At 47.6% G+C, this 66,855-nt stretch overlaps 2 protein-coding genes across 2 annotated transcripts; one reads left to right on the plus strand and one right to left on the minus strand.

Moving 5' to 3' along the window:
- Positions 1–8,141: 8,141 nt before the first annotated feature.
- Positions 8,142–32,298, minus strand: LOC128830176 (ecto-ADP-ribosyltransferase 5-like). The gene is made up of 5 exons (XM_054015947.1): positions 32,257–32,298; positions 12,907–12,994; positions 11,321–12,023; positions 9,562–9,594; positions 8,142–8,357 (listed from the first exon to the last, which is right to left on the minus strand). Exons 2-5 carry the CDS (start codon positions 12,970–12,972, stop codon positions 8,251–8,253), a joined length of 909 nt encoding a protein of 302 aa, XP_053871922.1. The 5' UTR covers positions 12,973–12,994; positions 32,257–32,298; the 3' UTR covers positions 8,142–8,250.
- A 15,199-nt stretch (positions 32,299–47,497) lies between these two features.
- Positions 47,498–52,962, plus strand: LOC128843097 (T-cell ecto-ADP-ribosyltransferase 1-like). The gene is given in 6 exon segments (XM_054039678.1): positions 47,498–47,563; positions 49,019–49,127; positions 49,130–49,717; positions 49,720–49,923; positions 51,555–51,587; positions 52,788–52,962. Coding segments are annotated over 6 exon segments (1,092 nt in total). The 3' UTR covers positions 52,880–52,962.
- Positions 52,963–66,855: the final 13,893 nt, after the last annotated feature.

Genomic DNA, 66,855 nt, shown 5'->3' on the forward strand with positions numbered 1-66,855 from the left:
TTATTTCGCTCTGCATGTGAACGGGGCACCGCTGCACCAAGGAGAGATCAGACCTGACACAAAGACCTTTGTGTCAAGGCAGGTGGGATGACAGAGAGCACAGGACAAAACAGAAGAGGGTGCGACAGCCAGAGCTTACATCATTTGACCGAAGGGCCTAGTAATGATTCCTAGCACTTTCCATCTTGAAGCTGGGACTGGATGACAGGGGCTGGATCACTGGATAATTGCCCTGTTCTTGTTGGGATATGTAAGGGTTAAGTAAAGACCTGGGTAACCGCTAGCGTGGTATTAGGGAGTAAGGCACAGGCAGGCACTGTCTCTTCACTTAAGAGATAAAGTGCTAGCCCTCTCCCTTCCTTTCTGCTTGTTAAGGATTGATAAGCATTGCAGCTGCATAAGGAATGTGGATGTCTAAAGAATACCCTTTGTGTAAAGAAGTGTTATCTCCCCCTCCCTTTCTTTCCCAGCTATATAAACGAGCTTGGGGTCATGACCCTTCCTCCCTCCCCTGTGAAGTGCTGATTAAGGGAACATGTGGCTACTGCAAGGAAATGTATCTTAAAAGTAAAAATGTCTGTATAATATGCTTAATGCTGTAAACAGTAAACAGGGTGGGTATCATTATATTCAGTATATAGCTATAAATATTCATTATATGGGTGCTCATATTGTCAAATAAGGGTTTTGGGGGTGTTATAGTAAATGTGGGTATTTACATATTAACCTAGATGTAATTAATTAGGGGCTTACTCAACAATTGGGTCAAGGGGAACAAGTACCACAATAAAGAAGCCCATTTATTCAATCCACCTCTGGGTCAGCCTGCTCATTCTTTAACAGTTCTGTTCATTCCCTCTGAAGCATCTGGCACAGGTCATGGTTTGATGGGATAATGTGATTTTAGTCAATTAGTCAATAACGTGCCATCGCTGGTAAATAGTATCAATGGCCAATGAGGGTCTGGCTGGAGAATCTTGCCTACATGCTCGGGGTTCTACTGATCGCCATATTTGAGGTCGGGAAGGAATTTTCCTCCAGGGTAGATTGGCAGAGGCCCTGGAGGTTTTTTCGCCTTCCTCCGCAGCATGGGGCAGGGGTCACTAGCTGGAGGATTCTCTGCAACTTGAAGTCTTTAAATCACAATCTGGGGACTTCAACAGCTGAGTTAAGGGACAGTGGGTGGGTCAGCTTTTGTGGCCTGCAAAATGTGGGAGGTCAGACTAGATGATCATAATGGTCCCTTCTGACCTTAAAGTATATGCGTCTATGAGTCTATGAGTCATTGTTGGGAGACAAGATACTGGGCTAGATGGACCATTGGTCTGGCCCACTATGGCCATTATTATGTTCTTATGACAAGGGACCCTTATGACCACAATCCCAGCAGCCAGTTTTCATGTTATTAGATCATCTATTGGAGAAGCTGAGGTTTTAGGACCCTGCTTGCTCTTCCACAGCATCTTTCATAACATGACCTCAAACTTTTTCATAAATATGAATGCAAACATCACAAGCCCTGGTGAGAGACAGTTTTCATCCAACACTGAACTGGAGCAGCTTTAAGAAGAAATTCGAGTTTAGGACTGGAGATAGAACTGAATGTTGTAGACAAATGAAACTGCAACATGACTTAAGGTTTGTTATTGAGGCTTATTACTAGCTTGGAATTTGGCCAGGACATTGAAGTCAACACTGCCTATGGTACGTAATCTTAGTGGGAACACTGAAGAATTATCCTTGAAACTAGATGGGCAGAGAATACTAAAAATATAGTGTCAAATCTCTGGGTTCCAGAATCCGGGAAAATGGAGGATGAAATGAGAGCTAGGAAAATAAGTGCTTGGCTCAAATGGTGGAATGCGATAGGAAGATACCTGTAAGATTAAAAAGGGAAAGTCCATAAACTGGGGATTTGGCCAGTTTTAGTGCACGGCTCTGAGTGTGGAGCAACAAAGAAGAAACATGAGCAAACGTTCCGTTCCACAGCAATGTGAGTGTTGAGACGGAGGAGGGGTGCAGCCGAGAAAGGCCACGGGAGGAATATGTATGATTGAGACATGCTCAAAGTAACACCCATAAATGGAAAGTGCAGGCTCTGATGGTTTGGTCAGTCCTGATAACTATGTGAGTAAGAGTCCAAGAGGTCAGAATTGAAGGTAGGTTATCACTGAGACAGAACTCAGCATTCAAAGAGAGACTGGAGATGTAAATAGATAATTAGATAGGATAAGCCTCCAGAAGTCATTCTTTTGACTAAGAAAGAGCTAGCAGAAGACTCTATGAACACATACGACAACCTCGCAAAGAAGAAACTAATGAGAACCACTAGCCCCATCAGAAAGAAATTTTCCTTGCCTAAGACATGAAGAATTTTTCAAGGCTGATTAAATTCCCCAGTCCAATGGATGGACCAGTGTTGTTTAAGATAGGAAAGCTCTCGCGCCAGCTGCATGAAGTGATGGGTTTCACAGTACAAGATAGAGCCATAGCTAAAAAGAATTTGAATTGCTCTAGTGCACTGTGTGATCTGTGAGATCAGCTCTGGAAAGGGGGAACTATTTTCCTTTGTCATTTTTTAAAAACTCTCTGCCCTATGCTATGCAGAAGGTCAGAGTAGATGTTCATAATGGTCCCTTCTGGCCTTAAAATGTATCGAGGGGGGGGGAATCAGAATTCTCCCATCTGTCCCCCCCTACACACACATTTTTGTTTTGTTTGGGCATTGTGGGGAAATGCTCATTTCTCTTTCTTTTTTACTTTTTCATCCCTTATTCTGCTGGAAATGTGGGGTGGGGAGCTTCAAAAAAGTTTAAGTGAGCAAATTTCACTTTTAAAAATAACAATTTATTTCACTTTCATTTCTCTAAGTGAGAGAAAAAATAAGAAAAAGAGCAGTTTTAACAAGCTCTGTTAATCGAGGAGGAAGCCCAAGGAGGGCAGAAATTGGTTTGAATTTGTACTTTTGGTTTGGGATTGTTGGGGGATTCCAGGGAGGAGCCCTGTGAGTCCCAGCCCTGAAAGTTGGGTGAACCTAGGGAGGCTGTGGGGAGAAGGACTGGAAAAAGGCTGTGGTAGGAAGAAGTCCATGAAGGCAGCGGCAAGGAGTCTGACGGGGCAGACCTTGGCTGCTGGTTATAGGGTCTGTGGGCTGGAACCCAGTTTAATAGGAGGCCTTGGTTTCCTCTACCAGGCACTGGGGAAGTGGCATGGGGCCCAGAGAAGGGAATAATGCCGACTGAGCACCCTGAGGGAAATGTGCGAAGATCATGGGGCCCAGAATCAAGGCCAAAGAGGTTTTGTGAGGACATTCGACTTTTATTAGTTGGACTTTCTGTTACACTGGAAGGGGTGGGACTAAAAATGGAACCTGGATGGAGGGCCTAGTCATGAGAATTGAAACCACTGTGGGACCAGAGAGACATTGACAGGAGGTGCTAGACAGGAAAAAGCTGCTACACCATGCCCTGCCATAAGGGAGTGCTCCAGTAGCAAATCAACTCTTGTACAACCGTAAACAATTGCTTGTTGGAACAGCTAGTGCTAGAACCGACGAGAGGAGAAGCGGCTCTTGACTTGGTCCTAAGTAACGCACACAAGTTGGTTCCAGGTGTAACTTTAGCAGAACACTAAGTGGTAGTCAGCAGAGTAGAATTAAGTTCAAGGATGGATTGGTACCAAAAATGCACATGGTGACAAGAACTGTGAAAAGGGCGTGTCAGTAAATGAGGAAGCTAGTCAAAAAAGCCCTGAAATCAAGAGTAAGGAAACTAAAATCTTTAGACTCAGCATTGAAGTTACTTCAGCACAAGTTTTTCTAAATGATATGACCCAGGAATTATTTTGGGAAAGTTCTCTGGCCTGTACTATACAGAGGTCAGAATGGTCCCTTTGGCCTTAGAATCTATGAATCTCTAACATATGAGCCAACAAAGTGATGTTGTGAAAAGGGCTGATATCATTCTGGGGTGTATTAAAAGAAGTTTCCTATGTAACACATGGGACTTGGCACTGGTGAGGCCTCAGCTGGAGAACTGTGTCCAGTTCTGGGCTCCACACTTTAAGAAAGATGTGGACAAATTGGAGAGAGTCCAGAGAAGAGCAACAAAAATAATCAGAGGCTTGGGGCATATTTAGCCTTGAGAAAAGAAGACTGAGGGTGGACCCAAAAATAATCTTCAAATATGTGAAGGGCTGTTAGAAAGAGGATGGTGATCAATTGTTCTCCATGTCCCCTGAAGGTAGGACAAGTAGAAATGGGCTTAATCTGCAGCAAGGGAGATTTAGGTGAAATATTAGGACAAACTTTCTAACTATAAGAGCAGTTACGCTCTGCAATAGGGATCAAAGGGGCCTGTGGAATCTACATTCACAATCCAGAGAGTTGGACCAGATGATCTCTTGAGGTCCCTTTCAGCTCAACATTTCCAGGATTCTACGACAATAGGGCTGCATGCATAGCCTTGAGCAGAAAATACAGAGTGCTTCACTGGCAAGGCTCAAGTGTTTTCCAGCAAGATTTGAAGATGGAAGAATTTTAAGAGGATCAGGAGAGGCTGCATCGTGGTTCCAACTTCCCCTGTGTAGCTGCAGGAGAATCCATCAGGAACATTAGTTGAGATTTTGGGGAAAAGAACACAACAAAACCAAACATCTTCCCGATTGTTTCACTTTGATCCATTGTTCCCATTTCAGTAACTGGGATTTCCCAGGCAGGAATTGCTATCTCACGGATTGCAGCCCGACCATAACAGAGGCAAGTTTGATGCTGGAAAACAGTTTTCTGCTGGAGGGGGTGCAGAGTACTTGTGTGGGAATCCTGCTTTCACTTGATGGTGATTATATTTACCTGAAAGACTTTGGGGGGTAGAAATATGATCCATAATGCTGCCGTGTTTACTCATAATTGCTGTTAAACTGCACAAAACCAGCGGCCGGGCAGGTCTGTCGATCGTATCCTAGGGAATGGGGCTAAAATACCGACATAGCTCAATATTTCAGTGCCTCACCCAAGTGCCTGGTCAAGTGTTCGCTTGGCAACTAACAACTGTTTACACTGGGCCTCACTGCCTAGTTCTGCCCTATGGCTAACAGGTAGGGTTGTCAACTTCGTAATATTTAAAAACTGGACACTCCAGCAGGAGTGCTGGAACCTCCCCTGCCCCGCCTCTTCCCTCGGAGGCCCTGCCCCTGCCCTACCCCTCCCCCTGAGGCCCTGCCCCAGCTCTGCCTCTTCCCCCAAGACCCCATGCCTATTTGCTCCTCTTCCCTCCTCCCCCTATTGCTCACTGCTATTCTCCTCTCTCCCTGGCTCAGGTTGGGAGGGACTCGCCTGCAGAGCTGCAGCTGGAAGCTGCAGCCACCAGATGCAGGTTCCGGAGGTGGCCCCAGCTGAGTAGATGTTGGCTCAGGTGATGACCCGGCACCTCCCCGCCTCATCCGCCAGCAGTAACCGGACTTCATGTGTTCAGTCAGTAGATCTGACCGGACACTGTCAGGTCCCCTTTTTAACCAGACTTTCCAGTTAAAAACTGGGCACCTGGCCACCCTCCTAACGGGGTGATTAATGACTCAGACGTCAAACACCAGGGCTGAACCTAGGCACAAGGGTCACAGCCACACGGCCCTCTCAGAGACACAAACACACAGACCTCTGTCACCTGGCCTGGTCAGGGACTCAAACCCCAGCCACACGACCCACATGGAGACAAACAGCAAACAGACCAACACACAACTCACCAATTCCCTTTACCTCCATGCAGTGGATACACAGCTACGCCCTGCAAAACTCCCCTGCTTGCCTCCCCTGTTCGCCTGCTGAGCTGATCCCTTGTTTAGAGGATATGGTGGGGAGTTGGGTCTTTGGGGGCAGATTTTTCTGGTCATGGAAAGGGAGCCAGGCATTGGAATTTGGAGACTGGATCCTGGGAGAGAGCCAGTGTCATGAGGACTAGGGCGTGGCAGTGTCTTGTTCAGGGAAAGCAGAGAGAGTCAGGAGCAGGGAGCAACAGGCCTGGGGTATTTACTGGAGAGGGTGGGACTTTCCCTTGTGTAGGTGACTGCTGAGCTGTTCCTGGGGCGATGGGATGGATGTGCGCACAGAGTGAATGGGTACGAAACATAGGGATGTGATGTGTGTACTGAACAGGAGGGTGGAAAATTAATCTAAACACATTTCATATTTCTTTTAACAGCAATGGACCGGGTGATGCTTTTTCCCTTGAAATGGCTCTTCCATGGTAGTTTGACGCTGCCAAAAAGTATCGCAGCTTTGACGCAGCCACATTCTCAGTGACTCGTGTTTTCTTTGTTAAGGGCAGTGTCCACGTTTGAATGGAAGCCCAAAGAAATAACTTGACTCTCAAGGGAAGAACACCACCTTTTCACTGTAAAACCCCACATCTGCAACCTTTCCCGAACCCAATACTGATTTTTTGCACATTCCTCCTCTGTTATCTTGCTGTGTCACCACTAATGGAGCTGCATCCCATAGACTCAATAGGCTGTAGGGTCGCCTGTGATTTCTAGTAGGGCCGAAGGGTCTGTTTACACTGCACCGGGGCTCGGACAGCGGGGCTATAAAATGGCAGTGTAGCTGTTTCGGCTCCCTGCCAAGGGGGTGGGTCCCAGAGCTCAGGCTCCAGCCTGAGCCCAGACATCTACACTGCAAATTTATCGCCCCATAAGCCTGAGTCAGCTGCCACGGGCCAGTCGCCTGTGTTTGATTACAGTGTCGACGTACCCAAAGGCCCTGCAGAATGCTCAGTATAGTCCCAGACTGTGTTACCTTTTCAGACATCTTCTCTAGGGCTGAGGGGAGGACAATGTGGATTTCCCCAGGCCCTGCCCCTAGAAATTCTATGATCTATCATTAAAAAGTGGAAACACTTTGATTCTATTACAGGATTTTTTCCCCCCCAAATGTAATCGTGTCTTAACATGAAATCATGATGCTGTAGATGTCTGTGTATATGTTATTTGTGTAGGGCAAGGAGCTGATACCCATGTGTATGAGGTACTATTCGATACATTAAAAGATATGTCTAGACCAGTGGGTTTCCACCTGTGGTGTGCAGTCCACAGCCTATGTCTAAGATTTCCAAAGGGGTCCGCACCATCATTTGAAATTTTTTAGGGGTCTGCCAGTGAAAAATGTTGAAAACCTCTGGTCTGGACTAGATGTAAGTGGGGGAATGGTCCTGCTATTGTGGGGAACTTTACTGGCTTATACACTACCCCGGTGAAGTGGGCTAGTGAAAGATCTGAGTCCTCGCTCCCACTCCCTATACCCAGAGGCTGCCTGACCTCAAGGGCTCCCCTCCACTCTCCTGTGTGGCAGAGTCCTTGTAACCCCCAAAAGGCTGGGCCCAGGAGTCCTGGGGGGGCTCGACCCCCAACCTTGTTGTGGTCACTTAGGGTAGGAGCTAGGGTGTCTCCACTCCGGGGTACCCTCTCCTCACTGGACTCTTCCCTTCTCTGACCCACTGATCATTACATACTGCCTAGTTTGTTTATGAGAAGGTCATGCGAGACAGTATCAAAACCTTTACTTACTAAAGTCAAGATATACCATGTCTACCGCTTCCCTGCTATCCACAAGGCAATTTGTTCTTGATCATTACAAACAGTTCAAAGCAAATACAATTTATTAAACAGCAACCAGCGTTAATTGGTTTGTGAAGCATCATTCTCATGCATGGAAGGACAGTCAGTGGGCAGGCAGGTGGGTAAACTAGCTCAGAATTTGGCCTATGAGCTCACCAGTTAGAAATATCCTCTTCTGAGCAAATCTGATATGAAAGTGACTGAGAGATATAGACATGGGACCCCACAAACTGCGCTGTTACAGAGTCACCTGGCCGAGACACAGATTAAACCCATCTACGGTATTCATGACAATACTCCGACTTAGCTCATTTCTTAAAAGTCTTTTACTGAAGTCATCAAAAATCGGTACAAAAATTCTAGCTTGACTGGAATACAAATAACTGTTATCTAATGTGCACCCATTTATAGCTCTGGCACTGTAAGACAAATCCCACCTGGACTAGAACTATGAGCTTCCATTTTGATCTACTCATCGATAACGTATAATCAAAGCTTGCCCAAGCAGGTACTAGTGACACTTCCTCCATGTTCCTGGTTTCCCTTTGGAACGCTGGCAGCATAGCAGGACGGCTTTGGACCTGGCAAGTCCCATCACCATGATTTGTGTTAGAGAGAAAAAGTGAGTAACACGAATAGGACAGTTTAGAAACTGGCAAACAGCTTCAGAGCAATAACGTGGACCAGGATGATGGATCCTCCAAACAGTGAAGGGCTCAGCTCACTGGGGAAGGCCGGGCTGCCTCTGGTAGCTGTTAATAGGAAAAAGCAGGTCAAAGAATTGTTAGGAAATTATTTCACAGTGAGAGATCCTTAAAGCTGGACACAGGTACCCTGCTCACCAGCTACTGCAACCTGCTTATTGCAGAGAGACATTAACCCATTTCCCCTCAGCAGGACACTCCAGCCTGGGACATTCACCTCACTGCTGAGATATTTCACCCGCTTCCTCCCTCCTCAGCCTGCTTGTTCCTTCGGTATCCATCATTAGTGAGCACATTTCCCCCAAGACAGTACCAGAGGCTCCCATGTGGAGCTTGTTGTCTGCTGCATAAGTGTATTCCAGTTATGAGTAATAAAGACATGAGTCTGAAACACTGGCCACACACATCAATAACACCATTTCTGTTGTTTTTTTTTTATTGGCTTAGGCGTAAAATGTAGAGCAGGGCAGAGAAGGCCCATTCCATTTCATGGAGGATTTTGAAATTTCAAAATTTGGTTTTGTTTAGGCTTGGAATGGAACCCCAAAATTTTGAAATTCTCCACACAAGGGAAGGGAGCGTCGGCTCTGGGGCAGTGCACCGAGCAGGCTGCCCGAGGGTCGGGGGCACTGGAAGTCCTGGGGTCTATGACTCGTAGGCAGCCCACCAGCCATGCTGCCAAGGAGCCAGGCAGGTGATCTGGCCAGTGCCCAGGCAGTGTTCTGACAGAACAGTGTCGAAATCAAACCACCTCTGCAGAAGGTTTAGAGTTTGACACATTGTCAAATTCCAAGGAGAAAATGTTTCAGTGAGATTTTTCCCATCTGCTCTGGTAAAATAGTCCTGTTTAGTCCTTTGGGAGGATGTAGTTCCACTGGGGCTAGAATGGATCTAGTACTGAGAGGAGGGAGATGGAGACACACTTGTGATGTTGCGTTAGGGGATGTGTGTTCAGCTTATAGTTCAGAACACTGAAGATGAATCTTTAGTGCTCTAAGGGCTTATTCTCCTTAAATTTTCTTTTCTAAAATCAACTGTGCCTGGAATAGAGTCAGTCGTGAAGGTGTCAGATACTAGTCATGAGCTCCTTATGAGAACCTGGACAAATAGACAGAACGTGCAGTTCATCCCACTTATTTCTCAACTGGTTTCTTGTGACATGTTTGCCTGGTGGGGTTGGTCTCAGCTCTGCACTTCAACACAGAGGGCGAGTCATTTTCAAAAGAATGAAAACAAAATTTTTCTTTCTTACCAGAGTTGCCAACACATACTTCGTTCTTCTCTCCTAGGGTACAAACAGAGAGGGTCAATGAAAGGGATCTGCCCTGGTAGAATTTTCAACTCCATTCTACTATTTCCAAAGAAACATAGGAACTGTCAGACTGCATCTAGCCTGGTGTCCTGTCCCTGATTGAGGTGAGGCCCAACTGTATCAGGGGAAACTGCAAGAAAACCTGTAGGTGAATAACATACACATAGAGGAAATTATTTCCCCAACCCTGGGAGTTAGTGACTGCCTTTTGTCCTCAGGCCTAAGGTTTATTGCCCTTTTAAAAATACATAGGATAAACTATGTAACATAACTGGAGAGTCTAACTGTCTAGATCAATGGCTAATTCTTTTTTCTAATTCTACTGAGCTCTTGGAGTCATAGAAATGTTGTGGCAACAAGTTCCACAAATTAACCCTGCATTTTATATAACAGTGCATACCCTTTTACTAGCTGAAATATGTTGCCTTAAGTTTATTCTTGTTTTATGAGAAAGTGGTAAATTATACACTGCCATTTTCCCATCTCATTTATTATTTCGTATATCTCCATCATGTTTCCTTTTATGTCTTTTCTCTTAGTTCAATCATCCCAATCGCTCTAATAGAAACCTGTCCAGACCTCTGATCACTTTCATCCCTTGTCTCTGAACTTTCTCTCCCCCCACCGATAAATCTCTTAGAACTCAGTGATCAGATCCAAACCTAGTATCCCAGGGAAGAGTGCCCCATTGATTCATCTAATGGGGTTATAATTAAGGTTGCGAGTCTGTCCCAGAGGTCATGGAAGTCATGGACTGAGCCCAGGACCACCTGAGCAGCTCGGGAGGCTCCGGGGCCAGCCACAACGCCCTTCCCCCCCACCCCCCGCAAGCATCAGTGGGCACCCCAGAGGCCCTGAGAACACCCAAGATTTAGTCATGGACAAGTCATGGGGCTGTGAATTTTTGTTTGTTGCCTGTGACTTGTCCATGACTTTTACTTTAAAAAAAATGACTAAATCTTAGCCTTAGTTCTAATATCTCCACATTATTCTCCATCCCATCATTCCCGATGCAGGGTAACATTTGGTTGGCTTTATAGACCTAGCATCACATTGAACAGAGATTTTCATTGAGATTTGCACTGAACTCTCCACAATGCTGGCCTGGTCTCTGTCTGAGTTGATACAGCTCATTAACAGTCTGGTGAAATTATGCCTCACAACGGGCGTTACCTTGAATGTGTGTCAGGGAATGTCACCTGATGTTGCGTTGCCCATTCACCCAACTCAGTTAGATCTCTGACGTTCCTCACCATCGTCCCTAGTCCTGACTGCCCCAAATAATGCGCCATCTGCACACTAGGCCACCCCCCTGCTCCCTTCCCACAGCCTCTGGGTTTGCTGTGCCGTGTCTGAGGAGCCACAGCTGCTCTGCCAGGGCTCCTGTGGACTCTGTACAGGGCGTGTGTGTGTTGAAGACTCGCGGTGGTTTGGGGCCTTCACCTGCCTTTCTAGTGCTCCCATCGCCATGATGTCTAGGCACCTTCTTTCCTCAGTAAGCGCTTGGGACCCAGCATCCACCCACCCCAGCCCGAGCCCTCTCTAGCAGCAAGAGTCGTGGCAGCCTGTCTCCCCCAGCCCTGGCGGCAAGTCCCCAAGTCAGCGTCCCTCTCGTCAGCTCTCCCTGAAGTGGGGTTTTCAAATTCTCCACAGCAAATAGCCCCACCCAAATATTTCTCCTGTTCAGCCCAGTACTCACCGCCCAGGTACGTGCAGTTAAAATGGCTGCAGGCCTGTTTTTTGCTCTGGAGGGTGTAGTTATTCCCTTGATTTGTGACCACTCTGAATATCTCATGGACTGGAATTAACACTTCTTTTTGCTTAGGATTATATGACATGTCCTGGATATTCACGCCAAAGCATGTGTGGATGGTGAGGAACGTTGCCGTGCCAAATGTCTCAGCCTGTGTTCTATTAATAGATGAAGAGGCAAAGTATCCAAACCTGATGTCACAATATTTCTGGTACTCATACTTTTTAGAAACCCCCCGGTACACCGTCATTTTATACATCACATCACACTTTCCTCTTAAGAGCTGCAAAGCTCTTGTCAAATAATAATGGAAGGCTTTGAAATGGAAACTGTCCATGTAATGAGCTCGAGATGTCCCAGCCTCTCTCACTGCCGCATTAAATTCAGTTGGAAATGTTTTGCTGTTGTATGGCATGCAGTCAGTATAGGCTACTATGGCTATTCCATACTCATCCTTAAAGCCCCTGGGGCGAGAAATTTTTGTTTTCACACTGTTCCATTTTTCTGCTGCATTTTTCCATATTGGGCTGAATGAAGACATTTCCGACTGTATTAGTTTAGCTGCTTCTTTATCCATTTCTTCAGCACATCCTAGATATTGGTCATCAAAAGCATCTTCCATTATGTTCAGCTTCACCTGACATTTTGCCTGGGAGAATAAAGGAAACATATGGTCACGTTAGCATTTGTGTTACAAGAGCACCTAGAGGTCACACCTAGGATTGGGGCCCCATTGTGCTCTGCCCTGTACACACACACACTAAGAGATGGTCGCTGCACTTGGGAGCTTACCTCTAAACAGACAAGACAGAGGAAAGGTGGGAGAAAGGGATGGAACATATAGGCACTATTGTCAGTGTGTTGCTTGGCAAATGTGATGTTGACTCCACAATTTTTTCTGGGGAGTGCGGCACACCTGAGGACCAGCAAACTCTGTAATCATTAGATGAATTTTTAGTTTACTGGGGACTTTTAGTGTAATAGATATATTGTGGGGAGCAGGAGGTTAGGCAGGAAGGGATACATTAATTGTGAAGACAAAGCCTGGGGAACAAGGGATATGGAAGGGAGGGGGCTAGGAGGGACTGAGATCCCAATCCACTCCCACGGGAATATCTAGAAACCACCCCCATTTACCTCAGTGGGAATCAGTGGGTTGTCATCTGCGTATGCCAGCCATGCACGGCATGCTCCAGGGCTGGTGGTGCCCGTGGGAAGGTTCCATCCAGGATCCAACCCCCCAACGCGCATGGAGGACGGCAACACCGTTGTGGTGGAGCAGACCTTGGCTGCTGGTCAGAAGGCCCCCCCAATTTAGTGGGAGGGCCTGAATTTCCCTTCCAGCTACTGCGGAAAGTGGCGTGGGGCCCTGATTAGACAAACACCTGTCCGGGCTGGTCTCTTTGCACTTGGTCCAGCCTCAGCGCACAAGGCTGCACTGGATAACCTTTCGTGGTCCCTTCCAGCCCTACATGTCTATGGTCTAAGGCCGTATGGCTGCCTGCATAGCCTTGAGCAGCTCAAGAGTTTACCTGAGGGATCCCCAGCCAGGTCTGAAGACAGAAGTACGTCAAGGGGATCAGCAGAGGCCTCAGCATTGTTCCAACTTCCCCGGTGCGGCTGCAGGAGAATCCATCAGGAACGTCAGTGGGGATTTGGGGGGAAAGAACACATCAAACCCAAACATCCTCCCCATTGTGTCACTGTGATCCGTTGTTCCACATTCAGTAACTGGGATTTCCCAGGCAGGAATTGCTATCTCACGGACTGCAGCCCAGCCATAACGGAGATGGGTTTGACCCTGAAATACAGTTCTCAGCTGGAGGGGTGGGCAGTAGTTGTGGGGAAATCCTGCTTTCACTTCCTAAAGGATTCTGGGGGTGGAAATACTGTACCTAGTGCTGCTGTGTTTACTCGAAACTCCTGCACAATACACAGAACCCAACAGGCCAGGCAGGTCTGTCAATCGTATCCTAGAGCAGCGGTTCTCAAACTTTTGTTGTGACCTCTTTCACACAGCAAGCCTCTGGGTGCGACCCCCCCATCTAAATAAAAAACACTTTTTTATATATTTAACACTATTATAAATGCTGGAGGTGAAGCAGGGTTTGGGGTGGAGGTTGACAGCTTGCGACCCCCCATGTAATAACCTCATGACCCCCTGCGGTGTCCCGACCCCCAGTTTGAGAACCCCTGTCCTAAGAGAATGGGGCTAAAATAACGACATAGCTGAATGGTTCAGTGCCTCCCCCAAGTGCCTGGTCAAGTGTTTACTCAGCAACTAACTACCTCATAGACTCTGTGCCTCGCTGCTTAGCTCTGCCCCAGGATAACGGGGTGATCAATGACTCAGATGTCAAACACCAGGGCTGATCCAAGGGTCAGAGCCACATGGCCCTCTCAGAGACACAAACACGCAGACCTCTGTCACCTGGCCTGGTCAGGGACCCAAACCCCAGCCACACGACCCACACGGAGACAAACAGCAAACAGACCAACACACAACTCCCCAAGTGTCCCTTTACCTCCATACACTGGATCCACAGCTACACCCTGAAAAACTCCCCTGCTTGCCTCCTCTGTTCACCTGCTGAGCTGATCCCTTGTTTAGAGGGTCTGCTGGGGAGTTGGTCCTTTGGGGGCAGATTTTTCTGGCCAGGGAACGGGAGCCAGGCATTGGAATTTGGATCCCGGGGGAGAGCCAGTGACCTGGGGACTAGGGCGTGGCAGTGTCTTGCTCAGAGAAAGCAGGGATGGGGTCAGGAATGGGGAGTAACAGGCCTGGGGTGTTTACTGGGAAGGATGGGACTTCCACTGAACACATGAAAGCTTATGCCCAAATAAATCTGTTAGTCTTTAAGGTGCCACCAGACTCCTTGTTGTTTTTGTAGATACAGACTAACACGGCTACCCCCTGATACATGGAAATGCCGTCACTCCCCTGGCCTTTGGCTGTGAAGGGGAGGGTGTGGGGCGGTGCTCTCCCTCCCTTGGTGTAGCTGAGGGGTTGGCGTGGTGTGGGTGACTACTGAGCTGTACCTGGGGTGATGGGATGGATGTGAATGGGTACGAAACGTTCAGAGTGAATGGTACAGAGTGAATGGGTACGAAATGGGTACGTAGGGTAGTGGTGGTCGGAGACTCTCTGCTGAGGGGGACGGAGGCGCCCATCTGTCGCCCTGACATTTCATCTCGGGAGGTATGCTGCCTGCCGGGGGCCCGTATCCGAGACGTTACGGAGGCATTGTCGAGGATTATCCGGCCCTCTGACTACTACCCTATGCTACTCATCCATGTGGGCACAAATGATACTGCGCGGTGTGACACTGAGCGGATCAAGAGTGACTACAGGGCTCTGGGAGTACGGGTGAAGGAGTTTGGAGTGCAGGTGGTATTCTCTTCAATTCTTCCTGTCAAAGGTAGGGGCCCGGGCAGAGACAGATGCATCATGGAGGTGAATGCCTGGCTGCGAAGATGGTGTCGCCAGGAGGGCTTTGGCTTCCTAGACCACGGGATGCTATTCGAGGAAGGACTGCTAGGCAGAGATGGCGTTCACCTTTCGAGGAGAGGAAAGACCCTATTCGGACACAGACTGGCTAACCTAGTGAGGAGGGCTTTAAACTAGGTTCGACGGGGACAGGTGAGCAAAGCCCACAGGTAAGTGGGGAACATGGAGACCGGGGAAATGAGTCGGAAACAAGAGGGAGTGTGGGCTATATTGGCAGAGAGAAAGGAGAGTCAGGACAAAACTGGGAGGAAAGATCAAACCAGTATCTTAGATGCCTATATACAAATGCGAGAAGTATGGGGAATAAGCAGGAAGAACTGGAAGTGCTAATAAATAAATACAACTATGACATTGTTGGCATCACTGAAACTTGGTGGGATAATACACATGATTGGAATGTTGGTGTGGATGGGTACAGCTTGCTCAGGAAGGATAGACAGGGGAAAAAGGGAGGAGGTGTTGCCTTATATATTAAAAATGTACACACTTGGACTGAGGTAGAGATGGACATAGGAGACGGAAGTGTTGAGAGTCTCTGGGTTAGGCTTAAAGGGGCAAAAAACAAGGGAGATGTCATGCTAGGCATCTACTACAGGCCACCTAACCAGGTGGAAGAGGTGGATGAGGCTTTTTTCAAGCAACTAACAAAATCATCCAAAGCCCAAGATTTGGTGGTGATGGGGGACTTCAACTATCCGGATATATGTTGGGAAAATAACACAGCGGGGAACAGACTATCCAACAAATTCTTGGACTGCATTGGAGACAACTTTTTATTTCAGAAGGTTGAAAAAGCTACTAGGGGGGAAGCTGTTCTAGACTTGATTTTAACAAATAGGGAGGAACTCGTTGAGAATGTGAAAGTAGAAGGCAGCCTGGGTGAAAGTGATCATGAAATCATAGACTTTGCAATTCTAAGGAAGGGTAGAAGGGAGAACAGCAAAATAGAGACAATGGATTTCAGGAAGGCAGATTTTGGGAAGCTCAGAGAGCTGATAGGTAAGGTCCCATGGGAATCAAGACTGAGGGGAAAAACAACTGAGGAGAGTTGGCAGTTTTTCAAAGGGACACTATTAAGGGCCCAAAAGCAAGCTATTCCGCTGGTTAGGAAAGATAGAAAATGTGGCAAAAGACCACCTTGGCTTAACCACGAGATCTTGCACAATCTAAAAAATAAAAAGGAGTCATATAAAAAATGGAAACTAGGACAGATTACAAAGGATGAATATAGGCAAACAACACAGGAATGCAGGGGCAAGATTAGAAAGGCAAAGGCACAAAATGAGCTCAAACTAGCTACGGGAATAAAAGGAAACAAGAAGACTTTTTATCAATACATTAGAAGCAAGAGGAAGACCAAAGACAGGGTAGGCCCACTGCTTAGTGAAGAGGGAGAAACAGTAACAGGAAACTTGGAAATGGCAGAGATGCTTAATGACTTCTTTGTTTCGGTCTTCACCGAGAAGTCTGAAGGAATGCCTAACATAGTGAATACTAATGGGAAGGGGGTAGGTTTAACGGATAAAATAAAAAAAGAACAAGTTAAAAATCACTTAGAAAAGTTAGATGCCTGCAAGTCACCCGGGCCTGATGAAATGCATCCTAGAATACTCAAGGAGCTAATAGAGGAGGTATCTGAGCCTCTAGCTATTATCTTTGGAAAGTCATGGGAGACGGGAGAGATTCCAGAAGACTGGAAAAGGGCAAATATAGTGCCCATCTATAAAAAGGGAAATAAAAACAACCCAGGTAACTACAGACCAGTTAGTTTAACTTCTGTGCCAGGGAAGATAATGGAGCAAGTAATTAAGGAAATCATCTGCCAACACTTGGAAGGTGGTAAGGTGATAGGGAATAGCCAGCATGGATTTGTGAAGAACAAATCATGTCAAACCAATCTGATAGCTTTCTTTGATAGGATAACGAGCCTTGTGGATAAGGGTGAAGCGGTGGATGTGGTATACCTAGACTTTAGTAAGGCATTTGATACGGTCTCGCATGATATTCTTATCGATAAACTAAGCAAATACAAATTAGATGGGGCTACTATAAGGTGGGTGCATAACTGGCTGGATAACCGTACTCAGAGAGTTGTTAATAATGGTTCCCAATCCTGCTGGAAAGGCGTAACGAGTGGGGTACCGCAGGGGTCTGTTTTGGGACCGGCTCTGTTCAATATCTTCATCAACGACTTAGATATTGGCATAGAAAGTAAGCTTATTAAGTTTGCGGATGATACCAAACTGGGAGGGATTGCAACTACTTTGGAGGACAGGGTCATAATTCAAAATGATCTGGACAAATTGGAGAAATGGTCTGAGTTAAACAGGATGAAGTTTAACAAAGACAAATGCAAAGTGCTCCACTTAGGAAGGAAAAATCAATTTCACACATACAGAATGGGAAAAGACTGTCTAGGAAGGAGTACGGCAGAAAGGGATCTAGGGGTTATAGTGGACCACAAGCTAAATATGAGTCAACAGTGTGATGCTGTTGCAAAAAAAGCAAACATGATTCTGGGATGCATTAACAGGTGTGTTGTGAGCAAGACACGAGAAGTCATTCTTCCGCTCTACTCTGCTCTGGTTAGGCCTCAGCTGGAGTATTGTGTCCAGTTCTGGGCGCCGCATTTTAAAAAAGATGTGGAGAAATTGGAAAGGGTCCAAAGAAGAGCAACAAGAATGATTAAAGGTCTTGAGAACATGACCTATGAAGGAAGGCTGAAAGAACTGGGTTTGTTTAGTTTGGAAAAGAGAAGACTGAGAGGGGACATGATAGCAGTTTTCAGGTATCTAAAAGGGTGTCATAAGGAGGAGGGAGAGAACTTGTTCACCTTAGCCTCTAAGGATAGAACCAGAAACAATGGGTTTAAACTGCAGCAAGGGAGGTCTAGGTTGGACATTAGGAAAAAGTTCCTAACTGTCAGGGTGGTTAAACACTGGAACAAATTGCCTAGGGAGGTTGTGGAATCTCCGTCTCTGGAGATATTTAAGAGTAGGTTAGATAAATGTCTATTAGGGATGGTCTAGGCAGTATTTGTTCCTGCCATGCGGGCAGGGGACTGGACTCGATGACCTCTCGAGGTCCCTTCCAGTCCTATAATCTATGAAATGTAGGGATGTGATGTGTGTACTCAATGGGTGGGTGGAAAATGAATCTAAACACATTTCATATTTCTTTTAACAACAAAGGGCCGGGTGATGCTGCTTCATTTGAAATGGCTCTTCCATGGTAGCTTGACATTGCCAAAAATATCTGAGCTTTGACACATTTGGGGGGATACAGCCACATTCTCAGCGGTTCATGTTTTCTTTTTTAAGGACTGGATCCCCTTTTTGAATGTAAGTGCAAATAAATGCCTGATTCTCAAGGAGAGAACACCGCCTTTCCACTGTAAAACCCCACATTTGTAGCCTTTTCTGAACCTCAGACTGATTTTTTACCCATTTCCTCTCTCTGTCTCAGCCATCTTGCTGTAGCACCAGTAATGGAGTTGCTCTCCAATGACTCCATTACCTATAACTTTGCCTGGGGTTTGTAGCAGAGTTGAAGGCTCTGCAAAATACTTAATACAGTTCCAGACATCTTCTCTAGGGATGACGGGAGGATGATGTGGATTTTCCCAGTCCCATCCCCTAGAAATTCTATGATATATCACTAAAATGTGGATACATTTTCATTCAGTTACAGGATTTTCTTCCCCCTAATGTAATCTTGCCTCAGCACGGAAGCAGAATGTAGGCCTTACTGGAGCCCGAGGCTTAGCTAACAGTGTGAACCAAAGGCCATGAACCAGAATAGGCCTGGCCTGGGCAATACAGCTACACATCAGGTACTGGCTAACACCCAGTAAGTATGTTCCTGACCGGAGATGATGGTACAGGAGACCCAGAGTTCTCAAGTATCTCTGTGATCATATTCCTAGGAGATGGTACAGGGACACGCTGATCCTAAGTCAGATAAGGATGGGATGACAGGATAACAGATGAGGATGTTTTGGTGGAACTAGCAGGCATAGGTGCCGACTTCCCCTCTGCCCCATCATGCTCGCCTCCCCTACCTCTGGCCCCACCCCTGCCATCCCCTGCACCATCCTCACCCCCCCTCCCCAATTCCACCCCCTTCCCCCAAGTCCCCTCCCCTGTCCCACCTCTTTACCACCTCCTCCCCTGAGCATTTTAAGAACCCACTCCTCCCCTTCTCTCCTGGAATGTCCTAAGTGCCACCAAACAGCTGTTAGGCAGCAGGCGGGAAGCCCTGGGAGGGGGAGGAGCGGGGACGTGGCACGCTTGGGGGAGGAGGTGGCGAGGAGGGGGTGGAGGGAGCTTGGCTGCCCGTGAGTGCGGAGCACCCACTAATTTTTCCCCGTGGATGCTCCAGCCCCGCAGCACCCACGGAGTCGATGCCTATACTAGCAGGTATCAGGATAAGGCCGGTAACCAGCCACATCTGGAGTGCAATATGCAATTTGTCTATATTCATGAATAAAAGGAGAAGCCATAGGAGGGGCACCTTTGTCCAGTAGTGTCCCAGTGCACTGACTGAGCTGGTCCATTGTCACAGGCATACATATGTTAGTGTCCCTGCAGCTCCTGTACTTTGTTGACAGTAAACCTGGCCGAGCCCTTTCGCCATCGAACCGAGCCTCTGGTCTTTCCTTATGAGTAACACTGAGGTCTGCGGAATCAGCAAGCTGTGCTCTCTGTTAATGCATGTAACACTGGAGCTCCAAGAATCATAGAATTTTAGGACTGGAAGGGTCCTTGAGAGGCCATCTAGTCCAGTCCTCTACACTCATGGGAGGGCTGAGTACTATCTAGAACATCCCTGACAGGTGTTGGTTTAACCTGCTCTTAAAAATCTCCAATGATGGAGATTCCACAACCTTCCTGGGCAATTTATTCCAGTGCTTAACCACCCTGACAGTTAGGAATTTTTTTCTAATGTCCAACCTAAACTGCCGTTTCTTCAATTTAAGACCATTGCTTCTTGTTCTATCCTCAGCGGTTAAGAAGAACAATTTTTCCTCTCCTCCTTGTAACAACCTTTTATGTACTTGAAAACTGTTATCATGTGTCCCCCCTCATCTTCTTCTCTTCTCCAGACTAAACAAACCCAATTTTTTCAATCTTCCCTCCTAGGTCCTGTTTTCTAGACCTTATATCATTTTTGTTTCCCTTCTCTGGACTTTCTCTAATTTGTCCACATCTTTCCTGAAATGTGGCACCCAACACAGGATACAATACTCCAGTTGAAGCCTTATCAGTGTGGAGTAGATAGGAAGAACTACTTCTCGCGTTTTGCTTACAACACTCCTGCTGCTACATAAGAACGGCCATACCAGGTCAGACCAAAGGTCTATCTAGCCCAGTATTCTGTCTTCTGATAGGGGCCAATGCCAAGTACCCCAGAGGGAAAGAACAGAACAGGTAATCATCAAGTGATTCATCCCTTTGCCCATTCCCAGGATCCCAGAATGGTGTTTACTTTCGTTGCAACCGTGTTACACTGTTGATTCATATTTAGCTTGCGATCCACTGTGACCCCCAGATCCCTTTCTGCAGTACTCTTTCCTGGGCAGTCATTGCCCATTGTATATGTGTGCAACTGATTGTTTCTTCCTAACCGGTGTACTTTGCATTTGTCCTTATTGAATTTCATCCTATTTACTGTAGACTATTTCTCCAGTTTGTCCAGATCATTTTGAATTTTAATCATATCCTCCAGATTATTTTGAATTTTAATCATATCCTCCAAAGCACTTGCAACCCCTCCCAACTTGGTATCTCCGCAAACTTTATAAGTGTACTCTCTATGCCATTATCTAAATCATTGATGATGAAGATATTGAACAGAACCAGATCCAGAACTGATCCCTGTGGGACCCCATGTGTTATGCCCTTCCAGCATGACAGTGAACCACTGATAAGTACTTTCTGGGAATGGTTTTCCAGCCAGTTATGCACCCCCCTTATAGTAGCTCCATCTAGGTTGTATTTGCCTAGTTTGTTTATGAGAAGGTCATGCGAGACAGTATGAAAAGCCTTACTAAAGTCAAGATATATCACATCTACCGCTTCCCCCCTATCCAAAAGATTTGTAACCCTGTCAAAGAAATAGATTAGGTTAATTTGAAACAATTTGTTCTTTAGAAATCCATGTTGACTGTTATTTATCACGTTCTTATCTTCTAGGTGTTTGCAAATTGATTGCTTAATTAGTTGCTCCATTATCTTTCCGGGTACTGAAGTTAAGCCAACTGGTCTGTAATTCCTCGGGTTGTCCTTATTCCCCTTTTTATAGATTGCCAATATATTTGCCCTTTTCCTCTGGAATCTCTCCTGTCTTCTTTTTGAAGATAATTGCTAGTGGCTCAGATATTTCCTCAGTCAGCTCCTTGAGTATTCTAGGATGATGTATTTCATCAGGCCCTGGTGACTTGAAGACATCTAACTTGTCTAAGTAATTTTTAACTTGTTCTTTCCCTATTTTAGCCTGTGATCCTACCTCTTTTTTCACTTGCATTCACTATGTTAGACGTCCAATCGCTACTCACCTTTTTGGTGAAAACTGAAACAAAAAAGTCATTTAGCATTTCTTCCATTTCCACATTTTCTGTTATTGTTCACCCCACTCATTGAGTAACAGGCCTACCCTGTCATTGGTCTTTCTCTGGCTTCTAATATATTTGTAGAATGTTTTCTTTTTTACCCTTTATGTCTCTAGCTAGTTTAATCTTGTTTTGTGCCTTGGCCTTTATTTTGTCCCTACAATGAGCAGCTGTAAAAGCCTAGCAGCCTGGACAGTGTTACCACAGCAACAACATTCGACAGCACTTAACCCATCATACTGCAGATGTTTTTCTATATGTTATTTATTTAAGGTGATACCTTGTAAATATAATGAATAGAACCTTATGTGAGAGGTCTGCTAGATTGAGAAAGGGTGGAAGAGAAATCAGGATCCTGAGGCTGGCAGTCCCCAGGGCCAATGGGAGAGGCCAACGCTCCAGGTCAGCCTGATTGACAGGGCAGGCAGGCCAATGAAGGAGTCAGGAGCCTGGGGACCGGTGTGAGCTGGGGCTGCCAAGGGCAGAGTAAAGGAGAGATCTGCAGTCAGAGCTGAGCTGGGGGCAGAGCTGGGGCAGTCAGTCCGGTTGCCCTGTTGAGGATCCAGGGCTTAGCTATAGTGGGGAGCCGTGGGCCCAGAGATAGGATAGTAGATGTCGGCTGTGCCACATATAACACTGCAGCCAAGCGCAGTGAGTGACTGGGAGAGCCGGGGGGGCGGGGAGGGGAGTGCAGTGATACATCACCTGACAAGAGCCCTTGCAAGCTGGGACTTGTGAGGAACAGACTGTGAACTTCCCTTACGTCCCAGAGACACTGTTTGTGGTTTCCCCTGTGCCCACAGTGCGGGTTCCCTGTTTCCTTTAACCTTTTCCATTTTCCCTTATTTCTCTTGCTGCTGTTGTTTAATAAATTGTATGTGGTCTGAACTTAATGACGTAATCAGTGGGTCAAGAAAGTCACTGGTGAGGAGAAAGCACCCTGGAGTGGGGCCACCCTAGACCCTGTCCTAAATGAGTAGCACAAGATTGGGCGTCGAACCCCAGTAATTCCAGCCTTGGGGTTAATGCACAGTTGCCAACTTTCACATGGTAAATAAGCACCCTGACTTTCAGAATAAGCCAAAAATCAACCTAATCCCATTCAAAACAAGGGCAAAACAAGACAATCCCGAAAACCCCAACACACTATGTGACTAGATCCCCCAGCATGCAGTCTGGGACTGTGGTGGGCTCGCTGTGTACCCCTGACTCTCTCCCCCATTTTCCCCTTGTCCCCCCTTGCTCCCCTTGTCCCTGCTTGCCGGGAGCCGATCAAAAAAAAAAAAAAAAAAAAAAAAAAAGCTACAAGCCAAAAACTAGCCAACAAGCAACTCACAAGCCAATTAAGCCAAAAGCAAGCACAGCTGCCCTGGCAATTTCTGGGAAGAGATGAACAGCTTTCTGCCTGGGAGGTTCACTGATGCTATGAACGGATCGTCTTGGTGGTTGTATCAATAGAGGACAGATCTTTAAAATGAACAAACAGGGATGTTTGCACTCTATGGAAATAGTTGCAGTCAAATTGTGTTAGGATGTAGATGTGGGCACAGTAAGTGGATTCTTTGTTTTCACTCCCTAGGGTTTGAAATATTTCTGTAGCTTCCCCCTGTCCTGAAACTTTTCTAATCTTGTGTAAGCAGAGTCAGGATGAGCTCTACCCTGACATCTGGTGGTGAATTATGGCATGTGTGGAAAAGAACTCCAGGGGCTGATCTTGTTTGCATAGGCACACCCACCCGCCTGGCATGAGACAACAGCAACTGATAGTGGTTACTTTGGATGGGGTGGGATCCCCAGTTTCTCTGTTATTGGGGCAGGAGGAATAACGTGTTGTTACCCTGATTATGTGAATCAAGGACAATGAAACTGTTTTATGACAGAGGGTCTCACCATCACCTAAGTAGCACTCGCTAGACAAGGGACATGGGTTCCACAACCCAGTGAATTGAGAGAGGATGGGGTGGGTATTTGTACTTGATGGGATGGGCCCCCTCTTTGAGGGCCTGAAACACCAATTGCACCACCTCTTCTCTCCACTGTTGAATGTCAGAACTAACTTTGATTCTATTAGGAGGCTAAAAAGCAACAGAGGGTCCTGTGGCACCTTTGAGACTAACAGAAGTACTGGGAGCATAAGCTTTTGTGGGTAAGAACCTCACTTCTTCAGATGCAAGTAATGGAAATCTCCAGAGGCAGGTATATATCAGTGTGGAGATAACGAGGTTAGTTCAATCAGGGAGGGTGAGGTGCTCTGCTAGCAGTTGAGGTGTGAACACCAAGGAAGGAGAAACTGTTTCTGTAGTTGGATAGCCATTCACAGTCTTTGTTTAATCCTGATCTGATGGTGTCAAATTTGCAAATAAACTAGAGCTCAGCAGTTTCTCTTTGGAGTCTGGTCCTGAAGTTTTTTTGCTGTAAGATGGCTACCTTAACATCAACAGAGGGTCCTGTGGCACCTTTGAGACTAACTATTCTGTTAGTCTCAAAGGTGCCACAGGACCCTCTGTTGCTTTTTACAGATTCAGACTAACACGGCTACCCCTCTGATACTTGATACCTTAACATCTGCTATTGTGTGGCCAGGGAGGTTGAAGTGTTCTCCTACAGGTTTTTGTATATTGCCATTCCTGATATCTGACTTGTGTCCATTTATCCTCTTGCGTAGTGACTGTCCAGTTTGGCCAATGTACATAGCAGAGGGGCATTGCTGGCATATGATGGCATATATAACATTGGTGGACGTGCAGGTGAATGAGCCGGTGATGTTGTAGCTGATCTGGTTAGGTCCAGTGATGGTGTTGCTGTGTAGATATGTGGGCAGAGTTGGTTTGTTGCATGGGTTGGTTCCTGAGTTAGAGTTGTTATGGTGCGGTGCGTGGTTGCTGGTGAGAATATGCTTAAGGTTGGCAGGTTGTCTGTGGGCGAGGACTGGCCTGCTTCCCAAGGTCTGTGAAAGTGAGGGATCATTGTCCAGGATGGGTTGTAGATCACTGATGATGCGTTGGAGAGGTTTAAGCTGAGGACTGTAGGTGATGGCCAGAGGAGTTCTGTTGGTTTCTCTTCTGGGCCTGTCTTGTAGCAGGAGGCTTCTGGGTACACGTCTGGCTCTGTTGATTTGTTTCTTTATTTCCTTGTGTGGGTATCGTAGTTTTGAGAATGCTTGGTGAAGATCTTGTAGATGTTGGTCTCTGTCTGAGGGGTTGGAGCAGATGCGATTGTACCTCAGTGCTTGGCTGTAGACGATGGATCGTGTGGTGTGACCGGGGTGGAAGCTGGAGGCATGAAGGTAGGTGTAGCGGACGGTGGGTTTTCGGTATAGGGTGGTGTTAATGTGGCCATCGCTTATTTGTACGGTGGTGTCCAGGAAGTGGACCTCCCGTGTAGATTGGTCCAGGCTGAGGTTGATGGTGGGGTGGAAGCTGTTGAAAGCATTTGGAATTCTTCCAGGGTCTCCTTCCCATGGGTCCAGATGATGAAGATGTCATCAATATAGCGTAGGTAGAGAAGGGGCATGAGTGGACGAGAGCTGAGGAAGCATTGTTCCAGGTCAGCCATAAAAATGTTGGCATATTGTGGGGCCATGCAGGTGCCCATAGCGGTGCCACTGGTCTGGAGGTATATATTGTCACCAAATTTGAAATAATTGTGCGTGAGGATAAAGTCACAGAGCTCAGCAATAAGTTGTGCTGTGTCATCATCAGGGATACTGTTCCTGACAGCTTGTATTCCATCTGTATGTGGGATGTTTGTGTAGAGAGCCTCTACATCCATGGTGGCTAGGATGGTGTTTTCTGGGAGGTCACCAATGCATTGTAGTTTTCTCAGGAAATCTGTGGTGTCACGGAGATAGCTGGGAGTGCTGGTGGCGTAGGGTCTGAGTAGGGAGTCCACATATCCAGACAGTCCTTCAGTGAGAGTGCCAATGCCCGAGATGATGGGGTTTCCAGGATTTCCAGGTTTGTGGATCTTAGGTAGTAGATAGAATAACCCCGGTCGGGGCTCTAAGGGTATGTTGATTTGTTCCTGTGTTAGTGTAGGGAGTGTCCTGAGTAGATGGTGCAGTTTCTTAGTGTATTCCTCAGTGGGATCTGAGGAAAGCGGCCTGTAGAATTTGGTATTGGAGAGTTGTCTGGCAGCCTCCTTCTGGTAGTCAGACCTGTTCATGATGACAACAGCACCTCCTTTATCAGCCTCTTTGATGATAATGTCAGGGTGGTTTCTGAGGCTGTGGATGGCATTGCGTTCTGCATGACTTAGGTTATGAGGCAAGCGATGTTGTTTTTCCACAATTTCTGCCTGTGCACGTCGGCGGAAGCATTCTATGTATAGGTCCAGACTGTCATTTCGACCCTCAGGAGGAGTCCATGTGGAGTTCTTCTTCCTGTGTTGTTGGTGGGAGGGTATCTGTGTATCAGTGCGCTGTTCAGTGTTATCACGAAAGTATTCTTTGAGTCGGAGGCGGCGAAAGTAGGCTTCCAGATCACCACAGAACTGTATCATGTTCGTGGGGATGCTGGGGCAAAAGGAGAGTCCCCGAGATAGGACAGACTCTTCTGCTGGGTTGAGTGTGTAGCTGGATAAATTGACAATATTGCTGGGTGAGTTAGGGGTACCCCTGTTGTGGCCCCATGTGGCAGGAAGGATTTTAGACAGCTTACGGTCCTTTTTCCTTTGTAGAGAGGTGAAGTGTGTAATGTAGATCTCCTGTCTTATTTTAGTAAAGTCCATTTGTGTGGAGGGTTGGTTATTTATGAAAGTCTCCAGGTTGGAGAGCTCTTTCTTGATGTTTTTCTGTTTGCTGTATAGGATGCTGATCAGGTGGTTCCTCAGTTTCTTTGATAATGTATGGCATAATCTCTCACTGTGGTCTGTTCAGTATGTAGATAGCAATGGAGGATAGCAATTAGGAGGCTAGTTACAGGCTGCTGAGCTGAATTTACTTTGGGCTAATGGTGCATCAGCACTGGGGCTCCCCTACTATGAGCTGAAATCACAAAAGAGCTAAAGTTACTAAGAGCTGAGATCACTAAGTGCTGTGTTAACTAGTGGGGGAGCCTGAAACTATATTGCTAAGCGGTTGGCAGAGCAGTTTGAACGGACGGCTGGAGGAGCAGCGGGTGGCGCAGAGCCTTGCGGGGATGGTTGGAGTGGCCCAAGGAATGGTGAGCGGAGCTGTTTGTGGGAGCGGCTCGTAGAGCAGAGCAGTTCGTGGGACGGCAGGAAGTGGACTGGCTTGTGGTGAAGGCTGCGGCGGAACCCCAAGGAGAGATGGCCGGTTGGCCTCGGATCACGTAAGGTGCCCCTTAACACCCTGCGTGCCCCCCTTTTACTCTGGGGCTGCTCTGACCAGGGACAGAGACTTTGGGGGTTGTTGGACTTTTAGGACTTTGGGTGGTTGCTGGACCCAAGAGACTTTGGGGGTGTTGGACTTTGGGGACTCTGGGTGATTTTTGGGTTGCTGGATTCAAGAGCCAAAGGGAAAGGACACGGCCCAATTTGCTGGGGTGGGTCTTTTGCTCATGGTTTGTGTTATGAATCCTGTTTGTGGTGTTTTTTCCAATTTAATGCTGATGTCGTTTACCTCATGTTATTAAACATTTTCTGCTACACTCAGACTCCGTGCTTGCGAGAGGGGAAGTATTGCCTCTTAGAGGCGCCCAGGGGGTGGTATGTAATTTTCCCAGGTCACTGGGTGGGGGCTCGAGCCGGTTTTGCATTGCATTATTGAAACGGAACCCCTAGATACAGAACCCGGCCCTTGTTGCTGCCAACTTAGATGGGCAGAAGGATTACACTTGTAACAAATTTGTGATCTAAAATCAACTCAATGGAAAATGTTGGACTTTTGATTCTAAGCACCAAATTCTGCCCTCTGAGATAGTAATTAGTATTACAGAACCACCTAGCGATCCCACCCTGGAGTGGGGGCACATTGTGCTAGGGGCTGCACATAGGGACGTAGTCCCTCTGCTGAGGAGTTTGCAGTCTGAGACAGACAAAGGCTGGTAGAGAAAGAAGTAAAGTGACTTGCCCAATGTGACACACACCAGGCCAATGACAGAGCTGGGACGAGACCCTAGATCACCTGGCTCTCAAACCGGTGCTTTACCTACCAGACCACAGCACCCCACAGGTACATTGGGGCTGGACAGATGTAGCTGTGGTGAGATTTGTATCATTGACTTTTTTTGCATTTATAACTTGTTATTAATTTTTCCAAATACAACAAATAGTCCAAACTACCAGATTCATCATAATACAGACAGTAAGTAAAGGCGGGTCAGGCCAAAGGGGTGAGGAAGCGACATATCTATCTTCAGCCTCTGCATTAATCACAGAGCTCTAAGAAGTCAGCACAAAGACTGCGGAATGCAGTCATTGGTTGGCTCCGAGGTCGGCCATATCACTGAGCCAGGCATTAACGTTTGGTGGGGATGGACTTTTCCGTTTTTGCAAGATGAATGTTTCAGCGACCAAAGCAGATTTGTATCACTGGCTAAACCACAGTCCAACCTGCTGTCTAGAGATGAATGCAACACAAGTGTCTGTAATGAGGTTAATGAGGAGTAAGAATTTAAAGCTGTTACTATACCTGACTTCCCCAAGTAGCTGCGATTCCCTGGCAGGCTGCTGACCCAAGCAAGAGATGGCTGCAGACTAAATACTACAGCTGCAAATGTTTATACCGCACGAAACAGCCTGTCTTTAGCTAAGAAACCTCCCTATTGACTTTCACTTTCAGAATTAATGGAATTGTTTTTAGCAATAAGGGGCTGAGCTAAATCTTACTGAAGCCAATGGAAAGACTCCCATTGATTTCAATGGGTTTGGATCGGGCCTGTACAGACTCAAAAGGTTACTGTGATCTAGGGCCAGGGCTCCTGAGTATTCCCAATATCACCTATTTCCAAATATATCCACAAAACTACCCCCCTTTTATCCTGTGAATCCTGTTGGAGATTTTTTTACCTCCCTGAACCAGATGTTAAAGCCAAGTAAAGACTCCAATCACTCTGGTATTTTAGGGGCAACAGCTTACTTGGAAACAACATGTAAGCGGGGGAATGGTCCCGCTATTGTGGGGAACTTTCCTGGCTTATACACCACCCCTGTGCTAGTGAAAGAATCTGAGTCTTCGCTCCCACTTTACCCAGAGGCCTCCCTGCCCTTGAGGACTCCCCTTCCATTTTCTTGTGTGGCAGAGTCCTCATAACCCCAACAAGGCTGGGCCCAGGATTCCATCCCCGCTCCTTCTGCTGCTCGCTCTCCACCACCCTCACTTATTTTCACCGGGCTGGGGCAGGGGGTTTGGGTTTTGGGAGGTGGGTGAGGGCTCCGGCTGGGGTTGCAGGCTCTGGGGTGGGGCTGGGGATGAGGGGTTTGGAGAGGGCTTCGGGCTGGGGCTGGGAGATTGGGGTGTGGGGGATTAGGGACTCTGGGCTGGGGGTGCAGGCTCGAGGTGGGGCCAGAAATGAGGGGTTCAGAGTGCAGGAGAGGGCTCCATGCTGGGGCAGAGGGTTGGGGTGTGTGGCGGGGGTGAGGACTCCGGCTGGGGTGTGGGCTCTGGGTTGGGGTCGGGGATGAGGGATTTGGGGTACAGGATGGGTCTGGGGCAGAGGATTTGGGTGCAAGGGGATGAGGGCCAATACCCGACCGTCAGAAGGTGCAGGTACCTACCCCAATCAAGAAAAGTTATAAAAGGTTAAAGCAAAACTCCTCACCTAAATTATCCACTGTAGAAGCTGCTCAAACACGGGAGACACTGGTTCCTTTGAAAAAGGAAATCCCACATATAACTGTAAAGGAGGGAAAAAATCAACTTCTAAATCGGAACCGTCAGGATTGAGTCGTCATGTCTCCCCAATCGCAGCGGTAACAAATGTAACAACACTAAATGCCATTGCAAAATTGGGAGAGTGAATTAAAAAAGGACCTCCAGATGCAGCACATTGGGAAACAGCAGTAAAATTATTTTTTAGACAAAAAGAACTTGGTTGAGATTTGCCAGGTAACTGTAGACAGAGCTTTGTGAAATGCCACCAGAATTTCAAGCAGGAGAAAGCTCAGTTAAGGACACTGTACGTCTGTTAGACCGGCACCCAGGGCAGTCGGGGTCACCCTGGTAGCTGACATGGAACAGCAGGAAGGTGAGTCCCTGCCTAAATTTCTAAACTTTCAGCAGCTTGGATCCCTAATGAAATGCCTGTAAAGGAAACACCCTCAATGTATTGATTCGTTAGTTAACAATTCTTTGCCAGTGGTTCAGGATAGAGTAATAATGCATGTACACCCCAATATGCAAGCACTTGTGCTGATCACTCCCAATCCCAGCAACCCGTATCACTTAGAGGTCTCTGAGCACAATTGCACTTGCAACAATAGCTTCTAAAAGAAAGGCATGAACAAATGTAGCCCAGTAGCCTCTGCTCCAAAACAGCTGTTCTCACCGCGACCCCCTTCTGACAACAAAAATGACTACACAACCCCAGGAGGGAGGACCAAAGCCTCAGCCCGCCAGAGACCCACTGCCCTGGGGGAGAAGGGGGGGCAAAGCCCAAACCCAAGCCTCACTACCCTGAGCAGCACAAGGACTGTAGGCCCAGGCAGGGGGCCTATAACATGAGCCCCGATGCCCAGGGCTAAAGCCCTCCGGCTTCAGCTTTGACCCCAGGAAGTGGGGCTCGGGCTTCAGCTTTGGCCCTGGGTGGTGGGGCTCGGGCTTCGGCCCTGGGCCCCAACAAGTCTAAGACAGCCCTGGTGACCCCATTAAAACGGGTTCACAAACCACTTTGGGGTCCCAACCCACAGTTTGAGAACCACTGCGCTAAGAGAATGAGCCTAGTGGAACTTAAATATTCCACTTGTTAAATATATATTTTTCACCAGCTGGACAACCGAGCATTTTGCATTTTAATTTATTTAAATCCAATAGCTCTACATTCCAAACACACCCCTCTCCAGTTCTTGCTTTATATTCAAATTGAGGATGGACACGTGTCTAACGCTCAGCTAGCGCACTGGGCTTTGGTATTGCATGACAAAGATATAACAGTGACCCCAGTATGGACCTTAGCTCCATTGCTGGATGCCCTGTTGTATTCTGGGAACCTTCATGTGTACCCAGAGGATGATTAAGGAAAAACCTTGACCCAGTTTTTCACATTAATACTTCCCAAAATAAAAATCTTCGAAGCATATTGCTCTTTCCTAGATCAATCCAACCATTACGATCAGGAAAAAAACAATATCTACTTATTATTGATCCATTCTCCAAATGGGTGGAAGCTTTTCCCCTTAAGCTTATTTAGATAAAAGCCAAGGAGAGAATGCTGGGGAAACTGGAGTTCAAGTTATGCTCCTATCATATGCTGTATAGAACATGATTTATGTACGCAATGAACTCGGGCACACTATATTATGAATAGACTCAGTTTCCTTTGTATAAAGAGTCAGAAACAAACAAACAAAAAAATAGAATTAAAGTTGTACTGAAAAAGAAATATGGCTCTGTAGCCCAATGGTTAGAGCACTCACCTGACAGATCCCAGTTCCACTCCTTTCTCCACCTCCATTGGGGGGAGGACTTGAACCAGGGGTCTCTTACATCCCAGGTGAGTACCCTAACCACTGGGCTAAAAGTTATGAGGAAAATGCTCATTCCCTCCCCTCCCACCCGCCCCAATTAGCTTTTTGTGTGAGTTTCTCTACAGGGGCTGATCTGGTAAGCAAGGTCCAAGCACGCTTACCATATCAGGTCCCACAGGTGAGTTAGGTGCAGGAACGCCTGTTTCCCCTTGGACATGAAATGCTCTGGCCTGGCATGGGCCTGCAGTGCACATGCTCAGAGGTAGAAACATAGGAGCCTGGGGAATTGGTTACTGCAGAAATGTAGGTGCCGAGTGAGTTTATGCGCCTACAGCGTTCACGGGCTGCTGAGCAGGGGCTCTATGAATCTGGGGTGGGGGCCTCATTCTGGGACTGAGATGCCTAAAGTGGCAGCTAGGTATGGATCGATATCAGCTGTCCTGGCAATCTCTGGGAAGAGATGAACAGCGTTCTGCTTGGGAGGCTCGCCTGATGTTATGAACAGATTGTCTGAGCAGTTGTGTCAACAGAGGATGGATCTTAACAATGAACAATCAGGGTTGTTTGCACTCTATGGAAATAGTTGTGGTCAATGTATGTTATGATGTAGATGTGAGCAAAATAAGCAGATTTTTTTTGTTTTCACTACACAGGGTTTTAAATATTTCTGTAGTTTCCCCGTCCCAAAAGCTTTTATAATTTTATAACAAATTAAAGCTCTAAAATCAACTCAACAGAAAATATTGGACTTTTCATTCTGTGCACCCCCAGATTCTACACAATTTGCATAACAAAAGTACCTAGAGCTCCCAACCCAGATTGTGGCCCCATTGTGCTAGGGACAGTACATAGGGAGGCCGTGCCAATCCCCAAAATCTTACAATCTAGGGCAGACAAAGGCTGGTAGAAGAAAGCAAGGTAGAGTGACTTGCCCATTGTCACACACAGCAGACCAGGGGCAGAGCTGGGATGAAAGCCTGGGTCTCCTCACTCCCAGCCAGCTGCCTTATCCACTGGCCCACCCTCCCCCTCGGTTCCATAGGTACCGGACAGATGGAACTGTGGGCAGATTTGTATCATTGTCTAAACCGCTGTGCGACCTGTTGTCTAGAGATAAATGCAGCAGGAGTGTCTGTAATTAGGATAATGAAGAGTACGAATTGAATGATGTTACAATACCTGACTTTCCCAAGTGTGTCTGAGTCCCTGGCAGGCTGCTGACCCGAGCAAGAGCTGGCTGCAGTTGTAGAACTTAATCTGCAGTGTTCATAACACAGGAAATAGTTTGACTTCATCTAAGAAACCTCCCTGCAGACTTTCACTTTCAGAACTAACGGCCGTTTTTTTTTTAGGAAATAAGGGTCTGAGCTAAATCCCACTGAAGCCAATGGAAAGACTCTCATTGATTGCAATGGGCTTTGGACCAGGCCTGTACAGAGTCAAACCGTTACCATGAGCTAGGGCCAGGGCTCCTGAGTATTCCCAATAACACCTGTTCCCAAACGTATCCACAAAACTACCCCCGTTTTATCCTCTGTGCTTCCTGTTCTAGGGTTCTTTACCTCCCTGTCCCAGATGTTAAAGCCAAGCAATTTTGCTACCTTGGCTCTACTGTTCCCAGCAATGTAGATCATTATGCTGAGCTCACTAGTACAATTGGCAAAGCTGTCAGGAACTTTGGTCTTTTGCAAGATGGAGCCTGGAACAATAGCAAATTGTCAACTAAAGTGAAAATCTGTATTGATGAGACATGTGCTTTATCCAGTCTTCTATATGGCTCAGAGACATGGACGACTTACACCAAAGATACCAAAAGACTAAACAGTTTTCATATCAGATGCTTGCGTAAAATTCTACAAATAAAATGGGAAGAGAGGCTGACAAATGTGGAAGTGTTAAACTGTGCTGATATTTCATTCACGGGAACTTTGGTTAGTAAAAAAAAACCTCACGTGGCTTGGACATATCAAGCGAATGCCGCAAGGGACTGTCACTCGCGCACCCAACTCCAGCAGCAGCAGTTGTTACAAATAATGCCCATCCAGCAGCTGACCCAGGAACTGTCTGTCCAGCAACAACAGCTCATACACCATATGGTGGCCCTTTTGTGACCTCCCACAATGACTGGGTCTTCTGCTGCAGGCCAATGGATGTAGCTCTGGTGACTTCAGCCATACCGGTCCAATGAAGCTGGGTTCCAGTGTTGACTCAGATGCCTTCCTTGAGATGTTTGAATGGGCAGTGGTAGTAGTGCATTGGCTGCCAGAACACTGGGTGGTCCAGGTGGCTCCATATTTGATTGGGGCAGCCCAGGTCAACCATGGTAGCCTGGATCCCGAAGCGGAGCAGAATTATCCACAAATCTAAGTTGCCATCTTGGAACATTTAATGATCTCTGAAAAGACCTTCTGCCAGCACCTCCAGGAACAGACGTATCCCGTCTGAGCCCAGCCCTTGGGCGTAGCACAGAAACTGCAGGACTCCTTCTAGTGGTATCTCAAACCAGAATCCAGGATGGGATCCAAGTGGCTGAAAGAGTCCTACGAGAGCACTTTGCCAAGATACTCCCAGCTGGGAATAGGGGCTGCATCTTAAGGCCCTGGCCTGGATGGTGTTTAGTTGCTGGGTGTTTTTCCACACTCTATTTGTTATGTAGTTCAAGTAGCACAGGCCCGGCCTGAGGTACTGTAAGTAAAGTGTGTTTCTTTTGCACTGCGTGGTCCCTTTACAAAACCAGTAATGATCTCACTAATTCCATAAACACAGGTATCTTGAGAACCCATGGTCTAGATATATACCCTTGCATTTGGCTGTGTTAAACTGTGCATTATTTGATCATGCCAAGCTTCCCAAGTGATTCATATAACTCCGTATCACTGTCTTTGCTATTTGTTGTTTATCATCCCACCAACGTTTGTGTCATCTGCAAACTTTACCAGTAAAGATATTGTATTTTCCTCCAGACCATTGATTAAAATAATTTACAGTGTTAGTCTGAAAATGTGGTCCCTGCAGGATCCCACTAGAAACACCTCATCTCATTTATGATTTACCACTATTAACAATTATATTTTGAGATCTATCAGTTAGCCAGATTTTAACCCATTTAATATGTGCCATTGATTTTGAACAGTGCTAGTTTAAAATCAGAATTGCCTGCAGTACTAAGACAAATACCTTACAAAAGTCAGTATCAGGGGACAGGGAGCAGGGGTGGGGTCCCGAGGGTCCCAGGAGGGGGCGGTCAGGGGACAAGGAGCAGGGAGGGTTGGATGGGTTGGGGATTCTGAGGGGGGCAGTCAGGGGGCGGAAAGTGGGAGGGGGTGGATAAGGGGCGGGGGACCAGCCTGTTTGGGGAGGCACAGCCCTCCCTACCCTGCCCTCCATACAGTTTCGGAAAGTTTGCCCACCCTGGTCTAGTTCATCCCTGACAGGTGTTTGTCCAACCTGCTCTTAAAAAATCTCCAATGATGGAGATTCCACAACCTCCCTAAGCAATTTATTCCAGTGCTTAACCACTCTGACAATAAGGAAGTTTTCGTTTCATATTTCCATTCTTTATAGAGTCCCATAACTGCTGTTCTGTTTTGCCTGGAATCAGTGTCAAAGCCAGGCCTACATTGCAATTACTTGGATCATCCCATTTACCTTTTTTAAACTAGCAGTCTATAAACAGGTTCCTAAGGGAAGTGATGGAAACCACATGCCTGGGGCCATTTAACAATGGAGGAAAAGAGCACTGGAAAATATAGGGAACAAAATAAAATAGTTCAGGAAACAATTCTGCATAGTGCCCTGGGGATGGACTGGATGGAATATCCTCGCATGGTTCCAGCTCCCCTAGCAATGATGTTATGCAAAAGCCCCTCGCTACTGTTGGTATATGTAGGGTTAAGTATAGACCTGGGAAACTGCTGGTGTGCTGACATGGTATTAGGGAGCAGAAACACGGGCATGCACTGTTTCTGCGCTTGATAGATAAAGTGTTACCCCTCTCCCTTCCCTTCTGCTTGTTAGGGATTGATAAGCGTTGCAGCTGCATAAGGACTGTGGTTGTTTAAAGGATCCCCTTTGTGCAAAGAGGTGTTATTTCCTCCCACTTCCTTTCCCAGCTATATAAATGAGATCGGGGTCATGGCCCCTTCCTCCCTTCCCTGAGAACTGCTGACCAAGGGAATTTGTAATTACTGCAAAAAAATGTATCTTCAAGGTAAAATTGTCTGTAGAATATGCTCAATGCTGTAAACAGTAAACAGGGGCAGGGATAATTATATTCATATATAGTTATTAATATTCATTGTATGGGCGTTCATATTACTCAGTAAGGGCTTGGGGGTGTTGTAGTAAATGTAGGTATTTACATACTAACTCAGATAAAAAGAGTGTGCTGTAACTAATTCAGTGCTTACTCGACAATTGGGTCGAGGGGAACAAGTACCGCAATAAAGAAGCCCGTTTACTCAATCCGCCTCTGGGTCAGCCTGCTCATTTTCTAACAGCTACCGGGCAGCTGAACTCTGCCTAACCCTCTACCTTCGGAAAGGAGATACAATCTAGGTTAGTAGGACAGATCTGTGGCTAGCCAAGTGTAGAAATACTGTGGGAATGTATTACGAGAGACGTCTCACCGGCGCAACTGTGCATAGGACAGAAACTTTCTGTACCTTAGGGCTCAGATGTAATAGGTTAAGCAGGGGTGCAGAGGAAATGCAGATCACACACTTAAATGACAGAAGTCTTTGGTTTCTCCGTTCCCTTCCTGTGCATTGTGACAAACAAGTTCTGTATCTTGTGGCTGAGATGTAGAGATATGAAGACTTTTAAGCAGTTTCCAGGTTCTCAACTGAACGAATATCTCCTGGGAGATTCACACCATCCCATGATCCTCTACTGTTACTTCTGTTAGTTACTCGAGACTTTGTTTTCTTCCCCTAGAGCAAACATTTCGCTCCTAGCACAGAGGTGTCCCAGTTCTGCAAGCTAGTTCTGTATCTGGGTATCGTAGGACTCTTTCAGCCACTTGGATCCCATCCTGGATTCTGGTTTGAGACACCACTAGAAGGAGTCCTGCAGTTTCTGTGCTACGCCCAAGGGTTGGGCTCAGAGGGGATACGTCTGTTCCTGGAGGTGCTGGCAGAAGGTCTTTTCAGAGATCACTAAATGGTCCAAGATGGCAACTTAGATTTGTGGATAATTCTGCTCCGCTTCGGGATCCAGGCTACCATGGTTGACCTGGGCTGCCCCAGTCAAATATGGGGCCACGAGGACCACCTAGTGTTCTGGCAGCCACTGCACTACTACCACTGCCCATTCAAACGTCTCAAGGAAGGCATCTGGGTCAACACTGGAACCCAGCTTCATTGGATCAGTATGGCTGAAGTCACCAGAGCTACAGCCATTGGCCTGCAGCAGAAGACCCAGTCATTGTGGGAGGTCACAAAAAGGGCCACCATGTGGTGTATGAGCTGTTGTTGCTGGACAGACAGTTCCTGGGTCAGCTGCTGGATGGGTATATTTGTAACAACTGCTGCTGCTGGAGTTGGGTGCGCGAGTGACAGTCCCTTCCACAGGCGCGGCACCCCCACGCACTAGCAGGGCTCTGAATCCGAGCAGCTGATTCTTTCCTCCTCTGACGCCAGTCATCACAAAGCTTGATCCAGTCTCTCTCATGACTCCTTCCTCCATCTACAAGCTGACTCCGCCAACCAGAGCAGTATTCTGCACTCCTTCCCAATCATCCACAGAGATTCCAAAGGATACTAAGTCATCTTTGCAAGCATCCCCAAGTCTGCGCAGTGGTCTGCCTCTCTTTCTAGTCGCTCCGCGAGCTTGAGTACAGCACGCTCTTCGAGATCCTGTAATGTGGCATTCGCTTTATATGTCCAAGCCACCTGAGTTTTTTCTTACTAATCAACGTTCCTGTGAATGAAATATCAGCACAATTTAACACTTCCACATTTGTCAGCCTCTTTTCCCATTTTATTCGAAGAATTTTACGCAAGCATCTGATATGAAAACTGTTTAGTCTTTTGGTAACTTTGGTGTAAGTCGTCCATGTCTCTGAGCCATATAGAAGACTGGATGAAGCTCATGTCTCACCAATACAGATTTTCACTTTAGTTGACAATTTGTTATTGTTCCAGGCTCCGTCTTGCAAAAGACCAAAGTTCCTGACAGCTTTGCCAATTGTACTAGTGAGCTCAGCATAATGATCTACATTGCTGTAACAGTAGAGCCAAGGTAGCAAAATTGCTTGGCTTTAACATCTGGGATGAGGAGGTAAAGAACCCTAGAACAGGAAGCACAGAGTATAAATCGGGGGTAGTTTTGTGGATAAGTTTGGGAACATGTGTTATTGGGAGTACTCAGGAGCCCTGGCCCTAGCTCATGGTAACGGTTTGACTCTGTATAGGCCTGGTCCAAAGCCCATTGAAATCAATGAGAGTCTTTCCATTGGCTTCAGTGGGATTTAGCTCAGACCCTTATTTCCTAAAAAACAACAACAACAACAAAAAAACAAAAAAACGCCGTTAGTTCTGAAAGTGAAAGTCTGCAGGGAGGTTTCTTAGATGAAGTCAAACTATTTTCTGTGTTATGAACACTGCGGATTAAGTTCTACAACTGCAGCCAGCTCTTGCTCGGGCCAGCAGCCTGCCAGGGACTAGACACACTTGGGAAAGTCAGGTATTGTAACATCATTCAATTCTTACTCTTCATTATCCTAATTACAGACACTCCTGCTGCATTTATCTCTAGACAACAGGTCGCACAGCGGTTTAAACAATGATACAAATCTGCCTGAAATTACATCTGTCCAGTACCTATGGAACCGAGGGGGAGGGTGGGCCAGTGGATAAGGCAGCTGGCTGGGAGTGAGGAGACCAAGCTCTGCCCCTGGCCTGCTGTGTGTGACAATGGGCAAGTCACTCTACCTCGCTTTCTTCTACCAACCTTTGTCTGTCCTAGATTGTAAGCTTTTGGGGATTGGCACAGCCTCCCTATGTACAGCCCCTAGCACAATGGGGCCGCAATCTGGGTCGGGAGCTCTAGGCATTTTGGGGTAGAATCTGGGGGGTGCATAGATGAAAAGTCTAATATTTTTTGTTGAGTTGATTTTAGAGATTAATTTGTTATACAATTATAAAAGCTTTTGGGACAGGGAAACTACTGAAATATTTAAAACCCTATGTATTGAAAACAAAAAAACATCTGCTTATTTTGCTCACATCTACATCATAAAATACATTGACCACTATTTCCATAGAGTTCCCTGATTGTTCCTTGTAAAGATCCATCCTCTGTTGCCACAACTACCCAGACGATCTGTTCATAGCATCAGGCGAGCCTCCCAAGCAGAACGCTGTTCATCTCTTCCCAGAGATTGCCAGGACAGCTGATATCGATCCATACCTACTGGCATCTTTAGGCACCTCAATCCCAGAATCAGGCCCCCACCCCGGATTCATAGAGCCCCTGCTCAGCAGCCCGTGAACGCTGTAGGTGCATAAACTCACTCGGCACCTACATTTCTGCAGTAACCAATTCCCCAGGCTCCTATGTTTCTGCCTCTGAGCATGTGCACTGCAGGCCCATGCCAGCCCCAGCGCATTTCATGAACCAGGGGAAACAGGCGTTCCTGCACCTAACTCACTTGTGGGACCCGATATGGCACGCGTGCTTGGACCTTGCTTACCAGATCAGCCCCTGTAGAGAAACTTACACAAAAAGCTGAATGGGGAGGAGGGGAGGGAATGAGCATTTTCCTCATAACTTTTAGCCCAGTGGTTAGGGTACTCACCTGGGATGTAACAGAGAGTCCTGTGGCACCTTTAAGACTAACAGATGTATTGGAGCATAAGCTTTCATGGGTGAATGCCCACTTCGTCGGATGTATGAGACCCTGGAATGAAATCATCCCCGCAATGGAGGAGGAGAAAGGAGTTGAACTGGGATCTGTCAGATGAGTGCTCTAATCTTTGGGCTACAGAGCCATATTTAGGCCTGCTAAGAAGGAGGAGGGGGAATGGAGAACGGGGACAAAGGCAAGGCTCTGCAGTGTCAGAGCTGGGAATGGGGACGCAGGCAAGGCTCTGCGGTGTCAGAGCTGGGATGCGGGATATTGGGAAAATGCTCCGCGGTGTCAGAACCGGGAACGGAACACTGGGGAACAGACTCTGCCGGCGTGTAGAGCTGTGGACATGTTTCCTTGGAACTAACCCCAATAAACGTCACATTGCCTGCACTTCGGACTTCTGGTCTTCTGCTTTCTGTCTGCGTGACAAGAACCAGGAGAGGGGATGAAGGGAAAGCCCTCTAACAATTGTTCTTTCAATCCTTGGTCTGAGTTTATTCATTCTTGTGTCCAGATCATTGTTATCTTTGCATCCTGAACCTCAATAGGCAAGTCTGAGTTCAGTTCCAACATAAACTTTTGATTTGCCTTCACTAGTCTTCGCTCTTGTTGTACAGGAATAATCTGTTGTTCAGTTTGAAGTGCAGTATTAAGGCAATAATATATCATCAATGTTGTTAAGACATGAATTTCTTTTCTTTTTACTGTGGCTGGCTCTCTCTGATCCTTTACTTCCTCTTTTGTGGTTAATGTCTCTGGTTCCTCCACCTGTGGAGAAATATTTCTTTTCTGGTACAACTTTAATTCTATTAACATGATAGAATTTATTTACCTTTTTTTGTTTGTTTGTTTCTGACTCTGTATATAGAGGAAACTGAGTCTACTTATAATATAGTGTGGCCCAGTTCATTGCTTACATAAATCGTGTTCTATACAGCATATGATAGGAGCATAATCGAACTCCAGTTTCCCCAGCATTCTCTCCTTGGCTTTTATCAAGATAAGCTTTTGCCTTCTGTTTGGATTTTTCTCAATTTGGCAGCTACCTTGTGGGGAGTTTCCAATGAAAGAAGACTTGTTTCACCAAGATTTTTGTTGTGGCTAAAGCAACATTTACCTTAAGGGGAAATGCTTCCACCCATTTGGAGAATAGATCAATAACAAGATACTGGCTTTTCCTGGTCATAGTGATTGGATTTATCTATGAAAGAGCAGTATGCTTCTAAGATTTTTATTTTGGGAGATATTCATGTGAAAAACTGGGTTCAGGTTTTCCTTAATCAACATCTGGGCACACATGAAGATTCCCAGAATACAACAGAGCATCCAGCAATGGAGATAGGGTCCATACTGGAGTCACTTATATCTTTGTCACGCAATACCAAAGTCCAGTGCGCTAGTTGAGCATTAGACATGTGTCCATCCTTGATTTGAATATAAAGCAAGAAATGGAGAGGGGTGTGTGTGTGCTCCACTGCCCAAGGCCAAAGCTGAAGCCGAAGCCCAACTTCCTGGGGTCAAAGCTGAACCCTGAGGGCTTCAGCCCCGGGTGGCGGGGCTCACGTTACAGGCCCACTGCCTGGGGCTGCAGCCCTTGGGCTTTGGCCTCCCTGCCCAGGGCAGTGGGGCTTCAGTTTGGGCTTTGCCCCCCCGCCCCCCGGAGGGGGGCAGCGGGTCTCTGGCAGGCTCAGGCTTCAGTCCCCCCTCCTGGGGTCATGTAGTAATTTTTGTTGTCAGAAGCGGGTCGCAGAGCAATGAAGTTTGAGAACAGCTGTTTTAGAGCAGAGGCTACTGGGCTAAATTTTTTCATGCCTTTCTTTTAGAAGCTATTGTTGCAAGTGCAATTTAAGCTTTCTCCTTGAAATTATTCACAAAGCTCTGTCTACAGTTAACTGTGAAATCTCAACCAAGTTCTTTTTCGCTAAGTGAAATAATTTTACTGCTGTTTCTCAATGTGCTGCATGTGCTGCAACTGGAGCTCCTCTTTTAATTCACTCTCCCAATTTTGCAATGGCATTTAGGGTTGTTACATTTGTTACCGCTGCGATTGGGGAGACACGACGACTCAATCCTGACAGTTCCGATTTAGAAGTTGATTTTTTCCCTTCTTTATAGTTATATGTGGGATTTCCTTTGCCTCTTTTTTCAAAGGAACCAATGTCTCCCGTGTTTGGGCAGCTTCTACAGTGGACAATTTAGGTGGGGAGTTTTGCTTTCACCTTTTCTTGATTGGGGCAGGTGCCTGCACCTTCCGACGGTCAGGTATTGGCAGGTTTCTGTAAAGATTCTGGTAGAGATTCTGGTTTTGGCTCTAAAGTGGCTTGGGGTACAATGGGGAGATCAGATTCAAAATGAATTATGCCACTTGTTCTTTTCATTTTTCCTTCTGACTCAATTGACTTAAAGGTATCGAAATTACTTGCTGGAATTTCAGGTTGCAAAGACTTTCATCTTTCCTGAGAGGTCCTGATATCTAGGATTGCCTCCTTACAGGCCTTCACAGCAACATCTATAGTTCCCCGAGTTTCTTGTAATAAGCGGTCTGATTGCGGATGGGTTTGTGACGTGTCTGGCTTACTTACTCTTTGTCTTAACTTCTCACTAATCCCTTTCTCCAGGGATAAGGCTCGTTGTGCCTGATCCAACTGTTCTAATTTCGTTCTCAATTTTCTTTCTAAAGTGTTACCTACAATGGATACATCGTCCCTTTCCTCCACCTCCTGAGATTTTCTCTTTAATTTTTCTTTCTCAAAATGGAACACCTTAAGTTCCATAGATCTGGGTGATCTATGTGGATTTGGTAATTCAGCATTTTTGCTGACACTCCACCATAGGTTTTAATGTAGTCCCATACAAAGGTCTTGAGGGGTGTCTGTGGGGCCATTAGGGCGACTGCCTGAATTGGCACCTGACCTTGTTTAATGTACGCCTGAGGGAATCCTGCACCACTGCGGATGCGCAGGATTCATGTCCCACACAGATGGCTTTGCTTCCCCACAGAAAAATGACTTTCTGACAGGGAAGCAAAGGGAAGCCAGAAGAGCAGTCATGTGACTCTCCCCAGTGGCCTGTGCTCCCCAATGCCATGCTGGAGCCTCCACATTTATTTTACAAATAAAATTTGCAGAATTTTAAATATTGTGCGCAGGATTATTAATTTTTGGCACCGAATTTTTAATTTTTTGGTGCAGAATGCCCTCAGGAGCAATTTAATGACTCTCTTAAGGGTTCTTTATTAGGAGTTCGGAAGGCGTCTCTCCCTTAGTTGCTTCCTCATTTAAATAAACGTTCTATAGGGTATTACCCCGGCTGAGAAGTGCTTGTGGTGCTTCCTTCCCCTTCAGCTGTTTACAGCTGGGGAACACCGAGAGGAGGGGGCGGTGACCAAGGTAACTCCACAAAGTTTTACTTGATCCTCCGTCGGCGGCGCAGTCCAGAGGAGTCCAGAGTTTGGGGAGCTTATTAACAAGTTTGGGGAGGTGATTAATGAAGGTGAACCATCTGACTCACTCTGCCACACCTGATAGGGTTTCTACCCGCACATGAATGTTGGGTCCCTTACACACAACTGCTATTTAGTTATTTGGTACCATCCTATGATAATCTTCCCCTTAAATATTACTCTCAATAAGACATCTTCATTATTCTCAATACTTGCAGTATGAATAAGAGGATACTTCCCCTTTACATTTTTCCTGAGCTCAGTCGTTACATCACATAGACACACAAGCAAAACCACACAATGAATGCAATAGCAAACATAAGCAAAAGCAGGAAGTTCCCTCTGTTAGTTACTGTGAGCATGACAGGTTTCTCCTATTTGCATGATTATCAATTGATTTTCAAAAATAGGAGTAAGTAAACCATTCCCTTGTTATCTAAGCTGGTCTTTTTTCTGTGTTCTCTAGAGCCATGTGTTGGTGCCACTCTGTAGCCTTTTATTTTATTGAAAGTGAATTTTGTACTGTGGCGTTACACCACCGTGGGTTCGGCTCTGATGGCTACGGTTTCATGCTAAACAGAGTGAACGTCACCTCTGCTACTTGCTTCAGATTTAGAGTCTCTAGGAACATAAAGACCCAGGGTAATGACCACACAAACGTTCATAAGCAGGTTATTTTCCAGTATTGGCTTATGATTAGAGATGCCAGGCAACCGTTTTTCGACTGGAACGCCCGGTCGAAAAGGGACCCTGGTGGCTCCGGTCAGCACCGCCGACCAGGCCATTAAAAGTCCGATCGGTGGCACAGCGGGGGCCCAGGGCTAAGGCAGGCTCCCTACCTGCCCTAGCTCTGTGTGGCTCCCGGAAGTGGGCACCAGGTCTCTGCATCCCCTAGATGAAGGGTGGCCAGGGAGGCTCCGTGTGCTATCCCCGTCCCCAGGGTCAGCTCTGCAGCTCCCATTGGCCAGGAACCACGACCAATGGGAGCTATGGAGGTGACGCCTGCAGGCACCAGGGTAGCGTGCAGAGCCTCCATGGCTGCCCATGTGTCTAGGGGCTGCAGGGACCTGATGGCTGCTTCCTGGGAGCTGTGGTAAGTCCTGCGGGGACCCCGCACCCCAACCCCCTGCCGCAGCCTGGAGTCCCCTCCCGCATCCAAACTCCCTCCCGGAGTCCTCACCCCCCAAAAACCCCTGCCCCAGCTCCCTCTTGCACCCCAAACCCCTCAACTCTGGCCCCACTCCAGAGTCCACACCCCCAGCTGGAGCCCTCATCCCACCTGCACTCCCACCCCCTGTCCAAGACCCTTCCTGTACCCCAAACCCTTCATCCCCATCCCCACCCCAGAGCCCATACCCCAAGCTGGAGCCCTCACCTCCCCCTGCCCCCCAACCCTCTGCCCCAGCCCAGACCCCCGTCCTTCAGCCCAAACCCCTCATCCCTGGCCCCACCCCAGGGCCTGCACCCCCATCTGGAGTCCTCACCTCCCCCACACACACCCCCAACCCTCTTCCCCAACCTGGAGCCCTCTCCCACACTCTGAACCCCTCATTTCTGGCCCCTCCTGGAGCCCGCACCCCATCTCCCTGCCCCAGCCCAGAGCCCTCTCCCACACCCCAAACCCCTCATCCTCAGACCCACCCCAGAGCCCGCAACCCCAGCCGGAGCCCTCATCCTCCCTCCCCTCCCGCACCATAACCCCTTGCTCAGCCCGGTGAATGTGAGTGAGGGTGGGGGAGAGCGAGTGATGGAAGGGGGGGGATGGAGCGAAAGGGGTGGGGCCTCGGAGAAGGGGCAGGTCAGGGCCTCAGGGAAGAGGCAGGGCAGGGCTGTTCTGTTTTGTGCGATTAGGAAGGTGGCAACCCTATTTATGGTCCCCATTTCTTGTCTCCAAGGCCTAAAATAGCTAAGCTAAAATCTTGCAGGCTCAGCCTACAGGCCTTGCATTTCAGCTCGTCTTACTCATGTCTAAAACTTGGTTCCTCGAAATACCGATCAATCTTATCCTTTTATAATCCTACAAATTAACTCTAATTAACATACAATGAATATATATGATATAACATATTGATTAATCATAACATTACACAATAAATGAATAATAAACTAAAATGATTGGCTACACATAAAATAACCCCTCTTCTAAAAAAAGGTGATTGCTAAAGCAAATGTGATTGAAGTAACTCTTGAATGTTAACACACATTTTATTGGGTACAAAATATGTTTTGCCCAGTTTTGTAACTCTGTATTTAACAAGAAACGGAGATTAACCCATACCCAGCATTCTGGTCAGTTTTGCAGTCCAATCACGGACTGCTTTTATACCCTGTATTTTACCCTTTGAAGTTCTGCCGGTCTGACAGGCAGTGATCGAAAGAGAATCTAGTTCACTGCACGGGGCACACTCCAGCGTTCTCTCTGGGCTTATTGGAATTCTAATTAATTTGCACTTTTACCCCCAAACCAGCAAATCCAACTTTCCAATCCAAGTGTAAAAACGTTATCAATGTGTTTGTGAGGGGACTGTAGGCCCCTTACTAAAACGCAGTGGGGGTTATGGTTGCTAGCTCCCAGTACCAAAAGAAAGGGGAGGGGTCGATGGGAAATCAGGAGTGTGAGACTGACAGTCCCCAGGAACAATGGGGAGAGGCCAATGCCCCAGGTCAGCCTGATTGACAGGGCGGGCAGGCTAATCAGAGAGTCAGGAGGCCAGGGGGCCCCATCCTCCAGGTGAGCTGGAATTGCCTGGGTCAGACAGAGTGGGGCCAAGCTAAGGAGAAAGCAAGAGCCCGAGCCAGAGCTGAGTTGGGGAGCAGAGCCGGGCCAGCCAGAGAGAACCAGACAAGCAGCCCAGAGAGCAGACCTGCCCTGGGGGCAGAGCTGTAGCAACCAGAGCCAGAGGGGCCAGAGAACAGCCCAGGGAGCTGGAGGCAGAGCAGCAGCAGTGCTGGGGCAGAGTGCAGCTGGAGCTGTCCGGAGCCACTGGAGAGAGCCAGGGGGACCCTGGGCAATGGACCCAGTGTAGGGAGATTGCTGTTTAATCAATTGGATTTGCTTTGAGCTCTATGTAATCATTAGTGGGTCAGGGAAGTGTCCAGTGTGGAGAGAGCCCCCAGGAGTGGGGACACTCTAGCCCCTGCCCTAAGTGACCATGATAAGACTGGGGGTTGAGCCCCCCAGGAATCCTGGCACAGGCTTGTCGGGGTTACTGACTCTGCCACACAGGAGAGTGGAAGGGGAGTCCTCAAGGGCAGGGAGGCCTCTGGGTAAGTGGGAGCGAAGACTCAGATCCTTTCGCTAGCCCAGGGGTAGGCAACCTATGGCATGGGTGCCGAAGGCGGCACGCGAGCTGATTTTCAGTGGCACTCACACTGCCCGGATCCTGGCCACCAGTCTGGGGGGCTCTGCATTTTAATTTAATTTTAAATGAAGCTTCTAAAACATTATGAAACCTTATTTACTTTACATACAACAATAGTTTAGTTATATATTATAGACTTATAGAAAGAGACCTTCTAAAAAGGTTAAAATGTATTACTGGCACGCGAAACCTTAAATCAGAGTGAATAAATGAAGACTCGGCACACCACTTCTGAAAGGTTGCCGACCTCAGCGCTAGCCCATTTCACCGGGGCGGTGTATAAGCCAGGAAAGTTTCCCACAATAGCAGAACCTTTCCCGTGCTTACATGTTGTTTCCCTTGGTTTCTAAGTAAGCTGTTGCCCCTAAAATACCAGAGTGTTTGGAGTCTTTACTTGGTTTTAACATCTGGTTCAGGGAGGTAAAAAAATCTCCAACAGGATTCACAGAGGATAAAACGGGGGTAGTTTTGTGGATATATTTGGAAATAGGTGATATTGGGAATACTCAGGAGCCCTGGCCCTAGATCACAGTAACCTTCTGAGTCTGTGTAGGCCTGATCCAAACCCATTGAAATCAATGGGAGCCTTTCCATTGGCTTCAGTGAGATTTAGCTCAAGCCCTTATTGCTAAAAACACTTCCATTAACTCTGAAAGTGAAAGTCAACAGGGAGGTTTCTTAGCTAAAGACAGGCCGTTTCCTGTAGTATAAGCATTTGCAGCTGTAGTATTTAGTCTGCAGCCATCTCTTGCTTGGGTCAGCAGCCTGCCAGGGAATCGCAGCCACTCGGGGAAGTCAGGTCTAGTAACAGCTTTAAATTCTTACTCCTCATTAACCTCATTACAGACACTTGTGCTGCATTCATCTCTAGACAGCAGGTTGGACTGTGGTTTAGCCAGTGATACAAATCTGCTTTGGTCGCTGAAACACTCATCTTGCAAAAATGGAAAAGTCCATCCCCACCAAATGTTAATGCCTGGCTCAGTGATATGGCCGACCTCGCAGCCAACCAACGACTGCATTCTGCAGTCTTTGTGCTGACTTCTTAGAGCTCTGTGATTAATGCAGAGTCTGAAGATAGATATGTCGCCTTCCCCCCTACCCGCCTCCATTTGGCCTGACCTCCTTTACTTACTGTCTGTATTATGATGAATCTGGTATTTTGGACTATTTGTTGTATTTGGAAAAATTAATAAAAAATTATAAATGCAAAAAAAGTCAATGATACAAATCTCACCACAGCTACATCTGTCCAGCACCAATGTAGCTGTGGGGTGCTGTGTTCTGCTGTGCCAATTTATAGGGTGGGGGTTGCACACAGAGGCTTGCTGTGTGAAAGGGGTCACCAGTACAAAAGTTCGAAAACCGCTGATCTAGGATACGATTGACAGACCTGTTTGGCCTGTTGGGTTCTGTGTATTGTGCAACACTTTAACAGCACTTTCGAGTAAACACAGCAGCAGAAGGTACAGTATTTCCACCCCCCAGAGTCCTTTAGGAAGTGAAAGCAAGTTTCCCCACAACTACTCCCCACCCCTCCAGCTGGGAACTGTATTTCAGGGTCAAACCCGCCTCCGTTATGGCTGGGCTGCCATCTGTGAAATTAACAATTTCCGCCTGGGAAATCCCAGTTACTGAATGTGGAACAACAGATCACAGTGAAACAATGGGGAGGATGTTTGGGTTTGATGTGTTCTTTCCCCCCAAATCCCCACTGACGTTCCTGATGGATTCTCCTGCAGCCGCACCGGGGAAGTTGGAACCATGATGAAGCCTCTGCTGATCCCCTTGACGTACTTCTGTCTTCAGACCTGGCTGGGAATCTCTCAGGTAAACTCTTGAGCTTTGCCAGTGAAGCACTCTGTGTTTTCTTGTGTTTCAGCTCAAGGCTATGCAGGCAGCCATACTGCCTTAGACCTATAGACATGTAGGGCTGGAAGGGACCACGAGAGGTTATCTAGGGCAGCCTTGTGTGCTGAGGCTGGACCAAGTGCACCGAGACCAGCCCGGACAGGTGTTTGTCTAATCAGGGCCCCACACTCACTTCCACAGTGGTTCCAGTCCAGGGACCCTGTGACCAGCAGCCAAGGTCTGCTCTGTCAGACTCCTTGCTGCTGCCTCCATGGATATCTTCTTACCACAGCTTTTTCCAGCCCGCACAGCCTCTCCCGGCTCACCCTTCTTTCAGGGCCGGGCTCGCAGGGCTCCCCCGGGGAATCCCCCAACTCAATCCCAAACCAAAAGAACAAAATTAAACCAATTTCTGCCTGGCTCGGGCATCCTCCTCCCCCTGCGGGAGCCTCCCTGTTCCCCTCAGGTCGCTCCACTCTGCACTGCCAGGAGAGGGACTGCCAAGGTCTTCCCCCTCTCCCTGCAGCCCCTCAAACTCCAGTCCAAACACCCCCTAGGCTTTACCAGCACTGCCCCCGGCTTCCTCCTGGCCAGAGGCAACTCACTGTCCCCAGCCTCCTAGGCCTCCTCCTGGCTCCGGGCCCTCCAGTTCTGGCTCCAGGCCTCTCTCTGCCTTTAGCACAAGAGGGGACATCCCCAGCCAGGTTTGATCACCAGTTGTGCCTAACACCCTCCAGATGCCACCCCGCAGCCTAAAGGGGCTCAGGCTCCTGTAACCCTGGTTAACCAGTGTGGGGTTTATACAACCCACCACAACGGTGTTGCATGTGCATTTGGGGGTTGGATGGAACCTTCCCACGGGCACCACCAGCCCTGGAGCACGCAGTGCATGGCTGGCATACGCAGATGGCAACCCACTGACTCCCCCTGAGGTAAATGGGGGTGGTTTCTAGATATTCCCGTGGGAGTGGATTGGGATCTCAGTCCCTCCTAGCTCCCGCCCTTCCATGTCCCTTGTTCCCCAGGCTTTGTCTTCCCTATTAATGTATCCCTTCCTGCCTTCCCTCCTAACCTCCCCCTCCCCACCTGCACACAATATATCTATGACACTAACAAAGTCCCCAGCCCAGTAAACTAAACATGCATCTGCAATGATTACAGGGCTCGCTGGTCCTCGGGTGTGCCGCCCCCCCCCCAAAAAAAATTGGGGTGCCAACATAACATTTGTCAAGCAACATACTGAGGATTCTGCCTATATGTTCCTCCCCCTTCCTCTGTCTTGTCTGTTTAGAGGTAAGCTCCTAAAGGAAGAGACCATCTCCTAGTGTGTTTGTACAGGGCTGAGCACAATGGGGCCCCGATCCTGGGTGTGACCTCTAGGTGCTATTGTAACACAAATGCCAATGTGATTGTATGTCTCCTTTATTCTCCCAGGCACAATGTCAGAGGATGCTGAACATGACGGAAAATGCTTTTGATGACCAATATCTAGGATGTGCTGAGGAAATTGCACATGCACAGATAAAGTCGGAAATCTCTCAGTTTAGCTGTGGGAAAGGGCAACAGACAAATGGAACAGTGTGAAAACAACGATTTCTCGCCCCAACGGATTTAAGGATGAGTATGGAATAGCCATAGTAGCCTATACTGACCCCACTGAATACGACGGCAAAACTTTTTCAACTGTATTTAATGATGCAGTGAGAGAGAATGCTTACAGCGGCAAGTTCCAGTTCAAAACCTTTCATTATTATTTGACAAGAGCTTTACAGCTCTTACGGGACGGGTGCCATAATGTGTACCGGGGGGACCCTAAGTGTTTTGAGTACCATGGGGGTGATATCAGGTTTGGACAATTTGCCTCTTCATCGATTAGTAAAGAAGTGGCTGAGAGTTTTAGGAAGGGGGGCACACTCTTCACCATCCGCACGTGCTTCGGCGTGAAGATCCAGGCCCTGTCATACAATCCTGCCCAAGAAGAAGTGTTAATCCCAGTCCATGAGACATTCAGTGTGTCCCCCAAAGGGAAGAACCGCTTTGACCTCTGGAGCACAAATCAGACCTGCAGCTATTTTAACTGCGGTGAGTACTGGGCTGAACAGGAGAAATATTTGTGTGGGGCTATTTGCTGCGGAGATTTGAAAACCCCACTTCAGGGAGAGCTGACGAGAGGGACGCTGACATGGGGACTTGCCACCAGGGCTGGGGGAGACAGGCTGCCACGACTCTTGCTGCTAGAGAGGGCTCGGGCTGGGGTGGGTGGACACTGGGTCCCAAGCGCTCACTGAGGAAAGAGAAGGTGCCTAGACATCATGGCGATGGGAGCACTAGAAACGCAGGTGAAGGCCCCAAACCACCGCGAGTCTTCAACACACACACGCCCCGTACAGAGTCCACAGGAGCCCTGGCAGAGCAGTTGTGGCTCCTCAGACACGGCACAGCAAACCCAGAGGCTGTGGGAAGGGAGCAGGGGGGTGGCCCAGTGTGCAGATGGCACATTATTTGGGGCAGTCAGGACTAGGGACGACGGTGAGGAACTTCAGAGAGATCGAACCGCGTTGGGTGAATGGGCAACACAACATCAGGTGACATTCCCTGACACACATTCAAGGTAATGCCTGTTGTGAGAGATAATTTCACTGCATTGTTAATGCGCTGTGCCAGCTCAGACAGAGACCTGGCCAGCATTGTGGCGAGTTCAGTGAAAATCTCAATGAAAATCTCTGTTCAATGTGCTGCTAGGTCTATAAAGCCAACAAAATGTTAGCGTGCATATGGAATGATGGGATGGAGAATAATGTGGAGATATTATAACTAAGGCTAAGATTTAGTCATGGGTTTTTTAAGTAAAAGTCATGGACAAGTCACAGGCAACAAGCAAAAATTCACGGCCCTATGACCTGTCCATAACTTGTACTATATACCCCAGACTAAATCTTGGGTGTTCTCAGGGGCTCTGTGGCACCTGCTGGGAGAAGGGCTCTGGGGCGCTCACTGGTGCTGGGAAAGCAGGGAAAAGAGGAGGGGGCAGCCCAGAACAGTCACCGCTGCTGCTGGTGGGGGCGGCCCCTCTGGCCCGGGACCGGTGCCGTGGGGGGAAGGCAGTGTGGCTGGCACCCGAGCCTCCCGAGCAGCTCAGGTGACCCTGGGGTCAGTCACACCTACCAGGTGTAGAAGTCACAGAATCCGTGACTTCCATGACCTCCGGGACCGACTCGCAGTCTTAATTATAACACCATTACATGAATCAATGGGGCACTCTTCCCTGGGATACTAGGTTTGGGTCTGATCACCTAGTTCTAAAAGATTTATCAGGGGGGTGGAGAAAGAGTTCAAAGACAAGGTATAAAAATGATCAGAGGTCTGGAGAGGTTTCTATGGGAGAGATTGGGATGACTGAGCTAAGAGAAAAGACATAAAAAGAAACAAGATGGAGATATATAAAATAATAAATGAGATGGGGAAATGGCAGTGTGTAATTTACCACTTTCTCATAAAACAAGAATAAACTGAAGGCAACATATTTCAACTAGTAAAAGGGTGTGCCCTTTCATAGAAAATGCAGGGTTAACTTGCAGAAATCATTGCCACAACATTTCTATGATTCCAAGAGCTCAGTAGAATTAAAAAAAAGAATTAACCATTGGTATAGACAGTTAGAATCTCCACAGTTATGTTACATAGGATAAATTATGTATTTTTAAAGGAGCAATAAACCCTTAGGCCTGAGGACAAAAGGCCGTCACTAACTGCCTGGGTTGGGGAAGTAATTTCCTGTATGTGGAGGTTATTCACCTTCGGAGTTTCTTGCAGTTTCCCCTGATACAGTTGGGCCTGACCTCAATCAGGGACAGGACACCAGGCTAGATCCAGTCTGACAGTTCCTATGTTTTTTTGGAAATAGTAGAATGGAGTTGAAAATTCTACCAGGGCAGATCCCTTTCATTGACCCTCTCTGTTTGTACCCTAGGAAAGAAGAACGACGTATGTGTTGGCAACTCTGGTAAGAAAGGAAAAATTTTGTTTTCATTCTTTTGAAAATGACTCACCCTCTGTGTTGAAGTGCAGAGCTGAGACCAACCCCACCAGACAAACATGTCACAAGAAACCAGTTGAGAAATAAGTGGGGTGAACTGCACGTTCTGCCTTTTTTTCCAGGTTCTCGTAGGGAGCTGATGACTAGTATCTGACACCTTCACGACTGACTCTATTCCAGGCACAGTTGATTTTAGAAAAAAAAATTTAAGGAGAATAAGCCCTTAGAGCACTAAAGATTCATCTTCAGTGTCCTGAACTATAAGATGAACACACATTCCTTAACCCAACACCACAAGTGTGTCTCCATCTCCCTGCTCTCATAACTAGCCCCATTCTAGCCCCAGTGGGGCTACATCCTCTCAAAGGACTAAACAGGACTATTTTATCAGAGCAGGTTGGAAAAATCTCAACAAAATATTTTCTTGTTGGAATTTGACAATGTGTCAAACTCTAAACCTTCTGCAGAGCTGGTTTGATTTCGACACTGTTCTGTCAGAACGCTGCCTGGGTTCTGGCCAGCTCACCCGCCTGGCTCCTTGGTAGCTTGGCTGGTGGGCTGTCTAGGAGTCATAGACCCAGGACTTCCAGTGCCCCCGACCCCGGGACAGCCTGCTTGGTGGACCACCCCAGAGCCGACACTCTAGTCCCTTGTGTGGAGAATTTCAAAATGATGTTGTTGTTGTTTATTCCAAGTCAGAACAAAACCAAATTTTGAAATATCAAATTCCTCCACAAAATGGAATGACCCTTCTCTACACAGCTCTACATTTTACCCCAAGCCAATAAAACCCCCCAACAGAAATGGTGTCACTGGACAGTGTTCCACAGACTCATGTCTTTATTACTCATAACTGGAATACACTTATGTGGGAGACAGCAAGCTCCAAATCGGAGCCTCTGGGACCGGCTTGGGTGAAACGTGCTCACTAATGATTGATACCAAAGGAACAAGCAGGCTGAGGAGGGAGGAAGCAGGTGAAATCTCAGCAGTGAGGTGAATGTCCCAGGCTGGAGTGTCCTGCTGAGGGGAAATGGATTAATGTCCCTCTGCAATAAGCAGGTTCCAGTAGCTGTTGGGAAGGACACCTGTGTCCAGCTTTAAGGATCTCTGTCAGTGTGAAATAATTTCCTATCAATTGTTTGATCTGCTTTTTCCTATTAACAGCTACCAGAGGCGGCCTGGCCTTCCCCTCACTGTTTGGAGGATCCGTCATCCTGGTCCACGTTGCTGCTCTGAAGCTGTTTCCCGGTTTCTAAAAGGTCCTATTCGTGTTACTCACTTTTTCTCTAACACAAATCATGGAGGGAGTGTTGTTGGTACCTCCTTGGGCAAGCTTTGATTATACGTTATCGATGAGTAGATCAAATTGAAAGCTGATAATTCTATTCCAGGTGGGATTTGTCTTACAATGGTAGAGCTATAAATTGGTGCCTGTTAGATAAATAATTACTTGTATTCCTGTCATGCTAGCACTTTTGTACCAACTTTTGAGGACTTCAGTAAAAGACTTCTAAGAAATGAACTAAGTCAAAAGTATTTTCATGAATACAGTAGATGGTTTAATCTGTGTTTCGGCCAGGTGAATCTGTAACAGCGCAGTTTGTGGGGGTCCCATGTCTATATCTCTCAGTCACTTTCATATCAAACTTGCTCAGAAGAGGATATTTTTAACTGGAGAAATCAAAGATCCCATTCTGGGCTAGTTTACCCACCTGCCTGCCTACTGACTGTCCTGGGATTGCATGGGGTCTAATCAGTAACAGCACAGGTAGGCCTGACCACTACCATGGCAGCTGACATATTCCAGCAAGGGGCAGGGCGTGTGAATAGATATTCTGAATAGCCAGATTGGGCCATCAGTACAACACTGGAACTGGACAGTTGTGATGGGATCCCTGGGGTGCAGCCTGGGACTGTGGGACCCCTGTGCCCCCTGAGCTGTCTCCAACCTGGGATGTCTTTCACAATGCCTTGCTAGTGAACAGCAGCAATCCCCTCCAGGCGCTGTGATCACTCAGCACAACTGCATGTGGAGCCCCACACCCCGCTAGATTGCATGAATGCTCCCAGAGCCACTCATGGATCACACAGGGAAAGGCACCAGAGCCAAATCTGCCCAGCTCCCAGCACTGTACCTCAGGAATATACCGTCTTGCACTGCTCAAGACGAGCAGTGCAGATTTATTAATTGGTTCTCCACTTCATCAATGTAAAGTGGACATACACCAGCCTTTGCAAACCTCAGCGCATTTGCCACACGCTTCAGGCAAACTCACTGGTAAAGATAAACAGTTAAACAAATTTATTGACTACAAAAGTAACTATAAGTGTTGATAACAAAAAGATAGATTTCGAGTGACTATAAGTGTTAGGCAAAAAGTCAGAGTTAGTTACCAAAAGAAAAAAGTGCACACTGTCTAAACTCTCAACCCGATTAGACTGGGCAATGACTAAACAGTTTCTCACCCCACTGGATATTGCCAACCTTAATATCATAGGCACCAACTTTCAAAAGTGCTGGGGGTGCTCAACTCCTGGCTCTGCCCCAGCCCTGCCCTGTTCCCACTCCACCCCTTCCCCCAATGCCCCATTCTCACCCCCTCTTCCCACCCCCTGCCCAGTTCTGCCCCCTCTACCAAGCACGCCATGTCCTTGCTCCTCCCCCTTCCAAATGCTGCAAAACAGCTGATCATGGCAGGCAGGAGGTGTGGGAAGCAAGGGGGAGGTGCTGATCAGCAGGGCCCATGGGCTGGTGGAACGGATATGGGGACTGCCGGCAGGTGTTCAGCACTCACCAGTTTTTCCCCTATGGGTGCTCCAGCCCTGCAGCACCCACAGAGTTGGCACCTATGCTTAATATACAGGTTTGTCCCTTAAACCTGGGCCAGTCTCCTCTGTTGGAGTCTTCAGTTTTCTTCTGAGTGTCTTGATTGCTTGCAGCATAGGTGGGGGCAGGAGAAAGGCGAAGTATGGGCCTGCTCTGTTCTGTATTATACTCTCGGCCCATGTGCTTGGGGAACACACAAGTCCAGGCATGTCTGGGGGGCATTGCAGAGTCTCTCCAAGCAAGGTTGAGCAATTCCCCTGATGAAGCCTCATGCAGGTGAGTCATTGCATTGTAGCTCCATTGCTGGACAATGGCTGTTGAGTTGTCTGACACCCCACCTGAGCATTGGTGACTTTCCTTGCTGTTGCCTCTGGGGAGCAAATATTTGGCTGATTCCCCAACTTACAGCATGTTTTAGTGACAACCATACTACACAATTCTCATACCTTCATATGCATTAATGATACACCTATATGGACAAAGAAATGACTTTCAGCAGATCACAACCTTTTCCCTGATACATATGGGGCAGGCCTTGTAAGGTAAGATCACGATTATATAAAAAATGAGGAATATGGGGGTTACAGGACGCTCCCTCAAGGTATAGAATGTCACAACTGTATCAGTAATTGTCTCGCCAATTCAACTTCCTGCTCCTATTCCATATTCCAGTCCCTCATCTTGTAAGTGAGAGCTACATCCTTTGCTTATGTTGTTTTAGATGTAGTAAAATATGTTATTTAAATTAGCCCTCTTTATCAAGTACCTAGATCACTCCGACCTGTATAACTGACCTGTCCCTACCTATCATTATTTACCTCTCCACCAATTTTTGTATCATCTGCAATTTTTACCAGCAATGATTTTATATTTTCTTCTTTCTTCCAACTCATTGATAAAGATATTGAATATTACTTTTCCCTACAGGGCCCCACTTCAAACACCCCCATTTGATGATTCCCCGTTTACAGTTACTTTGTGATATATCAGCTAATGAGTTCTGATGCCATTAAATATGGACTACATTATGTCTAGTGCTGATTTTTCATCAGAATGTTGGGCGGGACTAGGTCACTTGCCTTAGAGACATCTAACTCTATTACGCCAAACCAGTTACCATGAGCAGCAAAATTTATAATCTCATCTAAAAATGAACTCAGATTTCTTTACCAAGACCTATTGTGACGGTTCAGTCACAGAGATCCCCTTGGGATTGTGACCTGATGTGCTGAAAATTACCTCTGAACCCATTTTCCCTGCCACATAGCTTGGGACTTCAAAACCCTGCCTCGTTGAGACAGACCACTAGCCTGCTGCAACACAGACCCAGGTCTGGTCCACGCCCCCGAAGCTGCAGACTTTAACTAAAAACAGCTCAGCGGGTTGCCTGTCTCCAGCACCCAGACACCCAGCTCCCAATGGGATCCAAACCCCAAATAAATCCGTTTTACTCTGTATAAAGTTTATACAGGGAAAATTCGTAAATTGTTCATCCTCTAGATCATTGATCGAGACATATGCACAGCTGTTTGCTTCCTCAGGTATTAATCACTTACTCTGGGTTAATAAAATCACTTGTTTATAAAAAGTTGGATTTAAGTGGTTTCAAGTAATAACAGACAGAACAAAGCAAGTCACCAAGCAAAAACACACAAGTCTAAGCCGAATACATTAAGAAACTGATTACAGGTAATATCTCACCCTCAGAGATGTTCCAATAAGCTTCTCACAGACTAGACTCCTTCCTAGTCTGGGCCCAATCCTTTCCCCTGGTACTATCCTTGTTAGTTCCAGCAGACATCTCAGGTGGTAAACAGGGGTTCTCTCATTACTGGCTGCCTCCATAGTCCTGCTGCACCCCCTTTTATAGCTTTGTCACAAGGAAGGAATCTTTTGTCTGTGCTTCTCCCCACCCCCACCTCAATGGAAAAGTACAAGGATTAAGATGGATTACAGTATCATTTGATATGGCCATGTGTCATTGTAAGACCCTTAGTCTCCATTTTTCCTGGGTTGACCCACATGTACACAGGAAGGCTTGCAGGTAAAAAACAAACAAACAATCTTATACAACCAATTGTCCTAGTCAATGAGCGCCATCAAGATTCTAAACCACCGTTAATGGCCCACACTTTGCATAATTACAATAGGACATCAGAGTTATACTTCATATTTCTAGCTTCAGATACAAGAATGATACATGCATACAAACAGAAGAAATATATTCAGTAGGTTATATGATACCTTACAAGAGACATTTTGCATAAAGCATATTCTAGTTACATCATATTCACATTCATAAGCATATTTCCATAAACATATGGAGTGTAATGTCACGCCTATTTGCTATAAAACCAGGTGAAATGGAAAGAATACCTAGCCTTTAATTCTTTACCTACATAACCTCATATTAGCTTTTCTGTCATTTGCCTGGGACTGATGTCAGACTAACCAGCCTATACTTACCCAGGTCATCCCGCATGTCCTTTTAGAATATTAGCACAACATTAGCATTCTTCCAATATTCTGAAGTTTCCCTGGTATTCCAAGATTTATTAAAATCTAACATCAGTGGGCCAGAGAACTCCTTAACTAATGCTTTTGGGACTTCCTGAACAGTAGGTTATAATCAGTGATTTTAACATTCCAGTCATGCAAATCATCCCATCGGGTTTCAGTAACTCCATTCACACCACACGTCTTCTCAATGAGCATTTCCAATTCCCCTTGCTTGTTACTCACATTCCCAGTACTGCTATAAGCATCTTTCAGAGATAATTCATGGCAAGCTCCAGTCACTATGGAACTCATACACCTGATTAATCAATTAGCCAATGCTTGATTAAATTCACACCACCTATAGAAAGGTCTGAGACAGAACTGATCAGAGCCATCACACCACCTGGAAAGATTAACTTCTTGGTAAGATACAGAAATGGCCAGGGCATGAGGAGAGGCAGTGGAACCTGCCCTGGGGTTCAGAGCTCAGCTGGGAGGGGCTACTCCACCGCTTGTGATTGGGAGACAGATGAAACCTTGTAACTAGACGATTCTGGGGCAGTTGCAGATCAGGGGTAGCTATCAAAAGAGAGGGGCCCTGGTGTCTCCTGGATCTGCCTAAGTGCATCTGTAACAGGGTCACACTCACCTCTCACAAGCACCCCCTGGCCGAGTGCATGTGGCTGCATCCTCTGTCTGTGGTGGCTCTTCGGTGACTCAGCCCTCTGGCCAAGTCACACACGTGCTGTCTGGGAGATAAAAGCAACACAAACCCCTTTCAGGGTACAAGTCCAACAGGGGCCTTGCTCAGTGCCCTCTAACGTCTCTCTCTATTTGTCCCTGCTCCAGAATAGAGCAGTGCCCCAAGGCTCCTTCCCTGGAGGCAGCGTCTTCACCCTCTCAGGGCCTCTCCGGCCCCAGCTCTTCATCTGGGCCACTACAGTTCAGTCCCTCTTCTGGGGTACCTCAAAGTCAAGGCCACTTTACCTCTGGCTGGGGGCAGAACCAGGCCCACCCTCTACTCCAGGTCCAAGCCCAGGGACCCTATAGAGAGCAGCCATCTGTAATGTCCCTTTAAATAAACTGTTTCACTACTGTAATTCCCTGGGCCACTTCCCCATGGCTCCCACACTTTCTTCACTCTTAACTCAGGACCTTGTCCTTCTGGAGTCCCAGCAGCCAGCCTGGAACATCCTCCAGCTCTAGTAAGGAACTGAACTCTTGCTGGGCTGGCCCTGCAATTCTTCTTATACTGACCTGCTGGGCCCTGATTGACTGCTTCACATACAGCTGCTCTAGGCAGCTCAGAGGGCTTTTCTATTGCTCTTTTCTGGGGTTGGGTACGGCAGGGTCACAAGGCCTCCAGCAAGGGGACCTCAGGGTTTAGACCACCCCGTCACAGTGTAACCCACACACCTACTAGCTGTGATGCTTTGTCCCATCTAATGGCACCGAGACCACTTAGAGAGAGAGATTAATGAGTCTTCTCTACAGCCTTAGCTAAGGGGCAGTTGGGTTTTAGCTCCTGCAGTAAAGGCTCATGCACTAAGCTACAGAGGTCTCAGGTTTGATCCCACCCACTGATGACTGGGGTCTATGAGCATTACGGGGGGGTCATCCAGGATTTCAACTGGGAAGTCTCTGAAGTTCGGGATGCACTTCCTCAGCTAGGGCAAGTATGTAACCCACACACCTCCTGGGTGTGGGGTTCTGTCTCATCTAGTGGCCCCGAGATCACTTAGAGTGAGAGATTAATGAGTCTGCTCTACCGCCTTGGCTCATATACTAAGCTCCAGAAGTTTCCGGTTAGATCCTGACGACTGGGGTCTGTCGGCATTACAACAGCATCACACCGTAAAACATCAATACAGATTTTCCAGGATGGAAATCCAGCAGGAGAAGCCTTCAGGCAAAGCTCTTAGAAGACATGGAGGATCTTTGCTGATTTTCTGTTACAGCAGACTGTGGATTAATTAAATTTACATGGGAGGAATGCGAAATAGCGCCTAGATAATTTTATCATAGTGGGAACAAAATGGGTCATGCAGAAATAGAGAGGAGGTTTTTAGGGTGGGGAATGCAAAATAAAACCAGGGGCTGTGGAACTGGAGAACGCCAACATAGAGGGGTGATTGGGGCAGGGAAATTCAGCTAAAGAAGGCACCGTGGGATTGGAGCCTGAAAAAATAAGGAGCATTACTGGAGCAGGAGTTGTAAAACAAAGAGGGGATTCTGGTGTAGGAAATAGAAAGTAAAAAGAAGGTTATTGGGATGGGGAATGCAAAAAGAACAGGATTTGCAATGGAAAAAAGGGGATTGGGAATGCAAACGTATCTTCCAAATAACCTTAGGTCAGGTGTGCACAAAGCAAAAAGTTTGATTAGGGGAGAATGCATCACATGTGCAGTGCGAGCTCTTCCAGTATTTCTCCGGGCTGGGTAGGAAGCGGAGCCCAGCCAATAGCAGAGCCCCTGGGTTTTGAAAGTAAACAGCTCAGGCCCAGGCAGCAGGGTGGGCATGTGCAGCAGATGGCGACTGCTACCGATCATGTGCCCGCCTGGCTGGCACCCTGCGTCCTCTGGCGCTGCAGCCGCAGGGCAGCTCTCTGGGCTGCCAACACCCTTCCCACTTCAGAGAGGCTGGAAATCAGCTGCGGGGCAGGAGTGGGTGGGGGAAGCCGGGAGCATTTTCTTCTCCCTTCAGTCCCCCTGCGGGAGATGTTGGGCCAGGACGTCAATTACAGAGTCTGCCTGGGACCCAATAGGGCCTGAGGCATCTCCAGCTTGTGGCAAGGCCGATCTCCCCGCTGTGGAAATGGGACAAATGGGGAAGGGAGGCCTCAGTTCACAGCTGCGTCCTGGGAGCAGGCCTGTGTGATGTTGCCCCCCTCCGGGTCCTCTGCACACTGCAAACACGGGAGGGGAGGCAGGGACCCACCCGCTCATCCTGCTCAGCAGCGGGGGGTTGCGAGGACCAGGGGCAATGGCTGGGGAGCACGGGGTGACTCAGGGCTGGGGGTATTGAGGGGTCACGGGGATACTGGGAGCCAGGGGCACCATCTAGGACCTCGCTGAGGCTGAGGAGAATCCAGAAGCTCAACAGAAGCTGAAGAGCGTTTTGCTGATCAGAAATTCATGTCTTATGTCTGAGGCCTGGGCAGGGAGAAGGCCGGGACTGGGCTAGGGGGACTCTTAGCCAGCACTGCCCCTTGGAAGCTGGGTAGCACGTCACGCTCATCCTGGAAGCGTGAGCTCCAGCTGTAGCCTGCTCCGTGACTCTGCTGCAGTGATGGACCTGGTACCCACGTCTGTGCTTGTAACGAGAAGGTCGCGCCTCCCTTATCAAGTTAGCCTTGTGCACGCAGCCAGTGCCACTGAAATAGCGCTGAGTTGGACAGTTCACCCTTTGAGCAGCAGGGGCCAGCACTGCACTCTTCCTGTGCCCGGGGAGCCGGGTCTCCCCATTACTGTGGGAGCAGCACATGGCCCTGGAGGGGAGGGAGGAGTTAGTGCCTCTAATGCCCTGCGCTACCCTGATTCTAGGCACTGCCTGGTTATTGACTGAGCCTTCAGGTATGTCTACACTATGGGATTAATCCGAATTTATATAATTCGAATTTGGAAAACAGATTGTATAAAGTCGAATGTATGCAACCACACTAAGCACATTAATTTGGTGGTGTGCGTCCATGTACCGGGGCTAGCGTCGATTTCCGGAGCGTTGCCCTGTGGGTAGCTATCCCATAGCTATCCCATAGTTCCCGCAGTCTCCTCCGCCCATTGGAATTCTGGGTTGAGATCCCAATGCCTGATGGGGCCAAAAACATTGTCGCGGGTGTTTCTGGGTATATCCTCCCCCCTCTCCAGGAAGCAACGGCAGACAACCGTTTCGCGCCTTTTTCCTGGGTGAACAGTGCAGACGCCATACCACGGCAAGCATGGAGCCCGCTCAGCTCAAGACAGCAGTCATGAACATTGTAAATACCTCACGCCTTATCGTGCAGTTTATGCTGAACAAGAACCTGGAAAACCAGGCGGCGAGGAGTAGGCTACGGCAGCGCGGCGGCGAGAGTGATGAGGATATGGACATGGAATTCTATCGAACCGCGGGACACGGTGCTTTGGAGATCATGCTGTTAATAGGGCAGGTTATAGCCGTGGAACGCCGATTCTGGGCCCGGGAAACAAGCACAGACTGGTGGGACCGCATAGTGTTGCAGGTGTGGGACGATTCCCAGCGGCTGCGAAACTTTCGCATGCGTAAGGGCACTTTCTTGGAACTTTGTGACTTGCTTTCCCCTGCCCTGAAGCGCCAGAATACCAAGATGGGAGCAGCCCTCACAGTTGAGAAGCGAGTGGCAATAGCCCTGTGGAAGCTTGCAACGCCAGACAGCTACCGGTCAGTAGGGAATCAATTTGGAGTGGGCAAATCTACTGTGGGGGCTGCTATGATGCAAGTAGCCAAAGCAATCACTGAGGTGCTGCTACGAAAGCTAGTGACTCTGGGAGATGTGCAGGTCATAGTGGATGGCTTTGCTGCAATGGGATTCCCTAACTGTAGTGGCGATAGATGGAACCCATATCCCTGTCTTGGCACCGGAGCACCAGGGTACCCAGTACATAAACCACAAGGGGTACTTTTCAATGGTGCTGCAAGCACTTGTGGATCACAAGGGAAGTTTCATCAACATCAACGTGGGCTGGCCGGGAAGGGTTCATGATGCTTGCGTCTTCAGGAACACTACTCTGTTTAAAGGGCTGCAGCAAGGGACTTACTTCCCAGACCAGAAAATAAACGTTGGGGATGTTGAAATGCCAATAGTTATTCTTGGGGACCCAGCCTACCCCTTAATGCCATGGCTCATGAAGCCATACACAGGCAGCCTGGACAGGTGTCAGGAGCTGTTTAACCACAGGCTGAGCAAGTGCAGAATGGTGGTAGAATGTGCATTTGGCTGTTTAAAAGGTCGCTGGCGATCGCTACTGACTCGCTCTGACCTCAGCCAAAGAAATCTCCCCATTGTTATTTCTGCTTGCTGTGTGCTCCACAATCTCTGTGAAAGTAAGGGGGAGACCTTTATGGCAGGGTGGGAGGCTGAGGCAACTCGCCTGGCTGCTGATTACGCGCAGCCAGACACCAGGGTGATTAGAAGAGCACACCAGGAAACGCTGTGCATCAGAGAAGCTTTGAAAACCAGTTTCATGACTGGGCAGGCTACAGTGTGAAATTTCTGTTTGTTTGTCCTTCATGAAAACCCGCCCCCTTTATTGACTCATTCATTCTCTGTAAGGAACCCACCCTCCCCGTTCCCCCAGCTTTCTTTCAAAGAAAATAAAGTCACTATCATTTAAAAATCATGTATTCTTTATTAAGTGATTATAAACATAGGGAGAGAACCAACAAGGTAATCTGGGTGAGGTTTGGGAGGAGAATAGGAGGGAAGTAAAAGGCCACTGAACAAATTCAATATAATGACAGCCTTTTGGTTGGGCTGTCCACTAAGGTGGAGTGGGAGGGTGCACGGAGCCTCTCTCCCCCCCCCCGCATTCTTACACGTCTGGGTGAGGAGGATATGGAACATGGTGAGGGGGGAGGGAGGTTATACAGCGGCTGCAGCAGCACTCTGTCATCCTGCTGCCGTTCCTGAAGCTCCACCAGACGCCAGAGCATGTCCGTTTGCTCACGCAGCAGCCCCAGCGTTGCAGCCTGCCACCTCTCATCTCGAGCGTCCCTCATGACCTCACGTTCACTGGCATCTTTCCTAAATTTAGATACAGTGTCCTTCCACTCATTCAAATGAGCTCTTTCATTGCAGGTGCATTCCATTATTTCCGTGAACATGTCGTCTCGCGTCCTCTTTCTACGCCGCCTTATCTGAGATAGCCTTTGGGACGGAGGAGGGAGGCTTGAAAAATTTGCAGCTGCTGGAGGGAGGGTTGAAAAAAAGGAGAGAAGTTTTTAAAATGATACATTTTATAGAACAATACTTATGCTCTTTCATGGTGAAAAACACTATTCACATTACATAGCACATGTGATTTCAGTACAAGGTCGCATTTTCCATCTTAATATTGAGTGCCTGTGGCTTTGGTGTTAGAGATCATAGACGCAGGTCCGGGCAACAGAATTCAGCTTGCATGCGGCCATGGTAAGCCATTGTCTTTCGGCTTCTGCACCCTCCTTTCCCACATACCAAGCAAAGCCCGTTGACTGCTGCGGTTTTCCTGTTAACCTTCAGCAGCAGAAAACAAACTAACCCCCCCCCCATCCAATTCTCTGGGATGATCACTGTACCCCCCCCCCCACCGCATGGCTGGTAACAGGGAAGATCCCTGCTAGCCAAACGCGAAAAGCTCAGGGCCAATTCCGCCCCCTGCGCTTGGCTAACTGCAGGGAAGGATTTCTTTTCAGCCACAGGCAAACAGCCCAGTAGAAACGGCCACCTCTGTCCCCTTAATTAAGTTCCCGTATTTCAACCAGGTTACCATGAGCGATATCACTCTCCTGAGGATTACACAGCAAGATAAAGAACAGATGTTGCTTGAATGCCAGCAAACACCAGGACCATACGCTGCCAGGCTTTGTCAGGCAATGATACCAGATTACTTGCTGCAAGCATGGCGTGGTCAAGTGTCCTACCATGGAGGACGGAATAAGGCTGCACTGCCCAGAAACCTTGTGGCAAGGTTTTTGGAGTACCTCAGGAGAGCTTCATGGAGATGTCCCTGGAGGATTTCCGCTCCATCCCCAGACACGTTAACAGACTTTTCCAGTAGCTGTACTGGCCACGAATGCATCCCAAGTCCTCAGGGCAAAGTAATCATTAAAAAACGCTTGCTTTTAAAACAAGTTTTATATTTTAAAAGGTAAACTCACCTGAGGTCCCTTCCATGGGGTCACGGAATTGGATACTGGGTTGGGAGGGTACTTCAGTCAGGGTGAGAAAAAGATCCTGGCTGTTGGGGAGAACGGAGTGCTGGGTGCTCTCTGCAAGCTCGTCCACCTCCTCCTCCTCCTCCTCTTCCCCATCCGCAGAATCCTCAGGTGTCGCTGATGAGACTATCCCCGACCCGGAATCCATGGTCACAGGTGGGGTAGTGGTGGCGGCCCCCCCTAGAATTGCATGCACCTTGGCGTAGAAGCGGCATGTCCGCGGCTCTGACCCGGAGCGACTGTTTGCCTCCTTTGTTTTTTGATAGGCTTGTCTGAGCTCCTTGACTTTCACGTGGCACTGATCTGAGTCCCTATTGTGGCCTCTCTCCATCATGCCGTTGGAGATTTTTTCAAAAGTTTTGGCATTTCGTCTTTTCGAATGAAGTTCTGCTAGCACTGAATCCTCTCCCCATACAGCGATCAGATCCAGTACCTCCCGTACGGTCCATGCTGGTGCTCTTTTTCGATTATCGGCCTGCATGGTTACCTGTGCTGATGAGCTATCTGTGGTCACCTATGCTCTTCACGCTGGGCAAACAGGAAATGAAATTCAAATGTTCCCGGGGCTTTTCCTGCCTATCTGGCCAGTGCATCCGAGTTCAGATTGCTGTCCAGAGCGGTCACAATGGTGCACTCTGGGACAGCTCCCGGAGGCCAATACCATCGAATTGCGGCCACACTAACCCTAATTCGAAATGACAAAATCGATTTTGGCGCTACTCCGCTTGTCGGGGTGGAGTACAGAAATTGATTTTAAGAGCCCTTTATTTCGAAATAAATGGCTCCGTTGTGTGGACGGGTGCAGGGTTAATTCGATTTAACGCTGCTAAATCTGAATTAAAGTCATAGTGTAGACCAGGCCTTCCTTACGGTCCCTTCTTGTTCTCAAACGCACTAGATATCAGGGGGCTTCTGGATTTTGGTAGCTCTGGGAGGCCTGGCGTTTATTTCCCTTGATGCAGTGCCCCTGTCCGATGGGCCTCACAATAATTAGTTGATCCCCATCAACCCTGGCTGTTCAAAGTGATCAGCGGTAAAAGCCTCTGCCTGAAGCTGGTCACACGTTTTTCAGAGCAGGGACTGAGTGCTTCCCTGCAGGTGTGTCCAGCGCTGAGCGCGCCGTGTGCACCATAATATAATCATGCCGGTCATATTATTACTAATTAACAACTTGCCCGGAGGTTACAGTCCTAAAATGTAGGTAAGTTAGGGACAGAGGAGGGGGATGAGTCCTGGAGAGGAGAGAGATGAGAGGAGGGATACGGGTGGGGGGGGTGCAGAAACAGACGGACACAGAACGGGTATAAACTACAAACTTTCATCCTATTTCACACTTTGTGTCTATAACTGGGTTGCTGCTCACAAGTGCGCCTCCTAGTGGCTGGGTGTGACGTTATTGACATAAACTGGGACCGTATAGATCATTGTTGCAACCAAGGTCCTGTAGTGACACCCAAATCTTGTATAAAGGGGGTCAAATGGGGTGTCTAGGACAAGGTTATGGTTTACTGGTTATGATTATGCTGTCTATATGTGTGTATCAGTTTTGTAGTTGAAGTTATGAATATTGGCTCTATACTGTCTATATGGCAAACTTATGCTATGCTTCTGGGTGACATCCCAGACAAGCTGAGATTAGCTCTGCCTAGCCTGCTTGATGGCCCATTAAGGACCATCAGCTATACAATGGACCCATTGAGAGAAGGCAGATACGCCTTGTAACTCAGCAAAGTATGCAGGGACTGGCCCATGTGACTCCAGACTCCATTTTGCTGTAATTTTCCACAGTAAGAACAAAGAGATGTTCTTACACCTGGAAAAGACTATATAAGGCTGATGCCTCATCTCCATCTTGTCTTCAATCCTGCTTCTTACCTCTGGAGGAACTTTGCTACAAACTGAAGCTCTGAAAAGGACTGAATGACCCATCCCAGCTGGGGATGTATTCCAGAGACTTGATTTGAACCTGCAGTTTATTTCATCACTGCTGCAAGCCTGAACCAAGAACTTTGCCATTACTGTATGTAATTGATTCCATTTAACCAATTCTAACTCTCATCTCTATCTTTTTCCTTTTATGAATAAATCTTTAGATTTTAGATTCTAAAGGATTGGCAGCAGCGTGATTTGTGGGTAAGATCTGACTTGTATATTGACCTGGGTCTGGGGCTTGGTCCTTTGGGATCAGGAGAACCTTTTTCTTTTACTGGGGTATTGGTTTTCATAACCATTTGTCCCCATAACGTGTGGCACTGGTGGTAATACTGGGAAACTGGAGTGTCTAAGGAGATTGCTTGTGACACTTGCGGTTAGCCAGTGGGGTGAGACCGAAGTCCTCCTAGTCTGGCTGGTTTGGTTTGCCTTAGAGGTGGAAAAACCCCAGCCTTGGGCTGTAACTGCCCTGTTTTAGCAATTTGTCCTGAGTTGGCGCTCTCAGTTGGGTTCCGCCAGAACCGCATTGTCACACTGGGTCTGAGAAGTAGCTGACACCCCATCTGACGCCCCCTTCTGTCAGCTGCTTGGGCTGTGACCCACTCTCCCTGTGACCCAGGGTGCAGCCTTATGACTATCTTCCTCCCTTGTGGGGAATGTCTCTACCCACTTACTGAAGCCACAAACAAAAATCTACTTTTCCTAGATGTGATAGGCAGTGTCCCTACAAAATCTACCTGCAGGGGTTGGAATGGTCCCTTTAAAGCCTGATGCATTACTTCATCTTGTTGCCGACACAGAGTGCTCGAGGACAGCAACAGCGGGGTCCGTTGCCCAGTGTGCTTTGCGCCAATGAACACACCAGGGTGGAGAAGCAATCGAAGTTTATTTGGGATCCCAAAGTGGTGCTAGGAGACTGGCAAGGCTCAGATCAAGCACATTGAGACAAACAGTTTTCCCTTTTTATTCTTTTGCAGCTAGGCTTCACCCCCCCTTCACCTACCCAACCCCCCTTCACCCTCCCTTTCTCCTATAATAGTT

Source organism: Malaclemys terrapin, chromosome 1 (genome assembly GCF_027887155.1).
Source record: "Malaclemys terrapin pileata isolate rMalTer1 chromosome 1, rMalTer1.hap1, whole genome shotgun sequence".
NCBI classification, from domain to species: Eukaryota; Metazoa; Chordata; order Testudines; family Emydidae; genus Malaclemys; species Malaclemys terrapin.

Bases quoted from the DNA above. Each gene is read 5' to 3' on its own strand.
- LOC128830176 (XM_054015947.1), bottom strand. From the start codon at position 12,972: ATGCTGAGGCCTCTGCTGATCCCCTTGACGTACTTCTGTCTTCAGACC. The intron at 12,024-12,906 runs GTAAACTCTTGA...TTATTCTCCCAG, and splicing joins CCTGGCTGGGGATCCCTCAG to GCAAAATGTCAGGTGAAGCT. The intron at 9,595-11,320 runs GTGAGTACTGGG...TTTGTACCCTAG, and splicing joins TAACTGCACGTACCTGGGCG to GAGAGAAGAACGAAGTATGT.